The sequence below is a fragment of the Lissotriton vulgaris genome, chromosome 1_1, assembly GCF_964263255.1.
Source record: "Lissotriton vulgaris chromosome 1_1, aLisVul1.2, whole genome shotgun sequence".
Taxonomy (NCBI): domain Eukaryota; kingdom Metazoa; phylum Chordata; class Amphibia; order Caudata; family Salamandridae; genus Lissotriton; species Lissotriton vulgaris.
In genome coordinates this window covers 527,378,347-527,450,435 of record NC_141685.1, presented here as the reverse complement: position 1 = coordinate 527,450,435, position 72,089 = coordinate 527,378,347, and positions in this window count along the sequence as shown.

Genomic DNA, 72,089 nt, shown 5'->3' with positions numbered 1-72,089 from the left:
AGTAAAAAAAGAGAGGGAGGTCTCCTTAAGAGTGCAATTCGGGACAAGGAGCATGAAACTCAAGGACTAGGGATGTCCCAAGGAGCTCAATTGTTAAGAAACCCTAAAGTGTATTTCCCCTATAACTCAAAAAACCAAAATGAATCCAAGGATGTACAGTATTAAACAATAAAAACATATATTAAACAAATCAGAAATCCCAAACAGTGTGTTTGTTGTATTTTAAAAAAAGGTACATTTTATTACAAATTAATAAAAACAATGTATAATTACACAATTATAATGCCAAGTTTCAAGTACAATTTTATGAATATCATCAATAAAAAAATCCACAATTGTTTAAAAAAAGTATGCACAAATCACAGTTGTTGAGGTTGTCGACGCAGCGTTTCGGTGTGTAACGATACCACCTTCATCAGGACAAACAATTCTATATTAAAAAAACATTACAATTAGATATGAACAATGATTCATGAAAGTTGAGCATCATTTAAAAACATTTGGTTCTGTTGGGGCATCTGTTTATTATATTTATCACATTGCTTGTAAATATAAATCAAAAGGAACATTCTAGTGGGTACATCATCCTAGCTTGCGAGTTATAATGGGCTATACACATGGTTCTTAACTGAGGTGACATTAAGTCACCATCTAAGGTAGCTTCTGAGAAACAATCACGATGCATACCTGTGAGTTAGTTCTTACAGTTCCTTCCGTAATCAATCAGAAGGAAGTGTGGGATCAATACCAATCAATTGGTAGACGATCTGGTCTGTTTCTATCGCGTGAGTTGTTCCTTTATGGGAAGAATATAAGATCACTTAGCTATACAATTTTAAGCTTGAAATTTAATTTTGTCAAAAAAGGCCCTTGGTTTGTGATGGACCTGTATTTTTTACCTTTATCAATCAGGAACTCAGTGTTGGAGAGGGTATGGCTGGAGGAGGGCCACCGTATTATTGCAACAAATCACTGAAAAAAATTTGAGGTGTCATTTTATTAAAACACCAGTCTCATGCGCAAAGGATTTTTTGTCCAAGCAGGGGATAGTGCTGCGCAGAGTATACTTTCTTTGTCAAGGTGAAGGTTTAAGGTAGCAGGTATATATTTGTGTACACCAGACAAAGGGGTTTGCTATCGGTGATATATAGCTACAGTAGACCTGCAGGTTGTGTTAATTTGCACACATTTTGGTACTAATCATAAGACTATTCGTAACTGTCCATTTGCCATGGGGTCTACTGGAGTTTTTACGTTTATTAAAAAAATAATATATATACTCACCCAAAAATCGGGGATATGGCCCTCAGTGCAGCGTCACTGGATTCCTTTAATACTGCTATCAGCCTTGAGGATTCTTATCCACAGTATTTTTTATTAATTTGACCTGTGTGAGATAATATTACAAGTGTTGTTTTCTTTGATGCCTGCATTTCTATATTTCTATAGCCTACATTGAAAATATACTGTATGAGCCTTTAATTATTTAGCCCAGTCACGATGTTAGTATATTGCTCTAGCCTTTTTACATAATGGTCTAATAAGCATATAGGTCTGAATTGATTGCAGATCCAAAAACATGGTATATCTAATCAAATGTCCATGTGATTTCATATACATCGGTGAAACATCCCGTGAAATCAGGTTAAGATTAAACGAACATAAATCTGCTATTCGCTGTAACAAAATAGGTGCCCCCCTGGTGGACCACTGGAAAACAGCCAGCCACACAATAGAAGATATAAGATGGTGAGGTTTAGAAATAATAACTCAAAACATGAGAGGTGGTGACATCAATATTAAACGTAAAAAACGCGAACAATTTTTTATGTCAAGATTCAACTCTCTAAAAGATGGACTTAACTCAAGAGAAGACTGGGAAAGAATCCTATAACCAGGTTAACATGAGACTGTGGGTCCCCAACAAATAAGTTACTGTAACATATATAAACCACACAGTGGATGCAATTACAGATATGCAATGAAAGAGATCCCATAGCACCTATCTCTAAATAGACATAGGGTTTTCAGTACCCCATAAAAGAACAGCTCCTTTTATAACCTGGGAGCGTGCAAATCAAAATATGTATACGTTTTTTACCCTGTTAATTGATAATAACCCAACTTAAGTATAAACGAACTAAGATTTTTTCCATACTTAAAGATGCTCTTAATTTGGTAACATTGTAAGATTCCATTACGAATAATATGGCATGTAACTAAAAAACATCAGCTTGTTACATACCACCCCTAACTTAGCAGCCCCTTTCCAAAAACCTAGAAGCGAGCAAATCAAAAATATACACAAATGTTATGCCACCATTACTCTACAATAAGCAAACTTTAGTGCAAACCATTCAGGATTTCTATCCTTACTTAAGGAGGCATATAATTAGTAAAATTGGAAGATTCAAAAATAACTAAATTCTTCAACAAATTATATATAGCCGAAACAATGAATAAATAGCCTGGGCTCTGTATTCAACTTTAATGATCGTACGACCAATCCTGATTGTAACTTTGTCGAGTTCAAGAAAATAGAATTTAAACAGACAGAGGCCACAAATTTATATTACAACCACTTGTGCAGTTGCAAATAAAACGTCCGAATGTGCCATCGAAATGTCGTGAGAAACAAGTAACAAAGTAGGCTAGAACTACAATTGTAGTTTTAAAGCACGAGCGGCGCAGATAAGCAACGAGCGAGATGCGTCATCCTTCGGCGCCAACCTAATTAGCAATTCTCCCGCGATATTTGGCTTAAATAACAATTCAGCCAAACGCTATTCCGATATTTCCTACGGATCTGAGACGAGTAGAGCCGGTAGAGGAGCTGCGAGGGGAGCAGGGAGGCCGATTACTTCTAAAAAGGTAAGATCGTGTTGGTATAGACTGTAGACCGCCCCCGTCAAAACTGTCAGTCGTATTACAAAAATGATGGATACGCTAGTAATCTAAGTATAACAAATAAGGGCTTTGTCGGCTTTTTAATAAATACAGCTTTTTAACAAATCCGAGACAGACGGGCCAGCTGAATATGGAAACGGGTAAATATAAATAAAGATAAAAACCCGACCACCGGCTTTAAATAAAGAATTTAACACAAAAACAGGCACATTTGACATATCACCGGAGCAAATAAAACAGAAGAACCCCACTTTTCCAACATAAAACGTAATCCGCATTCACATCGCCCTAACTAACACCGCAATAACACCGCCACCAAAACGCGAGTAAATTAAGTATAACAAATGAGGGCTTTGACGGATGTTTTACAAATCCTAAACAGACTGGCCCGCTGAATATGCAAACGGGCAAACAGAGATAGAAACCTGACCGCCGGCTCTTAAAAAAGAGTTCAACATAAAGACGGGTACGTTAGACATAACACACGTGCAAATAAAAGAGAAGAAGCCCACTTTTAATAATTAACACAAAACGTAATCCGTACTAACATCGCCACCGCTGGTAGAGACTGTAACAGATATAAAGTCAGACCATTTGAGAATAGTGAAATTCAAATCAGACCTATATGCTTATTAGACCATTATGTAAAAAGGCTAGAGCAATATACTAACATCGTGACTGGGCTAAATAATGAAAGGCTCGTACAGTATATTTTCAATGTAGGCTCTAGAAATATAGAAATGCAGGCATCAAATAAAACAACGCTTGTAATATTATCTCACACAGGTCAAATTAATAAAAGACACTGTGGATAAGAATCCTCAAGGCTAATAGCAGTATTAAAGGAATCCAGTGACGCTGCACTGAGGGCCATATAACCCCGATTTTTGGGTGAGTATATATCTTCTTTTTTTAATAAACACAAAAACTCCAGCAGACCCCATGGCAAATGAACAGTTACGAATAGTCTTATGATTAGTACCAAAATGTGTGCAAATGAACACTACCTGCAGATCTACTGTAGCTATATATCACCGATAGCAAACCCCTTTGTCTGGTGTACACAAATGTATACCTGCTACCTTAAACCTTCACCTTGACAAAGAAAGTATACTCTGCGCAGCACTATCCCCTGCTTGGACAAAAAATCCTCTGCGCATGAGACTGGTGTTTTAATAAAATGACACCTCAAATTTTTTTCAGTGATTTGTTGCAATAATACGGTGGCCCTCCTCCAGCCCTACCCTCTCCAACACTGAGTTCCTGATTGATAAAGGTAAAAAATACAGGTCCATCACAAACCAAGGGCCTTTTTTGACAAAATTAAATTTCAAGCTTAAAATTGTATAGCTAAGTGATCTTATATTCCTCCCATAAAGGAACAACTCACGCGATAGAAACGGACCAGATCGTCTACCAATTGATTGGTATTGATCCCACACTTCCTTCTAATTGATTACGGAAGGAACTGTAAGAATTAACTCACAGGTATGCATCGTGATTGTTTCTCAGAAGCTACCTTAGATGGTGACTTAATGTCACCTCAGTTAAGAACCATGTGTATAGCCCATTATAACTCACAGGCTAGGATGATGTACCCACTAGAATGTTCCTTTTGATTAATATTTACAAGCAATGTGATAAATATAATAAACAGATGCCCCAACAGAACCAAATGTTTTTAAATGATGCTCAACTTTCATGAATCATTGTTCATATCTAATTGTAATGTTTTTTTAATATAGAATTATTTGTCCTGATGAAGGTGGTATCGTTACACACCGAAACGCTGCGTCGACAACCTCAACAACTGTGATTTGTGCATACTTTTTTTAAACAATTGGGGATTTTTTATTGATGATTTTTATAAAATTGTACTTGAAACTTGGCATTATAAATGTGTAATTATACATTGTTTTTATTAATTTGTAATAAAATGTACCTTTTTTAAAATACAACAAACACACTGTTTGGGATTTCTGATTTGTTTAATATATGTTTTTATTGTTTAATACTGTACATCCTTGGATTCATTTTGGTTTTTTGAGTTAGGGGGGAAATACACTTTAGGGTTTCTAAACAATTGACCTTTTTGTTTGAGTGACTGACGGGTTTGGAAATCTCTTTTTTAATGCACTCACATAACCCTGAAAAGGCCTGGATAGTTTCTGGGCCTGGGCATTCTCTAGACAAGCACGTTTCCACAAGTAAGGGATACATATTTGTGATACGTGCTAAGAGGGCCTTATTATCAATGCCATTCCAGATTACTCTGAGTTTATCTGTTGATGCCACCATGTTTCTTGCCCCTATTTCCTTCCGCTTTTCCAGTTTTTTAGCAGATTTAATAACAGTCAGGATTGGGTTGTGGTCACTGTGGACAGTGCTCAGGACATCGGCCTTTACTAAACAGTTCACAAGGGAGGAAGATATAAAAACATAATCAATTGTGGAGGAAAAACCACACCCTCTGTAAGGAGGGAGTGGACCTATGGCCATCAAACAGCCAGCTCTCTCCATAACATTAACTAAATTCTGAGCGGCTAAATGGTTGAGTAATTCTTCCCCTCTTTTACAGGGTAATACCCGACCAGATATAGCCGCTGGGTTTACATTTCCCTTATGCAAGTGCGCATTGAAATCGCCTCCCAGGCAGATTCCATCCAGTTTGTCATATGTGGCCTAATGACAGAGAGAGATATGTATTTGACACATTTCGATCACACTCTGATGGGGGACCTGCTCAATGAATTATTATTTATGTTTGATTTAGGGTTTGCTAACGAATCTGCCCTAAAACCCACACCCTTTGTACCAACCTTTGTTGGTAGAGGCTTAGCGTCAACCATTGATTTTATTATCTCCTCCACTAATCTTAATCACAGAGTGTTGGGGGTTACGAATATCCAATTACCCATAAGTGACCATCTTCCACAATGCCTTAAGGTAGTAGATTTGTTCCCAGACCCATCGACGGCCGCGCCTCTAGTTGAGACAGCGGTTGATGTTGTCCTTGGGAGACAAAATGGGTACACACTCAATTGGAGCAAAGTAATCCCCGCAACCTTCTTTAAGGGACTCTGGGAGGTGTGCTCAAATAGTTTTAGGATTTGTCTGAGTGACAACTCCAATAATGACCAAATTATCGAGCACTTTGGAATAATAGCTACAAACATAAAAAGTAGCCTAAGGGTGGAGGCAAAACATAGAGGTAAGGGACCCAAGAGTTGGTTTAATAACGCATGCACCAGGGCATTGAAAAATCTAAAACAGGCAGTACACAGACGCCCCAGGGATATAGGTGAAATAAGAGAGTGCAGGTCCACATATAATCAGGCCCTGAAAGTAAGGAAAACTGCGCTAAATAAGGAGGCAATAGATTCCCTCTGCGAGGCCTCGCAATCTAAAGATTCCGCTGCATTCTGGAAAGTAATTAACACCCCTTTCCCATATGAAACCCATACGGCGCGAATCGAGATTGCAATAGACGAGGATAAATGGGTAGATCATTTTTCTAATCTGTATAAGGTACAGGAAGATATCCATAGTGGAGGTCCTAACATTAGTTTGGATTTACAACAGAGTTATAACCTGGTTGTAACACTTGATGAGGTACTTCTTGCCTTAAGATCCACCAAAGGCGGTAAGGCTGCTGGACCTGATGGGATTCCTGCAGACCTATTTAAAGCTAATACTGAAATCTGGGGACCAATGCTGGTACAACTCTTTAATGCAGCTCTCTCAAGGGGCCTGAAAGAATCCTGGTTCACCTCTGTCATCGTCCCGATTTACAAGAAGGGGGACAGGAACAGTTGTGCCTGTTACAGACCAATCTCCCTTCTTGACTCATCAGTAAAAATTCTGGGACGTATTGTGTTGGCAAGACTCCAAAGCTGGGCAGAGGAAAATGATATCATCAGTGATTTGCAATTTGGTTTTCAAAAAGGGATTGGCACAATTGAGCAAGGCTTAAACCTAATGTTTTTGCAGCACAAATATATAAGGATAAAATCGGAACGTTTGTATTTTACTTTTGTGGACCTTTCATCAGCGTTCGATTGTGTATCACACTCTAAATTGTGGGGAATAATGAAAGGTTTGGGAGTGGACAATAACATCATTTGTTTCCTGAGGGAACTTTACAGTGGAGCCACAGCTTCTGTTCGCTACGGTAGGGGGGGGCGAATGCTCCAGACAATTCAGTGTGGGCCCCGGAGTGCGGCAAGGTTGCGTATTGGCACCTTTTTTATTTCTCCTTTACATTAATGGGCTCGAGCGTCACCTGCTGCAGGAGTGCAGGGATATGCCCAGGGTGGGGAGGAAGGCAATCCCTGCGCTCATGTACGCGGATGATGCAGTGCTCATGGCACGCACTCCTGGGGCTCTGCAAAAGCTAGTAGTTAGTTTTGAGAAATTCATGCTGAACCTAGATTTACTAGTAAACTGTAGTAAGACTTTCACAATGAACTGCGGCCCAAAATCAGGTAAACCAATGAAGCGGATGTTTTTAAACAATGTGCCACTGGATAACACCCCAACCTTTTCTTATTTGGGTATTTTATTCCATGAGTCAGGTTCTTGGATAAGTGCAATTAAGGCTAGAACTCTTTTATTTATGAAAACGATCATGGCCTTACAGAATTTTGTCAGAAAACTGGGCAGGAAGCCGATAAAAGAAATGTTAACCATATATAAAGCTACATGCTTGTCTGTGGCTATGTATGGCTCAGGTTTGTGGGGATACGAAAATGTAGATCAAATCCAGCTGGTAGAGAACAAATTTTTGAGGGGAGTCCTTGCAGTTCCACAGTGTGCTGCCACATTCAACTGTCACGCTGAACTTGGCCAACCTTACATAACGGACATTATCAAAATTCAACCTATCCTACTGTGGCATAGGGTATGGACTACAAATGAATGCGTTATGAATCGGGCCCTGTTACAGGACACCCTCAGCTTGGACTATGTGGACAGAGCAGAATGGCTGGGATATGTAAAGTAATTCTTACCTGCAACACGCCACAGCTTGCCAGGCTTCACAGCCCACGCCGCCACCGCCGAGAGTCACCTTCCCTGCAGTTTGGACGCGCCGTCGCTCCGGGACTACGAATCCCGGCAGCATACGCGGCGGCGCGCGTTGTGACACCGCGAGGGCGCCAGGGGAGGCGCACAAAAGCGCCGCAGGACCGGCGGAGCACTGGGGAAACGGTAATTCTTACTTGCAACACGCCACAGCTTGCCAGGCTTCACAGCCCACGCCGCCACCGCCGAGAGTCACCTTCCCTGCAGTTTGGACGCGCCGCCGCTCCGGGACTACGAATCCCGGCAGCCTACGCGGCGGCGCGCGTTGTGACACCGCGAGGGCGCCAGGTGAGGTGCACAAAAGCGCCGCAGGACTGGCGGAGCACTGGGGAAACGGTAATTCTTACCTGCAACACGCCACAGCTTGCCAGGCTTCACAGCCCACGCTGCCACCGCCGAGAGTCACCTTCCCTGCAGTTTGGACGCGCCGCCGCTCCGGGACTACGAATCCCGGCAGCCTACGCGGCGGCGCGCGTTGTGACACCGTGAGGGCGCCAGGGGAGGCGCACAAAAGCGCCGCAGGACCAGCTTCGCGGGACGCCCGGGCGAAGCCCGGGCAAAGGGTGGGCCCGTTTTAGCCCGTTCTAGACTGTGAAAGACTGGACTGGGCCACCCCCCTTGATCCCCGTGCTCCTATGAGATTGTGGTAAGGCGACATATATATCTCTTGGACCCATATAAGTTTGTACATTACTCCTGCTTCATCCCAAATTAATTGCTGTATTGTACTGAGCTTGATTGGTTAATATGTCGAGACAGAAAACCCCCGTCACACCGGCCAATACCATGGACAACTATTTAGTCCAGGTGGTGGCTAAAATTAATAACGAGCGGAGGTCTTCATTGGGACTTATGGACTCTCCTCCTTGTGCCCAACCGGAACCACTAGGTGAAACCCAATCTGTTTGTGATGATACAAACACTATTGACCTTATTGAGGAAAGTAATGATTGTTCAATGACAAATGTTTCAATGATATCTATTGCTCTACAACCCGATACTATTGCCGACTCATTAACAGTGGAAGAGTTAAATACTTCTGGTAATGGTGTAGAGTTGGACACTGAGAGTAATGCCCCTCCCACTCCTGTCCCCGCACCTAGAGTTAAAAGAGGGACCACTAAGGTTCCTCCTAAAAGAGATGGATTGCGGTCCAGCAAGAACAAACCATCAACCCCTCCTAGAAGAACACATAGAAGGGCTGTAGAGGGAACAAGGGAGGAAGGGAATGGAAGTACAGATTGGGAGGATATGATATCAAATAAGCTTATGGGTATGTTGGAGTCTAAGATATCTGGGCTAATAAAACCTCTTATATCCAAAATCGACCACCTTACTAATAAAGTCAATAAATTAGAGACCCTCCTGAAAAAAACAAATGATGGTGTGGGGGAAATTCCAAATCTAATAATACATAAACTTGAGGAAAAGCAAGACATAGGAGACATACTATGGGGGAACACGAATGAAGGTGCAGATGACATACTAGCCCCAATTCAGCAAATTAGCTCTAGACTTGGTGAAAAACCCAATAATCACCCCACCACAGAACCTGTTCAAACTTTAGGCAACACCCCATCCCTCGACATTAACACAGAAACTAGTCCTGTTGAACTAATTGTAGAGGCCTCTCCACTGATTTTAGTGCTTGCTAATGTTCCACCTTTGAAGTTAGGGCAGACTGAGTCTCCAGACTCGCTACTAAACAAGGCACTGCAGTGGCTGAGTAATAATATGCATATATCTCCTTGGGGCAAAGAAAAATTATCAGATGATCTGCTAACAGCGAGACGGGTAAAGTGGATAGGGACTAAAATAAAGAAATTTCAAGGGGATTGTGTGGTTTTAAACTTCAAGGGCCCTGAAGTACTGCCAGATGTCTTGCGAAATATTTTCCCTCCTCAGCACAGAACAGCGGAAATCATACCACTAACGTTGGACTTCTTTTATAGTAGAAGAGGTCTTGTAGCAAAACCAAGCATTTTGAGAACAAAGTGGACAGTCGTGGGAAACAGAAGGGCTAGGAATGGTGCCACATGTGAGTGGGGGTTAAACTTGGAAAACCATTATTCTGCCCTATCTGACCTAAATGAATGCGACTGACTTGTAAGCTGTGATCCTGCCCCTCTTGAAAGGCAGTTGCCCCTCATGCGTGGAAGGACAGGAAACTTAAATGAGCACTTAGCAGGAAAGCAGACAATAGGTCTTGGGGAATCCCAATCCCCCGCTTCTGAAAACACAAATACAGTAATAGAGGGTCAAAACAGAGTAACAGAGGTGATTGGGAGGTTCTCAACATTGAGGTATGGTGAAATAGTAAATGTAGAAACTGAAGATGTTGCAAATGCACCTGAAAAGGGTCAGACACAATGTCAACAAGAGACATTATTAATGTCCCTTGTCTCTTGGAATATAGCCGGCATAGTAAACAAGTTAAATATTCCGCAATGGGTTGATTTTATCGATCATTATGATATTATTATGCTCCAAGAAACTTGGTCATTATCCCCAACCTTCCGGCAGGGGTATCTGAATTTCCATATGCCTGCAATCAGAAATCGAGTGGGTCGTCCCTCCGGGGGCCTGTTAATTTGGATACGTCAGACATTGAATTGCAAAATTAAACAAAGGTCCATACCTTCCAACGATATCATAGCCCTCGATATCAGTTGGGAAAATGGCCAACAACTTGCCCTGTTTAATGTCTATGCCAGGGGAGTTGGGGGGGGTAAATCCTCAGATGTCTTAACAACTCTAGAGCATCACATCGAAATGTTACCACTAACACCTCATGTAATAATAGGCGGGGATTTTAATACCACCTTTGAACCCATGGGTGAAGAGGATAGGACCCTGGCCGAAGAGGAGGATGCTAAATGGGGAATACCTCATCTGGAGGTGCCTGCTATTAGGAAATGGAGTACAGTGGCAATTCAGCTAAAGAGTCTCTGTCTTTCAAGAGGGTTGAGAGCAGTAAATGGACGGTCACCCTCTGATTTAATAGGGAAAAGTACATTTGATAATGGCCGTGCAGCTAGCAGAATTGACTACTTATTGTTGGATGTAAGGGCCTGGAGCAAACTGGTAGATATGGTAGTGAAAGATAAATTAGAAAGTGACCATAATCCCCTATGCCTGACCCTTCATTCCTACCAAGAAGTCTTGGAGCTCCATAGCAAAAATGAAATGGTGACGCAAGATGTTGTGTGCTCAAACAACCATCGCCACTTGAAGTGGAGTATGTTGTTAGAAGATGTTTCCAAATTGGAGGTCCTCAAACAATTAATAGTGGATGAAGTTAGTACGATTGAGTCCCATTGTGGGAAGTCTGATTTCAAACACTATATGATGGAGGCCCATGAGAAGTTGTTCTGTAAAATCCAAAGTTTCTTTATCAAAACTGTAGTACCCAACAAAAAGAAAAAAGATCAAAATATACATGGATGGTACGACAAGAGTTGTAGGATAGCACGCCATAACCTAAGTACGGAATTGAGAACTGGAAATGCAATAGCAGTGAGGTTGGCAAGAAATCACTATAGACAGACCCAAAAACAGGCCAAGAAATGCTGGGATGAGGATTGCTGGCAAGAATTAAAGGAGGCCTGTGCTGCCAAGGACTCTAAACGTTTTTGGGCCTCAGTAAAATGGGAGAAGGGCGGGATAGCTGCCCAGCCCCTGAACCATGTTGCAAAAAATAATTGGATAGAGTTTTTCCAACCACAGTATGCCCGAAATCCAGCCTTCATACATGACCAACCCCCTCCACATGTCTATTTTAAAAATCCAATATTTGTTGAAAAGGATGTAAGTAATGTATTGGATTGTGTAGCGGGGGGGAAAGCGCCGGGCATGGATGGAATTCCGGCTGACATATTTCTATCGGACCGGAATTCATGGTGTTGTTACTTTACAATGTTGGCCAATGCTGTGGCAATGGGAGGAGAGGTACCTGCTTCATGGAAGGGAGCTGAAATTATCCCCATATACAAAAAAGGTGATAAAACTCTGGCTAAAAACTATAGACCCATTAGTCTGATTGACACAGCCCATAAACTGATGGGCCGCCTAGTCCAAAACAAACTGCAACAATGGATTGATGAAAAGAACATACTTTCATCATACCAGGCAGGGTTCCGCCCCTTAACCAGTAGCGTAGACCAAGTCTTACACTTCTTAACCATTTATTGGAGAAACGTTACACTAAAGAAGGGGACATTGTATGCAGTTTTTGTGGACCTAAAAGCAGCCTTCGACCTGGTTCCCAGAGAAAAACTGTGGCAAACCCTGGCGGATGCAGGCCTAAGTCAGGAACTCCTTACTCTCCTTGTTCGTCTCCATGAAAATAATTTCGCTAAAATTAGATGGGGCAAACAAGGAGAAGTAACAGATCCCTTTCCAGTAGAGCGCGGGGTGAGACAAGGGTGCGTCCTAGCGCCGACACTATTTTCAATTTATATAAACGGCATCGTTGAATACCTCCAGAAAACCCCTAGCGACGCTCCAATTATAGCAGGTTCCCACGTCCCCGTTCTGATGTTCGCGGACGACACGCTCTTACTTTCACGCACCCCTAGCGGTCTCCAAAAAGTGGTTGATGCCTTTGGAGAATTTTGTGATGGCCGGGGCCTTGAATTGAATACTACTAAAACCAAATTCATGTGCCTTAACCAACAGTCCACCTTCAAAGGTGTAATAAAATATAAAGGTATTCCCCTAGAAAGGGTGGACTCTTTTTCCTACCTAGGCATCATCCTACAGGAAAATATGAATTGGAAATCGCACATTAATACAACAGTACTGAAGTTTAGACAGCTAGCAGGCGCAATCACCTTAAAACATCGAGCCTCGCAAACTAAGCCGGTAAATTGTGTGCTTGAAATTTATAACATGAAAGTATTGGGGGCCTGTTTAAATGGATCTGAACTATGGGGGTTTTCAAATCTGGGAGAACTGGGACGCGCAGAAAATAGATTTTTGAGAGGGCTTGTAATGGTCCCACAAAGCACACGCATGTCTCCTCTAAAATTGGATCTGGGCAGGAAAAGTATAGAGGACATAGCTAGGCTACGGCCTCTTTTATACTGGAGACGTCTTATGGTGACCCCTGAACTAAGCCACTATGCTGCAGCCCTGAAGGATGTTGTTAAATTTGACTGTTTTCATAGCATCCCATGGCTAAAGGAACTTCGGGGACTTCTTGCAAACCTGAAATTGGAACATCTGTGGGATACTAATGATGTGGCTACTTTCCCCTCGAAGGCAAAGTTAAAAGATCTGTATTGGGAAATGGTGTATTTTACAATGGTTTGTAATGGATCCAGGTCAAAATTAACAAATCGCTTTCTGGATATAAAAATGTACCCTTCATGCGAATCATTTTGGGACGTAATGGAACGACCGTACGATAGAAAACTATATTTCCAATTTCGCATAGGTACATTACCAGTGAATGCCTTTAAGAAACACTGGTCCCCAGCTTGGGACGAACATTGTCACCATTGTAAAGAGCAAACCGAGCACATATCCCATCTGTTGTTCTGTTGCCCACTGTATTCGAGTCCAAGACGCAAATGGATAAAGCCAGTGTGCCTAAACATGGGCACTCGTAGCCAATCGGTAGCCCTCAGGATACTTGAATCCGATTGTTCCACTTTGTTTGTGGTTGGTGTAGCAAAATTTTTAGCTTGGGCATGGTCAATCCGCACTCGCTCGCTAATGTCAATCACTTCATAAATGAATTATGTCTATTACTATTCCCCCATTTCGTCATATGAACTATTATATTCTTTTAGAACAAATATTTTATATGAATTGCGGAAATGTCTTTGCATTTTATTATGTATTTATTCGACTGATTGTGTTTAATATGTATTTTAGAAGTATTTTATCTGTAGTATTTATTGTATTAGGGTTAGGTGAATGCTTTTATGACAAATGTCGAATAAAGCTTTGAAACTTGAACTTGTAAAGTGTTTCCTGACCGAGATTGGATGCTATTCTTATTATTCGGATCCATCCTCAATGGATAGCATTTCTAGGAGTACACTAAAAACCATTTGCCTGGACCATCTTGTGGATAAGAGGAAGAGAGTGGAAATCTTGAAATCCTCAGTACACTCTCACCTTCCTACTCTCTGTGAGACTAATTCTGTACAGCCATATTTAACCCTGCCCATGACAAACTATGATCGTTTTCTTTTAACTCGTTTTAGATTTTGTATATTTTTTAGATTAGTGTCTTTTCCACGCATGAACTCATGGAACCACATTTTGCCCACTTGTTTGTGTGATGGTACGTCACAACAATCAGATATTCATATCCTTTTTTTCTGCAGATTTTATAGTGCCTCCCGTAGAAAAATTATTGTCCCTTTCTTAAAAGACATGAATTTAACCAGATGCCGCCCAGCTTTTTTAGAAGTCCAGAAAATGGATACGGTTTTAACTGTTACTGTGGTTTTAAATTATTTAAAAAGTGTTTTTAAATTTAGGAAACAAATGTTAACTGAAATGGCCTAGATTTCCTATTAATCTACCTCACTGCACTGATAATCATGAGATGTAATTATTGTAATTATTGTAACCATTGTAATTTGTTTTATGTCTGCTACTTTTATGGTTATTTGCTTTTAACCGAATAAAGTTTATTGAACTGAACTACTAATATGAAATAATGCGTTATTATTCCCTTTTAAAATAATTTAAAGAACAGCAAAAAAATAAAAAGGGCAATCTGCCGCTTCCACTGCTAAAAGTAATTCTACATAGGCAAAGTTCCTTACCTGTTTCCTGATCACTTCACTGTGGCATTGTTGATACATGTTATGCCAATCATAATACAATAGATGAATTCACAGATATTTCCGTACAAACACCAATCATTCACATAAGCTGTTCATTGCATGCAAACTTTACAAGCATACACTTTTATTACCTAAATACATTGAGGACTACCTTACGATCTGCCGGGATCCTTTATGGATCATTTTTTGGTGTGACCTATTCATTGTCATTGGCATAAACTTACTCCCGGCAAAAGTTCAATGCTGATCGGGCCTTTGAGGTCTCCAGGCTCTTCATTCCGCTGTTCCCTTTTTAACAGCGCAAACCCATGTGTTGGTAAAGTGGATTTCTTAGTTATTTAGATTATGAAGCCTTCTGCCGTTGGCCAAAAAATTCGAAATTCACACTTAATTGGTGTAGTGCAAATCTCCTTTTCACAAAAGCAACTGGTCAACATTGTAGCAAAAATTATTAAGAAGTCTTTTTATGTTCTCACTAAGTGAAAGGTTGCATGGTTCTTATCCCTGTCAGTCTACAATGTTATTTATACAAATGTTCCCCTAGCGCTATTTTTCCTCCGAGTTATTGGCATCTCGGTTTTGTGCCAAATGGCTTATTTGTGCAGACTTTAGAGTTTCTTTGGCTCTCGCTCTGATGCTGACTTTCCTTTAGTGGCTCATTATTGCTGGCATCTGTTCCATGTTCGGGTTGCAAACGCACACGGAAAATCTGTGTTTAGCATTCAAGCCGCCTAAGAAGAAGAGCAAACAGAACATGAATCATATGTGCCTCCTAAATTGTAGATATGCCTGTTAATTCCCTTCCAGGCCAGATGTGCAGGACCGTGCTTCTCGTGTATGGTGTCCACTTGTGGACTTATGAAATGGCCAAGGAATCGTTACAAAATATGTTATAACTAATGTCCAATTGGCAATAACCTAGAAAAGACAGCATCTAGTTTGCAAACATCTCGCTAAGACAATTTCTACTTTAAATTACACGGCCCACATTCACTATCCTTCACACAGTGGAACTCTGCCTAGAAAATTGCAGCACTGCCTTGCGTGAAAGAAATGAAATAGCACAACATCAGATTTAGCAAGAGTCACCATCAGTGGTAGTCGCTTGCAAAATGGCGGTTGTGCATGATGCTCAGCCATGTGCTATGGCGCAAATATGAGCCAGCAATGTCTAGCCTAGGATTTGTACTCACAGTACACCTTTCAATGCAGACAAGAGCACAAGGGTCAGGCTTATAAGATACGTGCTTAAATGTAAAGTACATAATTCACACGTAGTCATATAATAACATAAACATCTTGACGAACTCCCACTTGCACATGGTTTCACTATGTGTTTGGATTTGGCAAAAAAAGCAAATCATGCTACTTTAGACGATCTGGCTTTTTGCCAAAAACCTACTGGTCCCCCTTGCCACTGCACCGCTGCATTAATGATAGCTACATCCCTCAACATGTTTGAGGGGTGGGGGGGGGGGGGGGTTCAACAAAAGAATCATGAAGGTAAACAAGGACCCCTCAATTTTCTAATGTGTTCACACATTGCTCACATACTAGAGAATCAGTGAATAATCCACATTATTATTATTTTTTATTCTTTATGGCTGATCTATCTTGGCAACCTATCAGCAGCGCTTCAGGGGATTTGGCTCAAGAAGGAGTTTGATGAACACTGATCGAGCCAAGCTAGTGAGGCTGCATCACCAAGCGTTAGGCAGCGACATCTGGTAGGCAATGTGAGGCCGCTGCCATTGATTGAAGCTTCCCCAATGTGAGAGCGGGTCCTATGCTCAACCAGGTTTCGTTAGGTTGTTAAGGCAACACATCAGGAAATAAGTAAGTTTTGGTGATAAGTGTCTGTGCAAAATATGTCATAAAGTTCACGTTCTAGTGAATTGATTACAATAGGTCAACATTACACGTTTGGTGTAAAATCAGGGAGAAAATGATAAACTGATGCCACATATTGCACCTAATGTTACCGAGAACATAGTTTCAGGAGGGAATTAGCCTACTGTTCCTTTCTGGTAAGCTCTTACCCTTGGATGGCCCACTTAGCAAAGATGGAGTTTTGTGTGAGCTCTGCGTTGCCAAGAGCAACCGATCACTGTGTTTTTAAAAATTTTTGTTAAGTTAGGTTTTTCAGCAGCACAGAAAGAAAGGGACGGCCAGCACGTGCTATTGGAAGTCAACAACAGTGCAGATAAAAAGTTGTTGGCATTATAAAGTAAAGGAAACTCAAACAAAGTCACTTTCAGCAAACTGGCTGTAATTGTCTTGTGTAAATCACTCACATTGGAGTGATCTGATCAGGGTATTTCAGCGCTAGTAAAGCGACAACATTTGCCTTTGGTTTTTGTACAGGGCGAATGTTACCGTACGTTTGGGATGGATTCAACAACCCTTTTGTATATGTTGATATGGTTGTAAACTGTTTATGCTCCAGTTCTGGATATTCTTTAACTAGGGAGTTGCAATTAGTTCGTGTAAGAAATTATTATTTGGCAGTTGTGAGAGTCTCCCTCAATAAATAAACGCAATCCTTGTCAGGGTGAACCACAAAAGTCATCATTAATGAATATTAGGCTTTAGCCAGTTGTCAACTAAACATTACTAAATCGAAATATTTGCGGGCACTCTGTTTAAGTGGAATTTGAATTTATTACAGATCTAGGGGTCAAATACTCCACCTCTATCACTGCCACCATTAAGATTAATTTGGCTGGTGTCCAGATTAGAATCTTAATATGTCAGAGAAGTGTTCATCTTTGTACTTATCTTGGTGTGGCAGAGTAGGCACTATCAAAATGATGATGTCACCTGTCATAATTTTCTTTCTATCTATCTATGCTGCCTATGAAGCTCCCTCTGAAGTTCTTTAAATCCCTTCATAGCTTGCTCAGCACATTCCTGTGGAAGGGAAGCCCCTATTTCATTGCTCTCATTATGTAAACCTTAAATAGTTGGGAGTGGTTCATATTCCTAATTTCTGCAATATCATTCCTCTTTTAACTTGAAACATATGTTTACTCATTTGGTTGGGGATAGAGATATTGCCTTACATTGCATGTCGTAAATTGGAAGATTCAATGAGTTAGTCTTTTTCACTCAATGGTTTATCTATCATACCCATTAGCTTTTTTTCATCACTAACTATAAAGAATTCAATTTCTCTGGCATTTGTATTTTTACTCAGTCATTGCCACAAATGCAGATATATCTAAACTCTTCTATCTGGCACAACAAATACATTAAATTATCAAATCACAAACATTTCTTTGGAAAGAGTGGGCGATGAAAGACATTTTTCAAGTTAAATAGGTAATACAGGAAAATGTCCTTCTCTCCTCATCTGAAATTCAAAGTAAGTGCAGTCTCTTTATCTCACAGGAAATATCTACCATTGCACATTCTTCCTCCCCCAAGATGTCACCCAAGACACTTAAACTTTCCCTAGCGTTCAAAGCATCTTACATATACAAACATCTCCAATACACAGCTCACAGTCATCCCAAATCTAAAGTTGAGGTACTGTGGGAATCAGACTTACAATGTCCCTTTTTACTACAATCCAGGAATTTAATTTGGTCCAAAATCCAGCAAACTCCTCCCACCACATGCACTGCATAAACATTATTCTATTTTTATAATAGGTTATTTTTAACCCCAAGTTTGCTCCACACATACAATTCAACTATCGAGAATACATGCTGGACTTGTAAAACATCACCAGGCACTTACATGCATTTGCTTTCTTTTTTCCAATTGATTCACATTTTGGTGTTGGAGGTATGGAATACAATTTAAAAAATCTGTTCTGTAACTTTTTCTTTTGAACCTCAACATATTTCTCTGGGTAGACCGTCTCAATTTTTGATTGATAACTATAAGCTGGGTAAACTTATTGAATTACTCCTAACTATCCCTTTATAAATTATTACATCCATTGGAAGAATGCAAATAAGGTTACCTTTACTAGATGGTAAAATGTACTTTGTCATCATCACAGGCTTGATAGAACGTGCATGCTTCCACATAACAACTTATTATGAAGCATATAATTTGGTCACTTCTTAACACATATTTGTACTGTACACCTGCTCAAATACCAGACAGAACTACTGCATTCCAACATTCATTCATTGTTCTTTTATTATATTCATTATTGTAACAATGTATATTTCCATTATTGATTCTACAACCACATTAATAACAAACTACAAGCAAGGCTACTCAATTACTGTTTCTCTTTCCTCTCTTTCTCCATTCTTCGTTCACTTTTTTCTTTTCTTCTTCCCATACTATAGAACACAAACTATAAAATGCTAAATCATTAGAGGGGTTTGACTAGCAGCCGACTGGAATGGCGGCACACTAGCATGGCCCTGTAGGCCTCACCCGATATTTAGCTAATATTCAGTTTAATTTTAAGATAAAGGACCCTTGTCTGGCGGTACTGCAGCCCCCGGAAATGCTGGCACCCGCATACCAGCTGAAAACTGATTGTCTGGCTAATGTCGTGGCAAACAGGGAGATCCATCCAGCAGTGAAGTGGTACAAAATGATGGGCTCAGTAATGGCGTAATCCGGGAAGAGAAGCACTCGACCATGCCGCTGAGTGCCTCCCGTCGCCTCCTGTGTTCTGGCTGCCGCAGATAAAAAGTAAGTGTTTTGCACCTGTATCCCACTGTGGCGTGGAGAAAAGAGGTCTCCTGCACTCGGGGCCTGCCGGCAGTGCTTGCAGAGAACGCAGCTTCCCGGTGGAGGAGAGGCACACTGGACTGAGGGAGCGGATCCTCCCAGAAACAAGATTGATCGAGGGCGCTTGTTGGCGAACACTCAGGAGGCGCTGGGAGTCTTGGGTTGCTCAGAGACCCCGGGAGAGGAGATCAGCCATCCGCATCGGATTCCCAGAATAAAAAGCTGTGACAAGGTATGAGCAATGCGCATGGGAGTTGAAGCTGAAGTCAGATCAAAGCACCAAGGGACAATTGCTGACACATTTAGGCTGGCAGACAGCCTAGTCTGGATAAAGTGTGGGATCCGTGGGGCCCCGGGGGTCCACATTGCAGGCGCTCCGGCATGGACAGGGCACAAGTAGTTAAATGCACTACACTAGCCGGATAGGGCCCTGCCTTGTATCTATTATGACGAAGAAGCGGAAAACAAGGCATGCAATTCACCACAACATAGTCCAACCACACAAGGACTTGAGGCCCAAGGACAGCGCATGTTTACTGGTCGTGGAGGGCTGAGTAGTTGTGGGAGTGAGGGTACCAACACAGGGCTCCTCCACTAGGGGGATGTTTTAAAGAGATGAAGGGAGTATATTCCACACTGAATGGACAACACTCCATAAGCATTGAAAAGTGCTAAGAAATACTACGATAGCCACCTGACAACACCAGGGTCTGACAAAACAGCGGTCTTTGCCTTGGAAACCTAACAGGCCATGGGTGACAAGCTGCACCCAGGCAGGCAGAGGGGAGAACCAGGCCAAATCCGAGGGAGAGAATCCTGTCTGAGTTATGATGGCTGGCAGGAAAGGTACCAAAACATCATTGCAGACCAAAATTGACAAAATCGCATGGAATAAAAATGGAGATGCCCCAGTGAGTATCAAAAGTGTTGATCAGAACAAGACACAGTCTCCCCACTATCAGCCTGATCTAACCCTACAGGACATAATGGCAGCCATTAATGGGGTAGAATCGTCTCTGGAGTCCAGGTTGGATTCCGTAAACATCGAGGTCTCCCTCGAACGGGTTGATTTGTGAAATATGGATGGGAGAGTCAAAGAGGTGGAGGAGGCCACCAAAAGGATCTCTATAAACGCCTCCCAACTCAAGGGACAGGTACAACAATTAATGGAAAACCAGGTTAAGATGGAAGCGCAGCTGGACGACTACGAAGGTAGAGCACACCGCAACAATGTGCGTATCCTAGGGGTTCCCGAACGTGCAGAGGGGCCAGCCACGGACCTCTTAGTTGAGGAGTTAATTACAAAACACCTTCAACCAACATGCCTCTCACACTACTTTTCGATTGAATGAGCCCACAGAAGCCCTGGGGGCATCCTAAGCCTGGGGTTCCACCGACGGATAATTGCTAGGGTGTTCAACTTCGGGGACCGAGAAGTAATACTCCAGACAGCACGCAATTCACCAACGGTCTCATTGGAGAATAGTGAGATTTCCTTCTTCCCGGACTTCACAACAAAAGTCCAGAACCAATGGCGAAGCTTCATGGAGGTCAAAATGGCGTTCAGAAACAAAAACGTGAATATTACATGCCAAACTGCGCATTGAAGCAGACGGCAAGACCTGGTCCTTACTCTCACCAGTGGAAGCTAGGGACTGGATGGAAGGTTGGAGACAAGTGGGTAATCACAGGAGAGACAGACCCGCTGGACCACGTGAACCCAAATCCGTCCCTTCTTGAGGGGGCTCAGCGTTCCACCGGAAGGTGGAGCAGATGAGAATCCTGCCAGCTGGACAGCCTTTGTGCAGTTTCTAATGGTGGAAGACCTATAGTACAGATAATTGGGGGGAGGAGGGGGCTTTGCCCAAAAGTACACTGGGGTGAGTATTGCTGTACTTGGTTGGGGTCTCCAGTCAGGATTCCAAACGGGACAGAGATTTGATTCCCGTGGAGGATGACAGGTAACAATGAAATCTTAACGAGGGCCAACTAGGCCTAACTGGGCTGGGGTCCACATTCATGTTTTGATTTTAATATCCTATGGAGGTCTTCCGAGTGGGGCAAGAGGGAAGGAAGGCTGCTCTCCAGGCACCTTATCACAATGGGGGGGGGGGGGGGGGGGTTAGAGGCACTCTGCCTTGTTGGGGAGTGGGTAGTTTGAAATCTACTGGCAGGGGGGCAGGGTGGGGTAATTGGGTGGAGGAAGGGTAAGGTTTAGTTTAGCTTGTTATGCACAGTTCTACTCATGTTATCCACATATGCCATATATGTTTTGCCTCACCACACACAGTCACTATAATTATTTACTTATCAAGACAGAGGGGGCTTCTGCTCCCCACTTGTGGGTATGCTTGATGTGTCCAGAGTTAGTGTTGATATCATTGATCATTCAGATACGGCCCCTAGTCCTGATGTCTCCCATGGTCTGACTTGATGGCTGCTCATCAAATTAAAATGTCATTGACAATCCTAACGTGGAACATCAATGGTTTGGCCGACGAAATTAATCGTGGGATCGTAATGCAATACCTTGAAAGACTGGCCCCTGATATAATCCTCCTACAAGAAACGCAACTGGTGGGCAATAGGTGTAAGGCCATGTCCAGATGGGGTTATAAGCTTTGGGTCCATGCGGGATACACCTCGGAGCCCAGGGGCACAGGCATTTTAATTAGGAAAACTCTTGCATTGACTCAGCAACGTACATGGGCAGACCCACAGGGTAGGTTTGCAGTGGTGGAGGCAGCTTGGGAGGGGAGGCCTATCAATATTGTCTCAGTGTATGCTCCACCAGCTCTAGGTAAAGAAACGCTAACTGATCTGAGGAGGGTCTTGCTTGATCTCCCACTGGGCATGCTGATCCTAGGAGGAGATTTTACAATGACAGTAAATGATCAGCTAGACCGTCAACCTCCACGCCCCCTATCACGGCCCGTCACACATATGACGGAGTTCCTCACTGCCTTGGGTATCACTGATATATGGCGTCATTTTCATCCTGACATGGCAGGCTTTACGTATTACTCTTGCGTCCATAATACCTTTTCCTTTATAGAGTACCTAAACACAAGCGGTCAATATAGCTGGGTTCCCGGAGCCACGTTGTCTCCCATGTGGCATTTCAGATCAATCATCCAGTCTCGGCCGACTTCACATACCATAATCAAAGTCAATGGAACGCCTTCTCAATTAACCCTTGGCTACTCAAGATTCCATACATTAAAGAAAGTATACAGAAGCAATCGGAACATTACTTGTGGGAAAATGTTGGCTCTGTTGAATCGGCCTAGACACTATGGGAGGCATATAAGACAGTGATGAAGGGGGTGGCCCTGTCACTTAACCACATCCGCGCTAGTGGTATTCTGCACCTATGCTGGGATTTAAAAAAACCCATGTTACATGACGAGCTGGGCTCGTCATCAGCGTGCTAGGAGGCTACACCATGACGAGCCCAGCTCGTCATGAGCCTGGAAGGGGTTAAGGTGGGAGACAACAAAAAACAATGGGTGCAGATACAGCAGAGACCGAGCTCCACACACTTGAAGCGGAACATACGCAATCCCTTGTATGCAGCCTCAAGACATAAACTGCAGGCTAAACAGCTTGAATTTAATGCAATGGTCTGGGAGAAGGCTGGAGCCTCACAGCTAGCCATGCGTCATAAGCTCTATGAGTTGGGAGACAGAGCTGGAAATATGCTTGCATTGTTGGAAAGAAGGAAAGTAGAGGAGCGTTGGGTCCCTCAGCTGAATATCAATGGTATTCAGACCCTTTCAGATCCTCAGGAAATTGTGTAGGCCATTGCTGACGATTTCAAACAGATCTATTCTCCGCCGGGTAACACCGATGCAGAAGACTCCCAGCGGCTCTTGGAGGATATGAACTTGTCTACTCTGCCCCCCAGCAAGAGAGATTCACTGGAGGAAGATATCACTGATGAGGAGGTCCAGAGAGCAATCAGTAATATCAATCCGGGAAGGCAATGGGCCCTAATGGGTTCTCTGTAGAGCTCCTCAAATCTACGATCTCAATAATAACTCCTTATCTGAGAGACATGCACATTGAGAACTATGAAAAGGGTTTTTGATGGACGACTGGAGGCTTGCATCTATAGTAGTAATTCGCAAACCTGGAAAACCAAAGAATCTCTGCGGGTCGTATCACCAGATATCTCTGCTCAACTTGGAGGCTAAAATCCTTGCGAAACTGCTGGCATCCCGGCTGGCCCTTTTCTCACCTCACTGGTGCATGCAGACAAATCAGGCTTATGCTGGGCCGAAGCACGGCCCTTAACCTCCATAGGTTAAATAATGTGCGTTGCCGTCAACACGTTATAGAAGAGGACGTAATCATACTCTCTCTGTATGTGAGAATGGCATTCGATTCGATCCAGGGGCCATACATTTCTGAGGTGCTGCAGGGCTTAGGGTTTGGCCCCAAATTCATGGGATGGATCAGGCTACTTTGTACAGATCTCAAGGGTCAAATTAGAGTTAACAATTGCACATCTCGAATATTCCCACTGAAAAGGGGCACCAGGCAGGGATGCCCACTGTCCCCATTGATTTTTTCATTGATATTGGAGCCCTGGCAAATTGGGTCTGAAGGGATGTCCTAATAAGAGGATTCCAATGGGCTGAGAGGGACAGGAAGATAGAATTGCCCTCTATGCAGATGATATTGTGCTCTATCTTGCCTCCCCAGCACGGTCACTCCAGAAGATAGAATATCCCTCTATGCAGATGATATTGTGCTCTATTTTGCCTCCCCAGCAAATTCACTCCACAAAATTCTAAATATCTTCATGAACTTTGAGAAATACTCTGGGTATTCGATGAATTGGTCTAAATCCGTGCTCTATCGCCTGCATGGGTGACCCCACAACTCCCACCAGGTTGTGAAATAGAGGTGGCGGAGGGAGGGTTTTGATACCTGGGAATCTATGTTATCCCAGACCCTAGCGTCTTTTACATTAACAATCTATTACCGCCATTGTGTAGGCTGCAGAGCGTTGTGAAGCACTGGAGGACACTGCCCCTTTCGCTGCTGGGACGAGCAGGCTTCTTCAAAATGTTTTGTGCTCCCCCGGCTTTTATATATACTCCAGAACTGCCCATACAAAATCCTGGGGTCATACTTTAACAATGTGGAAAGCGAGATAAGATCCCTGTGATGGGATGGAAGGGCCTCCGTTTAGCCTTGCACAAACTCCACAGAAGTTGGCATGATGGGGGTAACGCTCTCCCGAAATACCCTTCTACTACTGGGCATCTCAGCTAGTGGTGGTGAACCCCTGGATCTATCACCCACGACTGATCCGGCTTATTTATTAGACAAATAAGAAATGGGTAGAGAGGAATATCTAAGGCCCTATCTAGGGTGAGGAGGGGCCGGTATGTCGGCCCAACTGCTCAAACCGTTGATGGTTGGTGGAAAGCTAATAGAAAACGGGGCTGACTGCGGTTCCTAACTCAGGCCACCCCTCTGTAGTCGACCCAAAAATTGGGGCATTATGTTACCAACCGGGGTTTGATAGGTGGGACAGTATTGGTATCTCCTCCATTGGAGACCTGTGGAAGAAGGGGAAAATGGTTCCTTTTGCTCAATTAGTTAAGGAATATCATATAACCCCCGGAGAGGTCTTTCGCTACTTACAAATCTGTCATGCTCTAAACACAGCGCTTGCTGAGGCTAAGGATATACCAGAATCGTCTCCTCTTGAGGACCGTCTACTTTCTGAACCCCTGCAGAGTAAAGTGATCTCATTGACATATCGTAAGCTAAGCAATAATTTACTGGATCCACTTAAGTACCTTCATGAACAATGGCAAGCAGATGTTGATCCAATTGATGATGACGATTGGCAATCTCCACTTATGTCTCTGCGGGAATCGGCCATTCCTCTTAAATTCCGACTTATCCAATTGGAGATATTCCATTGGCCATATTTCACTGGGGCTGTACTCAGCAAGATCGCATGTCGAGAAGACACACTCTGTTTGCGACGCTGCTCTGAAGACTCTTTACCACACTCTATGGGAATGATCGCTCATTAAGACTCTATGGGTGGGGTCCACAGGGCATATGCATATTGCCTTGGGGAAAAATATACCTCTGACACCAAAGATGGGGCTCCTGAATACATGGGAAGCAATGGATCTCACAGCTGTGCAACAACAATGGGTCACCCTGGGCTACACACTGGTAAAATGCTATATTGCATTGCAGCGGGGTGGCAATAGAAGTACCAATTACGAGGAGGTGGGTAAAAGAAATGGATAAATGTATGAAAGCCGAAAAGGAAGTATTTAAATCTAGAGGCTGCCCCAAGAAGTGGGATAAAAAATGGGCCAAATGGAACATTTATGGGGGAGATATATATCGCTCCCACTGTGGACATGGAGATGCGGCAACAACAAAGAAATAGACATTTGTGATCAGGAATGTGGGTTTACATGAATGTGTAAAATGTACATGAGTCATAAAGGAAAATATAGCTGATAATTGTATGTTAATAAATGTAACTGTGCAACTGTTAAAGTTAATAACAAAATCATTTTTTTTAAATATGCTAAATCAGAAAGGTACTATAGTGCAGATTTTATTATCCACCTATAGCTGTATAATCACATTTATATTACTGTTCTTTATATATTTTAAAAAATCTACTAGCTAGAGGCCCTGGATGCCGGCGAACCGATGCAATACAAGCGTTTGCCTTAACTGCGGTCTCCAGGGACATTTTCTCAACTTACTAGCTAGAGCTGCCATCACCCATGCATTATGACTGTACATATCCAGCGTATGGGAAAGAATATTGTTGCTGTGATGATATTTGATTGAACTATTTTTAGGCTTTATTGGGCAATTTTCTCAACCACCTGATATTTAGGATCATATAATATGGTACTGACTGTTTGATTGATGACTGTTTTCGGTGAACCACACTAGCGATTATCTTAGGAGCATATTGATGACAGCAGGCAGTGAAACAGTTGTCTAGTTTTCAATTGGGGGAACAAAACCTTCTTATCGATTGATGCTTTTGGGAATTGTGTACGTACTAACTTCTAGTCATTTCACCCTGAGGAAGCCCCCAATGTGGGAGCGAAACGTGTTGGCTGACAATCTTGTTGGAATGATTTGAATCATGAAATAATCTTTAAATAAAGAAGTGACTTTTTGTAAATATCTTTTGCTTCCTGGACTTTGTGAGCTGTGCATCCCCGACTTATTCTTACTATAGTGCAGATTTTTATAATCCACCTATAGCTGTATAATCACATTTATATTACTGTTCTTTATATATTTCTAAACATTGCCTTGTTTCTGTTCAATTTATTATGGCTATAGATATGTTTATTATGCACCCCCTGTTCATACTATTCCAATAAAGCTTTACAAAGTTAAAACATAATACTTATAAGTCACCACTAAGGTTGGTGCTAAATGCTCATAGGGCAAGTGCATGACATTTAAAAAATAGGACATATGGATTTATGTTTTACTTGTCCTAATAGTGAACACTCCAAAAGTCATTTTTCACTTTTGTAAGGCCTAACTTTCCCATAGACTAACATTTTGTTACCTTGTAACACATAATAAGTGATAACTTAAGTTTGAAATTGTAAGTAAAATTATGTTTACATTCAAATTAATTGTAATTTAAATTCCTCTTTAATGGTAAAGTTGAATTTTAAGTCATTATTCTGAAAATGTCACTAGTAAAACATTGGTATTTTCTATGCCAAAAGCAGTGTGCCTTACTGCCAGTGTCCTGGGCCACATGACTATTAATGGCTGGCCTGCTGTAGGATGTTTATTCCTCTCAGCCATGGGGATAAAAGCGGCTTGGATGTGACAGAATGGGCCATCCTGGCAGTATGGCTGCGGGAGGAGTAATGTCCAACACCAACAATTACACCTCAAAAGACCTTGCCTGCAACACCCACAAAGGACCTGACACTAGCCTTTGGTCACCCCAAACATTTTAGAGCCAACCCCAGGAAGGGCTGCAGAGTACAAGAGATGTTGTTTCACACACAAAAGTTGGCACTGAGGATAAAAGGTGGCAATCCCAGACCCCAAATCAGATCCATTACCAAGGCCTTACAGCTGAAACACGCTGAGTTGTTTCTCTTTCTGCTACAATAGGCAACATTACGTTTGTCAGTGCTGGTGTGCTGTTTCTTTAATTCAATGGCTAGGTATGGGAGGTGGAATAATATATGTATATATGTATGTTTATATAAATATGTATGCATGCACACATACATATGAACACACATGTATATGAAATGCTTACATGTTGCCTGACACATAACATCTTTTTATTTCAAGGTGACACCTTTCTGCAAAAACTGGGGACTGCATGGGTACATCTTTTGCACCAACGTACGCGAATTTACTCATGGCAGTCTGGGAGATGGACGTATTGGAGACTCTGAAATTTCATCAAACTTTGGTCAAGATTCATTGACGACCTCTTTATAGTTTGGGAGGGTGATCACACCGATCTCCAAAACGTCATTGATTCACTCAACATGAATAATATAATCTATCATTCACATCAACAATAAGTTCTACAAACATAATTTTTCTAGATGTGGAAGTGTTAATTGAAATTCATAGGATATGCACCAGGATGCATAGGAAACCGACTTTGTGCAACAGTATCCTCCATGCCAAAAGTGGGCATCCAAAAAATCTAAAATTGTCCATACCCTATGGAGGGATGCTGCAAGCAAAAAGGAATTGCTCCGAAACAACAGACATCAACTCTCAAATCAATAAAATGAGTGACCGTTTCTCAGAACAAGGCTACCCTCATGAGGTGATTGAAACAGCTAAAGCCAGAGTCACTTTGAAATCTCGGACAGAACTATTACAACCTAAACAAGGAAAAGCAGAAATATGTAAAGATTAAGATAACACCATCAGAATGATAATACATTTCAACAACCAGAGTGGGGATCTAAAGAAAATCATTCAGAAGAATTGAAGTATCCTGAAGCTGGATGAAACACTGCAAAAGATATTGCCCCCACAACCCAGCTTCACGTATAGAAAAACAGCTTCTCTAAGGGACATACTTACACAAAGTCATCTTGAAGCCCCAAAACCAATAACATCATCTTTGCTGAATTCTCCAGGCTTCTGGAGAGGCTTTAAGTGTAAAGCGTGCAAATGTGGTCAAAATGCCTCATCATATCAATTGCATGATGGCCAAACTGAATACATCAGAGACCATATAACATGCAAATCGAAATTTGTAGAATATTTATTGGAATGCTTTTGCAAAAAACAAGATGTAGAAAGCACTATCAATAAATTAAAATTGAGAGTCCTACAACACTTAACAGTATCAGAAACAAAGATTTCACATATCCCATGGCTAAACATTTTCACAATTTCTATTTGAGTGATTGTCAACATCTGAAATACTGTGTGATCAAGATTGTGAAATCTAAGGAAAGAGGTGGGGACAGAACTTTGGATTTAAGAAAAATAGAATCAAGATTAATTCTAGCAATTGGCACTGAAAAACCGTTTGGCCACCACTTGGACGCAGAACTTCACATCCATCTGCAATAACTACATGAATTGTGACAAAATATGAGAAATGATTAAAGAAAATCGAATGAGCTTGAGATTCATAAAATCCATGCGCGTAACTCCAACTAAATTTCCACCAAGGAAATCATAGAGCATTCTGCATACCAGGTCTAGATTGTTTGGACTCTCTAATACTGATCATGGATTAATTTAGAAGAATGAAGATAAAATCACAAAGCTCAAATTCAATAGCAATAATACCATTGGGGTATTTATAAAAAAGGAGACATGAAGAGAATACATGGGATATTGCCATTTCCGAATGGAACATTGTGTCATTACTGCTTTTAAAAAATCAACTGTAATAACTGTGCTGTCTTTTTTGATAATGAAATTTAGAGCCCGGAACTGAAATGGTAGAGTGGTCATTGTTCAGGAGGTAGTACACAAATCATTGTTCTCAAAAGTGGACTTTACAGCATATGCACTAGCAACATGAATAATGGGAAAATTACAATTTCTTCATGATTTTTATTCCTTTTAGATTTAGCTTGTTGGCAGGGAAATTTACTTTTAGAAAAAGATAAGTCTATCTAAAAAGCAATCTGATTTGTACTTTACAAAATAATTGTTTACAAAAGTGAACATTATGACACGTGCACTAGTCACTTTAATAATGAAAAGCAACATTTTCTCATAAATAATGTTTTCTTGATTACGTTTCCCTTCTCGACCTGTTGGTAGAAAAACTGATGACTTTTTAGAAGGAAAAATCTATTGAAGAGCAATCTGACCTCTCGATTCTTGCATCTAGTACAAAATAACAATGGGGCATATCAGCAAACGCCGGAGTTAAAATTATCGCCACTTTAGCGCCATTTTCAGACAAAAAGCGGTGATAATTGTAATGCCCTATTAGCAGGGACACGCTAACGCTAATGCTTCTTCACCCTTTCCCTTATCGCCCAGCTTTGCATCTCTGATGAGATGCATAGTGGGCGTTCCTCCCCAGAATAACGGGAGAAATGTCGCTAAACGACATTTTTCCTATTATCAAGCCTCACTCAAAGAAGCTTAGCGACAAGAAAAGTAGAGATAACCTGTTATTGCTACTTTCCTTACGCCTGCTTTGAAACTGACTTAGCCATGATATCCTATGGAAGGTGGATATCATGGCTAAGTATGTGTAGCCCTATCAGCAAGCTATCGCCAAAAGTTGTACGATTATCGCTGGATTTCCAGCGATACTCGCACAGTTGCCAACTTACGCTCTGAATTTTATCACTTTGGAGATATGCGTTGGTGATAGCACGCTATCTCCGCGAGTTGGCCAGCGATAATTATCCTTGCGCTGAGCGATAATTATCGGCAGCCCTTGCTGATATGCCCCAATGTTCTTTACATTTTATGTCATGTGTTTGCACAATGAAAGGGAAAACAACTCTCACAATGTTCAAAAATTCTAAAAAAGTTCTTACTCTTCTTTTTTAACCCCTGCACCTCTTGCACATAACTATTTGAATTTTATCTGTTACAGTTTCAGCCAGAATTGAAATTGTTTGTGAATAATTTGCACAACTTTTAGTCAGGATTGACATAAGCCTGGTCTTTCTTCTGATAGAAAGAAACGTGTGAAAATGCACTGAGCAGTTTAAATAAGACATTCTAGGCTTTGGGACTCTATGGTCCAGTAGGAGGCTGGGAGCTAAAACGCGTAGCCCGTCCTCTACCATTTTGTAATTGCACCTTGGTTTAAATAAAACACACAGTTTTGAGCGTGGTGCTGTGATCCTTCATCGAATCCGATTGGAACTGAGGAACGGAGAAATTCAGAGTATATATATATATATATCTATATATATATATATATATATATATATATATATATATATATATATATATATTACCTACTGGCGGTCGCCAGTAGGTAGTTATAGTTAGGATTGTTTTCTATAGGAAATCCGCAACATTCTATTGGGAATAACTTTGGCGCCGGTTGAGGAATCTGCCTGTAATTTTCCTTAAATTTGCCTCCCTGCGCTCCGCTCCTTCCCTGAAAGTTTGGAGGGGAATCGTCAAGCGGGGGCCGAGATAAAAGGGGGGTCCCAAAACGTGTTTTCCCCATGTTAATTTCCATAGGGCGGTTGGACTCACTTTTAGCCCGAACGGCTGAATGGATTTCCACAAAACTTGGCAAAATTGTAGGGACTGGTAGCCGGATGTGCCTTTGCTATGTCTCAAGATATGTGCTCCAGTGGATTTTAAGTAATTTAGGTTCAAAAAAATATATATATCTGGGCGGAGCCTAACCACACATCTGATCTGATTGGCTGTCAGCACTTCATCCAAGAAGTGTTGGCAGCCATCTTGGGACCAATATACATGATAGCACCTCATTAAAAAGCATTGTAGTTAATAGAGGTTTTTAGAACTTTAGTTACATTATAAATCATTTTAGGAATTGTGGTGTGTTCTAAGGTGATTTTGCCATGTGAAAAAGCCTTCTGCTGTGATATCATGAATCATGTTTGAAAGAAAACTAATATTTCATGGTTTTCCCACAGTGGTTTGGAAGGGGATCTATAAGCTAAACTGAAAGCATATTTTCTGTAAATTCACATTATCTTTCTCAGTCATGTGATAATGAAGTCTGACATTCTCAGTAAAACATGTACATCCAACAAGGACAGAGACTGTCAGTTGATTCCTTTGTGTTCTACTGCAGCCTCCCAGAGTTTTCTAAAGAACAACTAGAGCGCTAACAGTCTTACTTATGACAAAAGTATGGCACACCAGAACCATCTTGATTGGAATGAAGTGGTAAGTCTGAAAACATTTAATTTAAAAAGGAATAAAATGAGGGGGTTCATTTTGCCATAGAAAGTATGATTAGTGCTTCAGAAAGAAAAATTAGGGATCATTTTGAGTGACTTCTCAAATCCTCTTCTATTTCATTAAAAAAATTCTGAATTTATGGCAAATGTGTGACACATCTGAATGCCTTCTTGATGGAACCAAAGTAAACAAGCATTGAAAATGCAATAGATCTCGCCCTCGTTTAAGTTAAAGCCATTCTGTTTGTAATGAGGTGGCTTTTTAGCTTTGCTTTTATTAGTGTTTTTTAAACTTTCATGTAAATAACATGCATCTGTATGCATATATGTATATGTATGCATGCATTTATATTTGTATTTATATAGATATACAGATTTAATATGTTTATATATGTATGTATATATAGTTTTCCTGCCTTATTAAATCTATCGTGCACAGCAACTTTCTGAGTGTCGGCGACGTTTTATTCTAACGGATAAAGGTACATTATGGATGTATTGGGTGACCGGTAGCCATACGCCGGCCCACCCATGAACGTGACTGAGTTTCAACCGGAACTTTGGTGTTGCTATATATATATATATATATATACATACACATACATATATATAAATGCATATGCATATATATGCATATATATATATGTGTATATGTGTGCGTGTAGAGAGAGGTAGAGAGGTAGAGGTGTAGAGGTAGAGAGGTAGAGGTAGAGAGGTAGCGGTAGAGAGATAGAGACTAGTAGAGAGAGAAGTAGAGAGAGGTAGGGAGTAGAGAGTGAGTAATAGAGAGTAGAGAGTGAGTAGTAGAGAGTAGTAGAGAGCAGTAGAGAGAGTAGAAGAGAGTGAGTAGTAGAGAGTAGTAGAGTGAATAGTAGAGTGAGTAGTAGAGAGTAGTAGAGAGTGAGTAGTAGAGAGTAGTAGAGAGTGAGTAGTAGAGAGTAGTAAAGAGTGAGTAGTAGGGAGGAGTAGAGAGTGAGTAGTAGAGAGTGAGTAGTAGAGAGTAGTAGAGAGTGAGTAGCAGAGAGAGAGAATAGTAGAGAGTGAGTAGTAGAGTGAGTAGTAGAGACTAGTAGAGAGAGTAGTAGAGAGTGAGTAGTAGAGAGTGAGTAGTAGAGTGAGTAGTAGAGAGTGAGTAGTAGAGAGAGAGTAGCAGAGAGTGAGTAGTAGAGAGTAGTAGAGAGTGAGAAATAGAGAGTGAGTAGTACAGAGTAGTACAGAGTGAGTAGTAAAGAGTGAGTAGTAGAGAGAGTAGTAGAGAGAGAGTAGTAGAGAGTGAGTAGTAGAGAGTAGTAGATAGTGAGTAGTAGGGAGTGAGTAGTAGAGAGAGAGTAGTAGAGTAGTAGAGAATGAGTAGTAGAGAGTGAGTATTCGAGAGTAGTGGAGTAGGAGAGAGTAAGTAGTAGAGAGTAGTGGAGAATATTCCAAAGTTTGGCACAGCACCACTTGCACAGTAAGTCCAATCAAATCATATCACTTAGAGTCCTTATTGAAGCGCTGAATCTTGGTGTATATTCAAATGCTTTTATTTTCCTTAAGTTTATGTACCACAGCCAGCCGAAACTTTTCGTTCTGTACAACAGAACTTCTTCAGGGTGTTCTTATTTCCTTCAAGTTATGTCGGTATCCTATTGTCATATAACTAGGTATTTCTTCCAAATGTTAGACGAGATGTAAGTACATTCTTATTCAAAGTGGCTAGGTATCAATTTTACCCACACAATTCGGGCGGACTTGAGTAATTTATAGCATCCTCAAAGTCAGTCTTTCAAAAATTCCAAAGTATAGGACATGATAATCCAAATCCAAATGTTTCCCAAGAAAAGTCATTTTCAATCGTTCGGAATATCGGTGTTTGGGCAGATATGACCCAGGGACCCCCAGTATGCAAGGGGAATTAGTCCCCCCTCTGCAAACGTGCCAGTGGCCTGCGTTGCAGAGAGGTGTAAAAAGGGGCATAGCCTCATTACACCTCTCTGCAATGCAGCCCCCTGGCGCATACTGGAGGCTCCTGGTGGGCTAGTTGGCCCCCAGGGACCCCCAGTATGCAAGGGGAATTAGTTCCCCCTCGGCAAACGCGGCAGGGGGCTGCGTTGCAGAGTGGTGTAACAAGGGGCATAGCCTCATTACCCCTCTGCAATGCAGCCCCCTGGCGCATACTGGAGGTTTCAGGTAGGCTAGTTGGCCCCCAGGGGCCCCCAGTATGCAAGGGGAATTAGTTCCCCCTCTTCAAACATGCACGGGCGCTGCGTTGCAGAGGTGTAAAAAGGGGCGTGGCTTCATTACACCTCTCTGCAATGCAGTCCCCTGGTGCATACTGGAGATTCCTGGTGGGCTTTCAGGTCTTATATATTTAGGAATTAGCATTAAAAAAACCTTTGAATTTCACTGAAAAAAACATAGGTTACAGGCCTTATATAGTTAGGAATTAGCATTTTAAAAAACTATGGAATTCACTGAAAAAACCATAGGTTTCACACCAATTATAGTTAGGAATTAGCATTTAAAAAACCTATTAAATTCACCAAAAAAAAACATAGGTTTGACACCAGTTATAGTTAGCTGGAAATTTTACTGATATAAAACCATTGAAATTCCCACGTTATAGTTAGTTGGACTCACTATAACTTGCGCGCCTGCAATGCACTGCTGATGACGTCACATATTACATCACTCATGACATGGTCAGTGACATCACTCATGACATCACTGATGACACCATCCTTGTGACAGAGTGACAGACCTCCTTTCAGTGTAATGTAACCCTTGAAACACATATTAAAAAATAGACACTAAAATTTTCAAAAAAATAGAGATACCCATACCAGTTACAACAACCAATTCAGTAATACCCCCATCTATATACACATCCACTCATTCACCAACAGTTCTATATAGTCACTCATACATATATTCACTCATCATAAGTAGTGAAACACCTATACATCCTGTTACACACCGACAGTCATCCAAAAGTTACTCACACACATAATCACACATGCAAGTAAACTATTGAACATCCATTTATTTGCATATACAGCTATACACACACTACCACCTTACTTCTAAGGAAACTTACACATACTTCCTCTCTTAAACAATCACTTATAGAAACACATACTTATTTAAACAAGAACTCTTTCAATCTCTCACTCTCACATATACTCAATTATATACATCAATACTCACATATACTAGATTAAAACATATGTAGTTACTGACAAAGACACTAGTGAGACAGTCATTCACTCACTAACACACACATATACACACTCATCCACCCATAGAGTACTGCACATATGCTGTCTTCAAAACACATACAAACAGTGAGTCAGTCACCAACCCATGCAGCCACTTATACACAAAGTGAAACACTGATTCATATATTTAAATATTTAAAAATTACTCGCTAAAATATGTATTCACTAAGATACACTTTATAAGCCAGTTCTTTTGTTGGGGGGGCGATCTTACAGACTTGCAGTGTTTGCATGCCCAAAATCCTTCCCTCTGTAGCCAAGTTCTATTTGGTACTTCTTTGAACAGACAAAATATCGAGTACAAAATATCGAATGGACATAATATTGAGTACAAAATATAGGTTGGACAGAATATCGAATGGACAGAATATAGACATCAAAAATATTGTTTTGAAGGTAAGTAATGTAATATCAAATTTTAAAATATAGATAGTCAAAATATCGAAGTATATAATATAGGTTAATTAAAATATCGAACATTTAATAACATCAAATTTTTTATAGTGTATTTTATGTGTTAAAAGTGTTTATTTATGTTATATTGTAATTTAATTAATGAATTTAATGTATTTAAATTTTGCTTAATTTTATTAGTGGGTTGTGAGTTTATAGGGGAATAGGGTGGGAAGTAATTTAATTATAATTAATTAAATATGTTAATTTATTTATTGGTATTTGTTTATAATTAATTGTTAATTAGCTAATATTTTGTAATCAATTACATTTTAATTGCCAGTTAATTTTATTTAATTGTTTATTGATAATTATGTTAATTAAACTAATTACATTTCTGTAGCGGGTTGTGGATTTATAGGGGAATAGGGTGGGAAGTAATTTACTTATAACTAATTACATATGTTAAATTTGTTTGGGTATTTATTAGATTTTAATTGTTAAGTACATTTTAGATTACTAATTAATTAATTGTTAATTTGTAATTAGTATTAATAGATACTAATTGTAATGGTTAAATGAAATTAGTATTTGTAATTAATTACTTATTATATTATATTAAATTGGTAATTACTTTTTATTAAAAATGTTTATAGATAATAATATATATATATTTTTAAATAATATATGAAGTATCTACTATCCCTACTGTTGCACTCACTGGAGTGGGAATAGTAATTTGTACCCCTACGCTATCCAACGCTTTCCCTACTGTTGCACTCTCTGGAGTGGGAATAGTAATTTTTACCCCTGCGCTATCCAACACTTTCTCTACTGTTGCACTCTCTGGAGTGGGAATAGTAATTTTCACCCCTACTCTATTCAACACTTTCCCTACAGTTGCACTCTCTGGAGTGAGAATAGTAATGTTTACCTCTTCGCTCTTCCAACGCCTTATTTACTGTTGCACTTTCTGGAGTGGGAATATTAATTTTAACCTCTACGCTATCCAACGCTTTCCCTACTGTTGCACTCTTTTAAGTGGGAATAGTAATTTTTACCCCTGCGCTATCCAACGCTTTCCCTACTGTTGCACTCTCTGGAGTGGGAATAGTAATTTTTACCCCTACGCTATCCAACCCTTTCCCCACTGTTGCACTCTCTGGAGTGGGAACAGTAAAATTTTACCTCTACGCTATCCAACGCCTTACCTACTGTTGCACTTTCTGGAGTAGGAATAGTAATTTTAACCTCTACGCTATCCAACGCTTTCCCTACTGTTGCACTCTCTGGAGTGGGAATAGTAATTTTTACCCCTACGCTATCCAACGCTTTCCCTACTGTTGCACTCCCTGGAGTGGTAATAGTAAGTTTTACCTCTACGCTATCCAACGCCTTATCTACTGTTGCACTCTCTGGAGTGGGAATAGTAATTTTACACTTCCGCTATCCTACGGTAAAAATATTTGTTATTTTTTAAATATATTATGTTACTCTATATATATGTTTAGCAAATATGATTGTTCATTTTTTTTATAACTTTCATTAATTCTTTTATTATTATATGGTAATTTAAGTATTTTTAAGTATATTTTAGTAAATAATTTTTAATATTAATTTAATTTAACATTGTTTTCAATAAAGTCGATATTTTTAGAAACTATATTTTTGTAAACGATATTTGTTACTCGATATTTTTGTTGTTGTTGTTGTAGTACTTTATTCGATAAGAAGTTTATCATAAAAGTAAGTACAATTTCATTTATAAGATATTAAAAGCATTTATAAAATATTAGAAATTCAGAGTGGATATATACAATTAAAAAAACCATAAGACATAAAATGCAGTGAAAGGCTTCCCTTGATCAACCAGATTAATTGGTCGTTGTTTACTAACTTATTTTCAGCTGGATAAGTTTTGAACGAATCTGCCAGGCTCTTCCCAAGTACTTTGCTAATCCACAGATGACCATCATAGAGGTTGTGTCCGTTCTCAAAATCCGAAGGGCCATCATGCAATGTCTCACTCCTAGTTCCCTGCATACAGGTTTCAGCCATTTCTTTCTGGCTCCCCTATATGCACTGCAAGCAAACAGAAAGTGTGCTAGGGACTCAGTGGGATTGGTACATCCTGGGCAAGAAGCTTGGTGGTACACGGAAGATTTCCAGCATCTGGTGAATTCGTTCAGCGGGAGTGTCCCATACCTCAGTTTTAGGTAGAGGGTTCTATCACTAGGTGTTTTAATGAAGTCTAAAAAAGGTTCCAGCTTCTTCTCCGGTTTATGTTCTAGAAACTGGTCAGTTAGAGTGCCCCACCTAGTGTCTTTTAGATCCTTGCCTTGCACCCAACCCCAATACATTTTCTTGACTGTTTCTTTCGGTGGGGGGGACTGGGATAGCCACGCTTGGCTCAGCCCTAGATTGTTAACCAACTCCTTCAGTTTGTTCAGCCATACAATTTCCTTTGATCCATTCAAATTGATTAGTTCATCGAGTACTGCAGCATAGCTTGCCAACTCTGGTGTCCTTCTTAGACGCACCCAGTACAACAGTGGGCGAATATAAACTATGTCTTTAATGGATCGCCGCCCCATGTCGTGTAGGAGTGGTTTTAAAGGGGTAGACAGTGGAAGGCCAACTAGATCTCTTAGAAACTTGTTCTCTGCTTTTACTAGGTCTGCAGTTTTATCAAAACCCCATAATTCAGACCCATATACTGCAGCAGCCAGAGCCTTCCCATCGTAAACAGCTAAAGCGGGAGCAATGGGTCTGCTGTAGGATGCTCGATGATCTCTTGAAATGGCCCCTGACACTCTTTTGAGGTTTAAAAGCATTTTGGCTACATGGGTGTCCCATTTCATTCTTTGATTGACCCTTACTCCTAGATAGTCAAAAGCATCCACCTCCTCAAGCATGGTTCCGTTAAGGGTGACGTTGATCTTTCTAGTTTTTTTTGTGCGGGATAGTACCATCAGTTTGGTGTTGGTTGTGTTGATGGTTAAGCCTCGTTCTTCGCAGAACAGATGGAACCTGTCTAGGAGTTTCTGGAGGCCAGAGGGGGTTTTAGACATCAGGAGGGTGTCGTCCGCGAAAAGGAGGGTCGGTGTTTTTTCTCCCGCCAGGACTGGGGCATCGGCTGGCATCTCTCTCAAATGGTCTGCCACCCCATTTATAAAGAGAGAGAAAAGAGTTGGGGCCATCGCACAGCCCTGACGGACCCCCCTGTTCACTGGTATCCTCCCGGTCAGTTCGCCCTGACCTCCCCATCTTATTCTTGCATAAGTGCCCTCATGTAGTCTTTTTATCAGCTCCAGGAGATATTGTGGGAGACCCATAGCCCGGAGCACTTCCCACAATTTGGCACGGGGCACAAGATCGAAGGCGGTTTTGAGGTCTATGAAGGCCAGATATAATGAGCCTTTCCCGATGGAAACAGTTTTCCAGTATGTTGCAGCAAATCTGAAAACCTGGTCCATTGTTCCCACCTTACGTCTGAACCCTGCTTGTAAGTGTGTTAAAATATTTCCCTCCTCTAGCCAGGACACCATTCTGGAAATGAGGACCCTGCCAACCACCTTCTGAATTACATCAATCAGACTTATAGGTCTGTAGTTGGCAGGGTCCTCTTTGGCCCCCTTCTTGTATATTGTAACCACTTCTGCCCCTTTCCATGACTCGGGGACTGGGTGGCCCTGGACAAGAAGGTTCATCAAAAGTAGGATGAAATTAGCCCATAAGGTGGGTTCATGTAGGAGTAAGTCACCTGGCAGGCCGTCCGGGCCAGCAGCCTTCCCAGGCGCTATATTATTAATGGCCATTTGGACCTCTGTTAGTGTAAAAGGGTCTACTGCGTTGTGGGGTATATACTCAGATTCTAATACTGGTTCTTCATCTAGTGTCTGCTCTGTAACAGCCTCACAGCAATAGAGATGTAAAAAATGGGAATGCCATTGCTGTTCGGTTATATGATTTGGGACGGGCTCTTTTCCCCTTCTATTAAGTTTATTTATTAAGTCCCAAAATAGCGTAGAATCCTTTTCATAGGCTGCTTTTTTTAGTTCCTGCCAGTGGTCTTCCTCCCAAACACGTTTAGCTAAATCGATGGTTCTATTATAATCTTTTCTGGCCATCCTTACTGCTGTGGAATCTTTTTTCAGGAGAGCCAATGAGATAGCCTTTCGCTTTTCTCTGCAGTTGGCTGTAAACCATAAATTACCACTTTTAGCTGGTTTATTTTTGTGACCTCTGGAAGATTTAACCTTAAAATATGAACTTATATTTAGTATTAATTCCCCATAAACTCCACTTAAATCTGTTTCAACTCCTTTATCCTGCACAGTAAGGAGCGTTGTTAGTTCCGCACTCTTTAATTTAATCAGGTTACCTATATTGGTCAGGATGTTCTCTTGGCAAGCCACCTTTTCCCATTTTAACCTACGGTTGGAGTTTGTTGGGACTACTTCTTTGGTGAGGAAGAGGTCGTTTGACTTCCTCTTATAGTCCCATTTAATTTCCAAACAGAGAGGGTTATGGTCACTGTCCGGCATCTGCTTAACCTCCATATCTACCACATTCCCCCATAATTTTATGTCCAGAAGGATGTAGTCAATGCGCGAGGGGCCATTTAGTCTGTTAAAGGTCATGGCCCCATCAGGATCCGAGGGTGTTCTACCATTTAATGCACGGAGGTTATATTCCAATGTTAGAGCATTAATTTGTAATGCCCTAGCTGACCATCTCTTAATTGGTCTTAAGGTCAATGCTGGAATAGAGTGTTTCAGATCTTGTTCGTTAGACCCTACTAGATCTTCCTCACTTAATGGTTCGTACGTGCAGTTCAAGTCACCTCCCACAATTATATTTGATCGAGGGGCTATGTTTGATAAGGCCAGTTCTAAGGATGCTATCGTGGCCGAATGTTTAGCCCCCGGGGACCCTCTTGCATATACATTGAACAGCTCTACTCTATTGCCATTCAAGGGTCCTTTGAAGGATAGATGTAAGATATCTTCAGAGTTGGTAGAATGAACAGTGATATCCCAATTCAGTGATATCTTTACCCATATATGGAGACCCCCCGAGGGGCGTCCCTTCCCTTGACTTACTGCAGGGATGAAAAAAGTAGAGTACCCCGTTTTATGCAGTCCTGTTGTGCACCATGTCTCCTGGAACATACAGACCTCATAGTTATCAATGATCTGGAATGGCCAATTTCTTTTTGAGGCCTGCAATGTTCCAGGAGAGCAACCGGATCACCTCTGGGTCTCCTTCCCCTCTCTTGTTTAGCTCCCTGTTCTCCTGGTTCAGAAGGTCACCAGGAGACAAGCTAGGGAGATTATTGGTTGTATTACGGGTATTTTCCAGAGCATCTATATTAGGAAAAGATTCCATAGGGGTACTTTCATTTACTTTAAATAGTCAGTCTACTTTATTTAGATCCGAAAGATCATTATCCCCCGCTGTAGACCATGAGGGCAGGAGTCTAATCTGTATGTTGGATTGTTTAGGGGGACAAGTCCGAAACTCAAGGGCCACCAAGTTCTCTGCCAGTGCTTCATCACACAGTTGTATTTCTGTGTGCGAACTATGAAATGACAGTCTTCTGACAAAAATCAGATCCTCCCTTATAATAGATCTACATCCCCTGACATGACGGAGCCAATGGATCACTTTATTTTGGATAGATTCTCTGGATTCATACACAGAGTTCGGGTTGAGTTTTGGGACCCCAGTCATGTATACTATTGCTTTGGAGTTTCTTTTAGCATTATCTAACAGGGGGGTGTTTGGGGCAACCCTAGGTACCCCATTGCCAACTGTACTAGTAACCTTGCGAGGTTGTGTACCTGGATGTGCAGATCTGTTGCCATGTGCTATGCCCCGTGTTTTTATAGTTTCAGCATATGACCTGGAGCTAAGAGTATGCTGTCCAGCTGGTGAGTCCCTAACATGAGATTTTTGGTGCAAAAGCCCTTTCTCTATGAGCCCTACATCTAGTTGTTTACCGGGAATTAAAGGGTCAGTTGGGGTACACGGTGTTGAGACCATTACAGGTGTACTGATTTGTGAGGATTTTACCCTATCAGTGTTACCCTTCTGGGATAATTTTTCCAGCATTTTTGTTATGGAGAGCATATCCCTCTCTAATTTATCTAGTTTTTTTAAGAGAGCTCTATTAAGGATTAAACATTTCGGGCAGCCCTCACAGACATCCGCATTTGGTTCCTTTGCCTTAACACCCCTCTCAATTGTTTGAGCAATCACTTCTAGAGCATCTCCTGATTCCCCTTCTAAAACAGCAAATCTATTAACACAGTTGATAGTTATCCCCCCTATGTTCTCCTGTAATTCGTGGGCGGGGGATTCTAGAGTAGCACTGAGTAGATTGGACTCCTTAGATGGCTCTAACTGGGCCAGCTTGGTAGAACTATCTGGTGGTGGTTTGTGTACTTCACAGACTGGGGGAATATATGGGGACTTTTTGTTAAAAATAGCTGGGATCACTTTCCCTCGCTGTTGTTTTAAAACGTCTGCAAGTGGGTCAGGGTCGAGATTTTGCGCCTGGTGAGTACTTGGATTTCCTGTCAGGATTTCCTCACATTCGCTGACGATTGATTCAATTCTTGTCAGGGTGCAGTTAGAACCAGGAGGCGTGACCTTTTTTGCTTTTTTCCCCTTCTTAGGGTGGGACGGCTGGGCTCCACCTTCCATAGTTTTTCTCTTACCCATTGCTTATGCAGAATGGTTGCTAAGGTCTATCCAAGTAATTACTTCTCCGACACTCAGGTTCTACAGGAAAGGGTAGCGCCAGAAAGCGTCTTTAGTATTCTTTCAGTTTAGATATTCCCCTTTTCCCCACAGTACCTTTTAATCCTTGGTGCAGAGTCCTCAGGATCCAGATGTTAGGGGGATGTCCCTGCCCTGCCTCTTCCTGTCTCGGACGGGCGCGGGACGGGCCCGCCCTTGGCCCGGGCTTCGCCCGGGCACGCCCGCGTGCGTCCGGCGCTGCGGGAGGTGCCTCGGTCTTTTTGAGCGCCTCCGGGCGCTTGGTTGTGCCGAGCGTCGCACGCGCCCCACTGCCTGCCGGGAATTGAAGTCCTCCGGCGGCGGCGGCCCGAGCGCGATCTTCTTGGGGGCTTTGCCTGCCCCAGTCACCCCAGCACAGGATTATTGGCAGCTGTTGGTGGTGTCCCGCGCTGCGGGAGGTGCCTCGGTCTTTTTGAGCGCCTCCGGGCGCTTGGTTGTGCCGAGCGTCGCACGCGCCCCACTGCCTGCCGGGAATTGAAGTCCTCCGGCGGCGGCGGCCCGAGCGCGATCTTCTTGGGGGCTTTGCCTGCCCCAGTCACCCCAGCACAGGATTATTGGCAGCTGTTGGTGGTGTCCCGCGCTGCGGGAGGTGCCTCGGTCTTTTTGAGCGCCTCCGGGCGCTTGGTTGTGCCGAGCGTCGCACGCGCCCCACTGCCTGCCAGGAATTGAAGTCCTCCGGCGGCGGCGGCCCGAGCGCGATCTTCTTGGGGGCTTTGCCTGCCCCAGGCACCCCAGCACAGGATTATTGGCAGCTGTTGGTGGTGTCCCGCGCTGCGGGAGGTGCCTCGGTCTTTTTGAGCGCCTCCGGGCGCTTGGTTGTGCCGAGCGTCGCACGCGCCCCACTGCCTGCCGGGAATTGAAGTCCTCCGGCGGCGGCGGCCCGAGCGCGATCTTCTTGGGGGCTTTGCCTGCCCCAGTCACCCCAGCACAGGATTATTGGCAGCTGTTGGTGGTGTCCCGCGCTGCGGGAGGTGCCTCGGTCTTTTTGAGCGCCTCCGGGCGCTTGGTTGTGCCGAGCGTCGCACGCGCCCCACTGCCTGCCGGGAATTGAAGTCCTCCGGCGGCGGCGGCCCGAGCGCGATCTTCTTGGGGGCTTTGCCTGCCCCAGTCACCCCAGCACAGGATTATTGGCAGCTGTTGGTGGTGTCGATATTTTTGTACTTACCTGTTTGTAGATACAAAGTCGATATTCTGTCTGTCGATATTTTTTCGCCGATATTTTTGATAGTCGATATTATGTCCCTCGATATTATGTCAGTGAACCGCTATGAACGACTCGATTGCCTATATTTCTGGTACATTATGTTTGGATGGTCTTCTATTATTTTTCCCATAGTTGGATCCAGTTTTAAGATTCCCCAGTGTTTCCTGATGATGTTTGTCAGTTTTTTTTATTTTCTGCACTGTATGTCATTATGAATCTGATTGTATTTGTTTCTGTTTCTCCCTTTCTCTTTATTTGCAAGATTTCTTTGCGGTCTTGTGTCATAACTTTATTCAGGCATTTTTCAACTACTTTTTTTAGGATATTTTAGGATATTTTCGAGTAAGGAATCGATTACTGGCCTTTTTACTGTGTTTGAGAAATTCTCATTTATTTGAACAGTTCCTTTTTAGTCTCAAAAACTCGCCATATGGGGTGCTCCACTTTAGATTTTCATTATGGAAGCTTTCTCCATGTAGCGTTGCGATCGTAGCTGTCCCTTTTCTATGTAATGTTGTTTGTAGGGAGTTGTTTTCTATGTATATTTCGGTGTCCAAGAATATTCCTCTTTCGGAGCTGATTTCAAATGTGAACTTCAGTTTTGCCGGACTGTTGTTTAGTTTGTCAAAGTATGTTTCAAAGTCTTCTTTGATGCCATTCCAGATGATTAGTAAATCATCTATAAACCTGAGCCATAGTATGATCTTTTCTCTCCATTCATAGTTTTCCGAATTCCATGCCAAATTTTGCTCAAACCACCCCATTGTGAGGTTCGCATAATTGGGAGAAAAAGAAAATCCCATTGCACATCCTCCTATCTGTTTATAGATTTGTTTGTTGAATAAGAAGATGTTGTTGTTTAAGCATAATGAGATAATTTCATTCAACATGGTATTGTGTTCTTTATATTTGATGTTACGTTTTCCCAGATAGTATTTGCAAGCATTAGTACCTATGGAATATTCGATATTGGTATAATACCACGTCCATGGTTATTAATTTATATGTTGGTTGCCAGACAACATTCTCTAGTTTCTTTAAAAGGTCTGTTGTATTCTTTAGATAAGAGGTAAGGTCTTTTTCTAGTGTTGCAAGAAATTGGTCTATGTAATTTGATGTTAGTTCTAGCAACAAATTGTTTGCAGACACTATAGGCCTGCCTGGTGGATTGTTCCAAAGTTTATGAAACTTTGGAAGGCAGTAAAAAGTTCTTATGTAGGATACTTTCTATCAAGATATCGATATTCATTGTCCTGTATTAAGGCCTTTTGATGCCAATCTTTGAGATGTTTTGTCATTTTAACCTGTAATTCTTTTGTTGGATCTTTATTTAATGGTCGATAACATTCCTCATCCATTAATTGGTGTTTGGCTTCTGCCTCATAATCTTTTTTATTGATGACGATATTTCTGCCTTTATACGCCGGTTTTATTTCTATTGTGTTGTCTTCCTGTAAAGTTCTCAGTGTCTCTGTCTGTTTTTTGGTCAGATTGTTTTGGCTTCTGTTCGGCGTCATTTTGTACAATTTGTTCACTATTGCATCATGAAAAAGGTCTATCTTGTTCCCAGGTGGTAGGTTTGGGTAGAATTTGGAATTCAATTTCAGGACACTTTCACTTGCTCCAACCATTGGTACTGTATCTTCTAATTCCATTAGAGCCTGTTCTTCTTGGGAAACAGATGTTGTGTCCATTGTCATCAAAGTTGTTAGGCCCTATGCATCTTCTGCCAATAGCGGGTTTGTTGTAATTTTTGTGGTGGTAAGAATGTTTGTCTTCGGTTTTACTGCATAGATTTTAGCTTATTTTGGCTTTCTGGTATATTTGTACAGGCCACTTCTTGTTTCTGCAACATTCAAATGGGAGGTGGAACAGAAGTTTAGCCCTTTCTTCAGTATTTCATTTTCAATCGGTGTCAGGGTTTTTGTTGAGAGCTTGATTATGTTTAGTTCCTGTGGGTCTAGGGCTTGTATGTCTATTTCCGAGGTTGTCTCAATCTGTCTTTTGACCATGTGTCCCCTTTTGCCTCTTCCCTGACCTCTCTGGCCTCTTCTGGTCTTTCTCTTCCTCCTCTGCCACGTCCCCTGCCCATGCCTATTTTTGGCTGGTTGCTTTTGTTTTGTTGCCCCAAAGCCAACTGCATTTCCGTTAAAATGTTTTTTTTCTCATTTCTGTGATTTGTTGCGGATTGTCTTCTGTTTCACTTATATCTCTGCTTGATAAAGAATCAAAACTTGAAGTGTCTTGACCAGTTGTTTCTTGTTGCGTTTTGGTTTTTCTTACTTCATATTGTCTCCCTTCTTCAAAATCTGCTTTATCTCTTTGAAATTTGAATTGTTTTTGTGCTTTACTCTTTCTTCATGTTTGTCAAAATTTCTTAGGATGTCTGACTTAAGTTTCTGTTGTTCCTCATTCAGGGTCAGTTTGTTTATTTCTTCTTCTACATTCTTCAGTTTTTATTTCTTTCTTTTAATGCTTTATCAATATGTTTAATAAGGATAATCATTAATCCTGTCGAGGATTCTAACAGATGTCCCCCCCATTCCTGTAGGAGGACTGCGCTTGTATCTTCGTGGCTTGACATTAATGTGAGTCGAAGGCCCCTTGGGATCCTCTTGACTTTTGCATATTTTTGTAGGGTTAGTAGTTCCCACCACTTATTTATCTATTTCTTTGACAATCTTTCTCAGCATCTCAGTTTATCTCTGTTATTACTGGATGTTGTTATTTGGCCCCTTTCTATTCGGGATGTAGTTGTGGCTGTGAACAGATCCGACATTTCTGCTCTCCGTTTTGCTTCTCTTTCTTCCATGGCAAGAATTCTGTCTGTTTATTTTTTCTGATTATGCGCTGTGTTTTCCACGAGTCCCAAATTCCCCAAAACTCTCCAGGATCAACTATTTCACTTCCGCCATTACGTTTGTTTGTAACCGTTCTGTGTGTCACATTTCCTTTACACAATTACCTCATGTGTGACGCTTATTTTAATTTTAGTTCTTTCCGGAATGTTTTAACAAAAAATACTGTTAATACGATATTATTACTGGGGCGCTATTAGTCGCATGAAGCACTCTATGTTTGCCGTTCTTTGAAAGCGCTAAGAAATATTCAGTCGCAGCCAGCGCTCTAACCTGGTTTCGTACATCAGCAAGGTTCCCTGCCCTCCAGTAGGATCCCTCCGCATTCTGCCCTCCTTGCTTGTTCTGAATTTCATAGTGTGTGCTTTTTTTTTAGTGTCCTTCCTTTTCCGCGGTTTGTTCGACGGTTACAGAGTGTTCAATTAGTAGCGATGGCTGCCTTGCGTCTCGTGTTTAGATATCAAACATAGTTTGACCCATGTCGACGCTGGCGCTCCCAGTTCAGTGCGGTGTGTTTTTTCCGGCAGGGTCAGGTCGGTAAATATTAGCAAAATTCAATCTTCTGATTTATGAAGTAAAAACGCAAAAGAAAAGACTGTTAGTATATCTGTGACAAGTAGCCAGGAGGGAACATTCACAAATGACTGGCAATATAATGAAACAGCTCACTAGAGAACTATGAAATGAGAGAGAAAACAAGAATAGGGACATAAACAGATAATTCTGTAACTCCGGGCATTATATAAAAAAGAAAAAGTGGAAATCAGTGAATGACACAAAATCAATGCTCAATAGAGAGAGACAATTGATAGACACACCATAATGGACAAAATAACATGCTTCCGTAAAAAATTGTTTATATATATTTTTTTTTACCTTATTAACACTGAGCACTGACAACACACAAAATTGACTGAGAGTGTCTCTTTGCCCTCTCTCTCTAATTGGTTTTGAATATTTAGCAGCGCACAGCTGTGAGAGTTTTACTAGGTATATGATAAGAGAACCTCTCTTTTTTGTACATCTACCTTTCTAACAATGGCCAATGTAGGGCTCACTTTTTCTGATGCGGAAGTGGAGTTATTGGCTGATCCCAATATTTTTGCGGATCCAGCGATATCCCAAGCCATCTCCCACACTTCAGAATGGGAGAAACTAACGGAACAAAATAGAGAATGGATAAGGACAATATTGCATGGGACAATACTGAAACAATATTTAACTACGAATACTGCACCTAGGGGTCTACTGGTCACCAATGCCCCACGGATATATCTCAACGACGCCACATTCCGCAAAGAATGGGCCATAATTGCATGGCACTGCACTCGAGATTGGCTTGTCTTAATTATTAAGACAGCCTTAAGACTATCGGAAGCATTAATGATTGAGATTCAACAGACAGAGTCACATTTTAAAGCCACTATAACAGGCTACAAAAAAAAGCTGGATGAGATCAATAAAGAGTTAGCGGAATACAAAGACTCCTTAATGCAGTCCAAAGTCACCAAATTTCAGAAAGATCTCAAGAAATTTGAGTATAAGAAAGTATACCCCTACTCGGATCCAGACTACACCCCACCGCGAAAAGATCTGAACAAATCTGTAGACTCAGACAGCAACTCCTCTAACAGCAGTACATCCAGTAATCAGAGCCAAAAACAAAAAGGACGCCGAGGAGGAAGAGGCAGATCTACGTACTACAACCAACAACCAAGGTGGCCAACATTTGGAACTCCAGGCAATGAACAGCCCCCGCTATTCTTCCAGCAACCACCACCCATCCACATGATGGGTTGGAATCCCTACATGCAACCGCAATTCCCCAAAATCAACACCAGATGCCTTTTTTAGACAGAGGCAGGAGGGGAAGGGGCAGGAGACGAGGCAACCATCAAGGCAACCACCAAGTCACATGGGAAACGGAGGACCCAGTAGGGAACCACACCAGAAGCAAAACCCCAATACCGGGGACAAGTGCCCAGGGAGTTTAATAACAAATCTCTCGAATAAAACACTTAACCCAATGGAAGTCAAGGTTCTAGAACGTGGCCTTGGTTTTGTTCCCACTGCCAGACCTGACAAGTTCAAACTCCACTGTGAATTAGCGGAATTGTTTAGAAAACTGAAATTAAAGGCATTCTTCGAGTCAAAACAAGACCCTACGACAGATGCCCCTATTTCTGATACCAACTTGAGGTTAAAATCAACCTTTACCCCACCCCCGCATACAGTTTCGCCGGAAATTACGACATTTGAACAGGCAGTATTCCACGACATGGAATCCCTACCTACACCAACACCTTTTAAGACCTTTTCGGCCGCTGAATATCAAGCCCTCACATGTCTTAAAAATGACAAAGAAATTACTATAAAACCAGCGGATAAGGGTGGCGGTATAGTTATCCAAAATACCTCAGACTATGAGAAAGTGTGTATGGATCTCCTTAACAACAGGACTAATTATACTCCCCTGACAGAAGACCCGACACCTGAATTGAGAACGCAGATCCATAACCTAGTAAAAGAAGCAGAAGAAAATGACCATATCTCTAAGAATGATGCAGCCTTTCTAACGGCTGTGACCTATTGTGTCAGGGATTGGATCCCTCCTGGAACCCTTGTCAACTTTCTGTGACTACTATTTAAAACCTCTGATACAAAAAAGCATAACGTACCTGAAAGATACAAAGAACTTGTTACAACTACTCGAACAAGTTACGTTCGAGGCAGACTCCATTACTCTAGTGACGCTTGATATCGAGAGTCTGTACACAACAGCACTGGACTCAATTACCTGGGAATACCAAACACCTGAGTCCTTCATACTACAAAGCGCGATGATAGCCTTAAAAGAGAATTATTTTGAACACAAAGGCAAACTATACCTGCAGAGCACTGGAACTTCGATGGGCAGCACATTCGCTCCCAGCGTAGCGGGTTTGTATGTCTACGACTTTGAGTCCAGACACATCATACCATCGAACAACCCTTTTTCCTCCTCCATAGGGCTATGGAGGAGGTACATTGACGATATCTTCTTAATCTGGAAGGGCGATCAAACATCCTTGGAGCTCTTTTTGAACTGGGTCCACACCTTAGACACCTATCTGAAATTTACATACAGTTACAGTAAGAAGGAAGTAATATTCTTGGATGTGGTGATCACAGTGTGTGGCACATCTTTTGACCACAAAAACTCATTATAAGCCAACAGCAAAGAACAACCTCTTGGAATTTTCAAGCTTCCATCCAAGACCGCTAAGGGAAAATCTACCCTATGGTCAGTACCTCAGGATACGCAGAAACTGCAGCAGCATCAACGATTACAAGACCCAGGCAGCCGACCTCACACAGAAACTAAAATCAAGAGGTTATCCTGCGAAAATACTGGAACAGGGTAACAAACGTGCCAGAAACCAACCATGTGAGGCCCTTTTGGAGGACACCATCAAGGAACCCACAGAGATACCACTAACATGTGTTACTACCTATAGTGGCCTTTCAAATGACATGAAGAAATCTGTGAACAAACACTGGAGAATAATCACGAGTAACAAAAGAGACTGGCAAAAACCCCTCTTCTCATTTAAAAAGGCTACTAGCCTCAAGGACTCTCTTGTAAATACACAACAAAAAATTGACAAACCCAACCCCCACAATGACAGATCAATCACTACTACATGGGGTCTACCCCCAATAGTTGGGCACTACCCTTGCTCCAATTGTAGTGTGTGCCACCTAACGACACACACAAAAGAACTCTCCCTTGAACCAGGAAAAACATGGATCCAAAAGAAACATACGAACTGCAACTCAATGAATGTCGTATATCTCATCACCTGCACATGCGGCAAAAGATACGTTGGAATGACCACTCGAAAAGTCAAACAACGCATCTGCGAGCACCGAAGTAATATCAGATGTTGGAAAGTAACTACCAAATTGAGTGAGCATTTCCTTCAACAGAACCACACACCCAACGACCTTAATTGGACTATTATAGAACAAATCGACTCAGAAAGAAACACTGCCAGAAAGAACAACGCTGGGTGTATCGACTGAAATACAACCACTGGGTCTGGGCTCCCAACGGCATAGCTTGCCACAAGCTTCTAATAAAGAAAATAGGTGCAAATGCCGCTATCTATAGAAAAGACAACTATTTAGTCAAAACATAAGGGTAAGACGATATGTTTGATAGTTTTTTATCTGAATCATTTCTTTCGTCCCAAGATCCTATGCGGACCAGGAAGTGAATGCGATCGAGAACGCGTTTTTGAAATCGGAATACAAGGAGTCCTCAGCCGCTTAAACCAAAATTCAATTCGGGAAATACGGCGACCTTGTACACAACGCGCCTGACTCTCCACCTTCAGTACATTGGGAGTCAGGCAGCATAACCAAGACCACACGAATACACAACTTGACTTCGTGGACATTTTAATTTACTCTGACACATGCGAGATATTGGTCCTGATGAGAACTCGCAAATGACACGAGTTCGAAACGCGTAGACCTCATGACTTCATGTTATAAGCCAAAATTACCATATCAATAACTGAATATAAGTTAAAAACTGTGTATATATTTGTTTCTAAATATTTTTGTTGGCTTATTGTTGAGAATACTGTGATTCCAACGTATATATAACACTATTGATGTTTCTCTGTGTTGTTTGTATTTGGTATGATTGATGAATGAATGAGGATGAATGTACAATAGAATGAAAGTTTTTTTGTAAATAAGAGAATTGTTTTTGATACACTGAAATATTCACATTGTATGTTTTGTACACCAGGTTTTAATATTTGCATGACAATCTGTTAAATCATATACTCAAATAAGAGCAAAATTAGGAAGAAATGAATGATTCAGATAAAAAACTATCAAACATATTGTCTTACCCGTATGTTTTGTGTATAGACTGGGCACACATCTGCATGGTCTGAATGACCAGATCCCTTGGTCCACAGTACTGAAACGCTAACCACTCCTGCATTTAACATACATGGGATGGACCATATGATTATGTCGCATTTTTGCGCCTAGTAAGAGATCCCCACCCAATTACCTACTTTGGGGGGCACATACATCTATTAACCCCCAGTCCTGTAGTACATCGTAGTTCTACTTACAGGAGTTCAGTGACTACTGCTTTGCATCAATCTGCAATTGATTTCACTCTCCGGAGTAATTGCTAAGTAACCCAGTGCCCCTTAGACTCACGCCCTTATTCTCTCCTTTTGAATTCACCATAGATATTGGTAATAATTTACGAACAACGAACAACATTAAAATTGTATTGTTGCTGTATCTTCAAATCTCTCTTTCTTTGCAGCTTAAACCTTATTTGTCTGCCAGGAAATGCCCATGAATTTTGATTGGGCTCACGAGTGTCCATTCTGGATACGACATTGGGAAACTCCCTCAATACACTACAAGGCTTGTGTTCCAAGCCTCCTTTCAAAAGAGGCTCACTGATTGGCCAGCGCACCTGCTTGCTTCTCAAGCCTCTCTCCCATGGCGGCCCGCTGATTGGCTGCCCTACGACACGCGTCACCCGGCCCCCACCGGCACTTCATATAAGCTGCCTCCGTGCCCCGGCCCACATCCACGAGGTCCGGAGCAGGAGCAGCTAGGTGCCGAGCGGGTGCTAGGCGTTGCGGGCGTAAGGATTCTTCGCATCACTTACCTAGAGCTAAGTAACCGATTCATTTGCTACCACTTTGGCACGTAAACTTACCAGGCTTTCCTTTACCTACAGGGTGTGCCATTGTCGCCTCCACCCCCTCCCGAGACCTATGGGGCGTGGTTCTTTTAAAAGACAAGTGAGATCTACAAACCTTATCTTTATGTTCCACGTATTACTTCAGAAGCTAGCACTTTTGGCCGTACATTCATGGCCCATTGATCGCTATTCACAAGTGTTTGTATCATCAGCCACTGTGTCATGTGGCCCGTATTTCTTTTGCCTTAGTGCATGTCCCCACGCCTGTAATGCCCCCTGGGCAACCATACAGCCTTTCTTGCACTAACATAAAACTTATGGCACAAGGGCCATCTCCAGACCAGTATATAGCACTTTTGATTGCAGAGACTGTCCTAGCAGGAAACATTCTTATACAATGAGCATAATGTTTATGTTTGTCTTATATGTTCGTATGTCTCTTTGTTTTTTCAGACTGCACAGGTTCCTCACATCTGAGGTAATTCCCACAACTGGTGGTTTGTTTTCTTGCACCTATTTTTACACATATAGCATTATTTTAACTTTCACGTCCTCTGGTTAGGGTGGGCCTTAGCGCGCCCATACCGCCGAGGTACACGCAACACGGTCCTGAAGACTGCCTAGTAAATCATACACTTAAATGGGCAGAAACATGTTGACCCCACTATAAGTGGAAACTTCCATCATAATTTATGGTAGTTTTCCCACACATATCTTTTAACCATGTCTAAACTGACCAGTGAATAAATGGTACAGTTTCAGACATTTTTAAATCACTTTTTCACATCACTGTCACAAAAACCAGCTCCGCAGTAATCTGGCGTTGTAGCACACCAGGGAGGCATTCGGCTTCTCCTGGTGGGCCTGATGATGAAGCATGTCACCAACCAGGTTGGTGAGTGAGGGCTTCCAAAAAATCCCTAAAAGATTTCCAGTGTGTCCTTAGAAGGGAATTTCTAAACAGTCTTTGCTTCAGTGTCCATACACAGATCTTTTTGCGCATGACACTCTCCTTTTTATTTGATAGAAACACACAAAATTGAGCACATGTAAAGCTTTACAAAAGTCACAAACCACAAAGACCACAATGCACTGGAGTGAAACACAGAAAGTAACTGAGTGCCAAAAATAAAATAAGGCCATTTGTCAGGGCTCATTATCCTGTGATCAAGCCTTTTGAGATGGTGAAACGCGTTGGGCTTAGCAAGCGTCTGCTAATAAAGTCACTGTAACTTTCTAAAGCAACATGAGTGAGTGGGTTTTTACTTCATCAATCAGAAGATTGAATTTTGCTAACATATATATATATATATATATATATATATATGTATATTCTCCACAGATTCAGGATCCCACTGATTAGAAGGACACAGAGATGACACACCAGGAGATCATTGCACAAATCCCTCTGGGACCACGATGGGCAACTGTTTTGCCCCCAGCCTAGCGAATCTTTTCCTGGACTGGTGGGAGGAACAGGTCGTCTGGTCAGAGGAGTCAGAGATGTACACTGACCACATTTTGATGTGGGTCAGGTACATCGACAACCTGTTTATAATTTGGTATGGCCCAGAAATACTAGCAAGACAGTACATCAATCACCTAGGAATCAATGACCTTAATCTCCATTTCACATATACCATCAGCAACACATACTGTGAATTTCTGGATGTAGCGGTTGAAGTGAGAGAGGGTGGCATAACCACACATCTGTTTCATAAGGCAACTGCTGGCAATGCGGTGCTGCATGCGGCGAGCCATCACCCGATTCCCCTGAAGAGAAGTATTCCCTATGGGGAGCTGTTGAGGGCTCGCCGCAATTGCAGCACCGACACTGACTTTGAGACTGAACAAAAGGCAATGATAGAACGTTTCACCCAAAGAGGATATGATGACGAAACTTTAAGGATTGCCCACAACAAAGTTCAAGGTCTTATACATGAGGAAGTCTTGTTCAGAACATCTACCAGTGATAAAAAAAGAAAGGGAATTCTGAATAAGAGTCAACCTGAAGCACCCCGCATGATCACGAACTTTAGCAGGGGAGCATGGGCCCTGGAAAAAGTGATGAGGGCTAATTGGAGCCTACTGACCCCATTATTGTAGGACGAGTGGGTACAAGACCGCAAATAACATACCGTAGGGCACGATCCCTCAGAGACAGATTAGTGCATAGCTACCCTAATAAACCACCTAGAATGAAATGGCCTCCTATCCCCAATGGATTTTCCGTTCGCGGTAATTGTAAATGTGATCGCAATGGGAAATCACGGAAAGATTATAAGATAGGGACAGGCCAGATGAAAATAATCAAACATCAGAAAAACTGCATTACAGAATTTGCTTTCTACGTGCTTGAGTGCCCTTGTGGCCTCCAGTACGTATTCAGAAAAGGGGGTGGTGATGGACCAAGTTTCTGACTTAAGCAGAATACTCCTACCCAGTCAACTGATCAGGGCTTGATCCATCACCATTTTTTAGCTCACTGCACCATCCCAGCTCAGAACCTGGCTACATGCAAATTAGTCTGTCCCTGGCCCAGTGCATCATGGGAACAGGGCAGACCAAACTACCAAGCCAATTCTTATACTGGAAAGGAAACAAGCTTCCGGGGACCGGTTTCTGGCATTACAGCCGTCTTCGGCCCGGCTTACTTGAATCCTGATGGTGCAGTGAGCAAGGGACTCACATCTGAGCATACCCTTCCACGCTTGTGGTGGACAAAACGATTCAGAAAAGGGGGTGGTGATGGGCAGAGTTTCTGAATTAAGCAGAATACTCCTACCCAGTCAACTGATCAGGGCTTGATCCATCACCGTTTTTTAGCTCACTGCACCATCCCAGCTCAGAACCTGGCTACATGCAAATTAGTCTGTCCCTGGCCCAGTGCATCATGGGAACAGGGCAGACCAAACTACCAAGCCAATTCACATACTGGAAAGGAAACAAGCTTCCGGGGACCGGTTTCTGGCATTACAGCCGTCTTCGGCCCGGCTTGCTTGAATCCTGATGGTGCTCAGACATGAGTCCCTTGCTCACTGCACCATCAGGATTCAAGCAAGCCGGGCCGACGACTGCTGAAATGCCAGAAACCGGTCCCCGGAAGCTTGTCTCCTTTCTGGTGAAGAATTGGCTTGGTAGTTTAGTCTGCCCTGTTCCCATGATGCACTGGGCCAGGGACAGACTGATTTGCATATAGCCAGGTTCTGAGCTGGGATGGTGCAGTGAGCTAAATAACGGTGATGGATCAAGCCCTGATCTTTGGACTGGGTAAGAGTGGTCTGCTTAATTGAGACACTCTGTTCATCACCACCCCCTTTTCTGAATCGTTTTTGGCCACTATAGGTGTGGCAGGGTATACTCAGACATGAGTCCCTTGCTCACTGCACCATCAGGATTCAAGCAAGCCGGGCCGACGACGGCTGAAATGCCAGAAACCGGTCCCCGGAAGCTTGTCTCCTTTCTGGTGAAGAATTGGCTTAATTCAGACACTCTGTTCATAACCACCTCCTTTTCTGAATCGTTTTTGGCCACTATAGGTGTGGCAGGGTATACTCAGACATAAGTCTCTTGCTCACTGCACCATCAGGATTCAAGCAAGCCGGGCCGACGACGGCCGAAATGCCAGAAACCGGTCCCCGGAAGCTTGTCTCCTTTCTGGTGAAGAATTGGCTTGGTAGTTTAGTCTGCCCTGCTCCCATGATGCACTGGGCCAGGGACAGACTGATTTGCATATAGCCAGGTTCTGAGCTGGGATGGTGCAGTGAGCTAAATAACAGTGATGGATCAAGCCCTGATCTTTGGACTGAGTAAGAGTGGTCTGCTTAATTCAGACACTCTGTTCATCACCACCCCCTTTTCTGAATCGCCTCCAGTACGTAGGCAGCACTGAGCATCCACTCAAAGTTAGGATTTTGCAGCACCTACGTGCCATCACTAATAAAGACCACAATTACCCGATGGCTCGCCACTATGAAGAGAGCCACAAAAGCAATAATGGGAGCCTGAGGTTTTATGGCATAGATAAGATACCCAAGAACATCAGGGGTGGAGACCGTGAGGCGCAACTTAGGGTCAGAGAGTCCAAAAGTATCATAGATATGGAAAGTAAGACCCCAAAGGGACTGAACTATGGAGAAGAATTATCATCCCATATAGGCTTCTGAAGCTATGACGGTCCAGGCCAGAGGCTAACCCACGGTATGATGAGTATTGTTTGTAAATAGTAATCACTGTCACAAATTTTATCAGTGAGGCTCTTCGTAGATGTACTATCGCTAAGGGAGAAGAGTGGGTAGAACAACCACAATGGTGGAGCATCGGGCTGATGCTACTCGCCCCATAACCCAGATAGTTACAAGGGAGAGCCCCACGATATTCACTAAGGAGAAAAGTAGGTTGGCTGCTGATTATGTGGGATAATAATTTTGTTATTTTAGATTGGTTTATAATTTTCATAAAACTCACTGTTAAATATCTCACCTTTCACACATCCCCAATCAATAGCACTCGAACATTAGACCCGCCACCCACCTTATTAACATTCCAGCCGAATAGATGGGTATACCCACTCATAGATGGACTAACCTAGGGAAACATAGGAAAACAAAGGGAGCTCCCGTGTTATCATATCATAATTTACCCTCGATCTGAGGTGAAGGATAATAAATGTTGAATTTTAAAAGGGGAGACAATCAGTCTGACAATGGTCTCGAACCCTGTTCCCAGCACAACAGCTGAACCTCCTTTCCCGATAGGCAATGCGATTTTGTAGTCCGGAGTCGCGCGGCATTACAGATAGCCATGCGATATATCTATTTCCCGATAGTCAATGCGATTTTGTAGTCCATGATCGCGTAGCTGGGGGATGTTGCTATTAAATAACCACAATGTTACCTGCTATGTCCCGCTCGAAAGCCACAGACTAACATTTACACTTTCACGAATACAATGTTATCAAACTGTTGAAATGTGTATATGCATACAGAGCAATATTGTATTAATATGTGTTGACTTAACATCGAAGTGTTTTCTTTGTGTTTATGGGTTGGGACATGAAAGAAGGACTTACATATGTGGGAATTTCAAAATGGTGGCTACTTGAAAAAGGCTTACGCCGAAACGCGTCGTCCTTGTTCTACGAGTGCACAATAAAGGATTTGTGCAAAGATCTCCTGATGTGTCATCTCTGTGTCCGTCTAATCAGTGGGATCCGGAATCTGTGGAAAATAAAGAGTAGCGGCTGCTACTACCGATGACATCAGCGTTGTTTGGCCGAGGCTCGCTTGAGCAGCATTTTTGAAGTATATATATATATATATTCACAGAAAAAACCATAGGTTTTAGGCCATATATAGTTAGGAATTTGCATTTACAAAACCTTGAAAATTCACTGAAAAAACCATTGGTTATAGACCATATATAGTTAGGGATTAGCCTTTTCAAAACCTTATTTTACTCACACAAAACCATTGAAATTTCATATATAGTTAGTTGCACTAACTATATATCGCGCACCCGCAATCCACTGCTGATGATGTCACATATTACATCATTCATGACATGGTTAGTGACATCACTGATGACATCACTGATGACATCTCAAATGACAGGCTAATCCCTAACTATATATGGTCTATAACGAATGGTTTTTTCAGTGAATTTTCAAGGTTTTGTAAATGCAAATTCCTAACTATATATTGCCTAAAACCTATGGTTTTTTCTGTGAATTTCAATGGTTTTTTAATAGCAAATATCAAAAGCTGTCAAATGTCAAGTACGTGATAGGTAAAAAGTTTTTCGTGTTTATGCACGCTGATGTGCTTTGAACGCTGCCCCCCCCCCTCCTCTCTTTTCTCTTAGTAGTACTCTCTCTTTGCAGATAGTGAAGGGTAGTTAACGCAGGCCTTTACCCCCGTTGTAATCCGTTGTGCCTGCTTGTCTCTCCATTTGATTGATTGTTATCCAAGCATTTACTGTTTTACAATTGATTCTCTTTGGTTCATTCTCTATTTACAAACAAGCACAAAGTCGCAATACTCTGTTTAGTCTTTGCAGATAGTGAAAAATCGTGAAAAATCGTGTAAAAAAATAAAAGTAATCGAGCAAAATCAGTAGGCCACTAATTGGATCTCTTTTTGACCTCGCTAAAATAGAAATATTAGGAACAACCCTTCATGAGAAATACGAAAATAGTGAGATGAACTGAGCTCCACACCATGAGGGCTGCAAGACATCTCGGCTCCGTCACCCACCCCGCCCAAAATAACGACAAACCCTATGCAAATATTAAAAATATATACAACACACCAGCAAAGTAACAGGGTAAAACATTTTATTAAATAACTATTTACATAACTATTTTATACTTTTTGTTGCCCGATCCGGCTAGCTCAATTGATCGAGCATGAAACTCATGCACTCTAATAGCAAGCGTTGCTACTGATGCTATGCAGACCAAAACTGGTTTTCAGTCTGTACATTTTCGAGATTTTTCCATCCGAGGTTGGTTGAGTTTGTAGAACGATGGCTTCAGATTTTCCACATACGGTGTGGTGGCGCGGACTGGGAGGGGGCGCTTCGCTCCTGCCCCCTCCCCAAGTAAGATTTTCATATGTGAAAGTACGTTAATGGTTTTGGTCCCTGAGTTGCTTCGATGTCACTGCCATTCTCAAATGGCATAAGTTCTGGATGTTGGGTGCCATAGTTCAGAGTTCTGAGCAGCGCTTGTAACACTGTCTGAAGCTTATTTCCACCTACTGCAGCTTCACTATTCTCAAAGTAAGTGAGGGTCGTTTGTGGACCTGACTGCATTTGAAAACAATGTGATATGGTACCTCCCTAAACCGCTTGACGGAGGCCCCCGAGGGGCGGTGTGATGGCACGGACTCGGAGAAGACGCTTGGCTCTGACCCCCTCCCCAAGTCTTATAGCACTGGTGTAGCCTGAGATCGCCCCCGACATAGGCGGCCGGCTCCCGGGGTCCGGCGGAACTTTTTGCCTTTTGATGACTCTTCTATTCTGGACCTTGTCCCACAATCCGTTTGACCTGAAGACACGCTGTAGTGGGGCGTTCCTTTACCATTTTAGTTGCCATTCCGCCCGCTTTTGCTACACTGTGCCTCTTCCGCCATTCAGCTGTTTACCGCCCGCTCTTGCGACTACAGCGTCTCGCTCACCATGCAGTTGAGTTGCTCCCGCTCTTGCGATGCAACGATAAGCGACTGCCACAGGACTCTCAAAATGGCCGCTGGCTCTTCAGATTTGGGCGTGGTCCACTAAAATGGCCCTGGGACACCTTGGAACTCGGACGCTTCCCTGATAGGGCTTGGGTCCCATTCTCGAAAGCGTCCCCTCAGCCGTGAAGATTCTACAAAAGTCTTGGGGGCCCCGGACTCCCGCAGGCTTCTGGTGGGGAGCGGCTGCCATGTTTGCTCATGGAATGGCCACGACGGAGCTACGAGATGGTGGTGCTCTCATGCTGACGCCAGCTTTAGTCTGAAACATCCAGAAACACTGTAGACTACCAATTCGATCAGTTCCGGTAGCGCCCCAACATGACCCGGTAGAGAAGAACTTGCCCTCCCCTCTTTGACTGATGGTTCTTGTTGCCTGTCCCCTCTGTTGTCATTTAACAGAACTTTTTGGACTGCTGAAAGGGGTTGTGTTCCGAACGCTGGTTGGTGGAGACATTTTGACTATATTCTTGACCTACGTTGTCGCGTAATGCGTTATATGACACGCCGCGTTAGCGCACCCGGAAGTGATCCGGGGCGCGGCGCGCAGCGCGTAACGTAAGCATAACAGGTCATGTGACTTGTTAATAAAACTTTTTATTGTTTCATTTTACTTTTGTTATTTTAATAATGAAAAGCTTGGTCATATGACCTAAAAAATACGCTTTTTATTGATTTCGAACATTTTTTTTTTTTTAAACATATATGTTATAATGTTCCAGGCTAATGTACTTTCCCGGAAAATTTACAACTGTCCTGCAAGTAAAATATATTCCTTTTTCGAGAAAAAGGGCGTTTCTTCGTCCCATGACGGAGCCGTTGAGTAAAAGAGACTCGGCCTGCTGTCTTAGTCGCCGATACGCCTGATTATCAGATTCTTATCGATCACTTTATGTTGCAGGAGTGGAAAACACAACTGCCCTTGACCATTTATCTTTACTGCGTTCCTACGTATTATACCTTTTATCCGTCATGTAATTGGACTGCTTTATTTCACTTGCCTTTTCCTGATTCGAAAACAGTGACTAAAAGTAAAAACTTTACCAATGTAAATACTACTACCATGTTTTGTTTTAAAAACCTTTATTGTGAAAATGTCAGTATACAAATACGGGCCTATAACCACGTGGGCCGGCCACGGAGCAAACTGGAAACGTATATGATGAGGAGACATTTACACTGTAGAGGAACGTAACGAGCGGGCCATTAGGTTGCAAGAACTAAGGTGTCTAACAGTTGCGGAATCGGTGGACGTACATTTTGTAATTAAAATACGACAAAGCCACTTACAAAAAAATCATCTAGATATACATTTGCGGGCAAGTACCATGGGTGACGTTAATTCGAACTTTCAATAGTACAGTAATCAATAACACATCAGAACTTAATATCAATACGGATGTCGAAATATTCAATCAATTCTCGTCCCCGCCCGCCATGAGCATCAAAACTGCATTCATATCTCGTGATATCAAGGTTGTTCAACCAGTACACAACAAGGAGTTAAGAGTCCCATTTATACCGGCTCCATTTTGGGCGAGGCCGGGCAGGTCCAAGATATAGTCAAAATGTCTCCACCAACCATCGGCCAGACCAGAACCCCTTTCGGACCTTTATGCTACAAGATGGTGTCTTCCATTCAGAAAATATTGTTGGCTGCATTTTGAAAGGAAAGATAAACAGCCGTTCTCCTAGTGAATCTCACATTGTTACATTTAGGAAGAATGTTGAAGAGTAGTATGTTGAAAATCTGAAGCCATTTTTCTACAAACTCTCAATCAGCCTTGGATGGAAAAAAAAATCCTGAAGAATGTACAAACTGAAAACCAATTTTTGTCTGTATAGCATCAACAGCAACGCTTGAGTCAGCTTTGTGTGAAGCCGCCTTTTTGATTCAATCAATAACGTCCCCCTGCACACATTCAGGGACCTGGTCGTGTCTTCAGGTCAAACGGATTGTGGGACAAGATGCAGAAAGGAAAAGGAAAAAAGTTCCGCCGGACCTCGGGAGCCGGCCGCCTATGTCATGGGCGATCTTTGGCCACACCAGGGCAATAGTGAAGCTGCAGCAAGTGCAAATAAGCTTCAGATAGTCTTACAAGCACTGCTCAGAACTCTCAACGATGGCACTCAACATCCAGGACTTGCCATCCGGATCTTGGCGCCTTGTGCTGGTTCCGACCTATTCACACATCGGTCCACTACTGACATCACATCATAAGCCAACGGGGCACCCCACGCCGTCTTTCGGCGCAGCATTGTAGGATGGCCACACCAGTGCGGTAATTTGCTGGACACCACCTCGGGCAATAGTGAAGCTGCAGCAGGTGCAAATAAGCTTCAGATAGTCTTACAAGCACTGCTCAGAACTCTCAACTATGGCACTCAACATCCAGGACTTGCCATCCGGATCTTGGCGCCTTGTGCTGGTTCCGACCTATTCACACATCGGTCCACTACTGACATCACCTCATAAGCCAACGGGGCACCCCACGCCGACTTTTGGCGCAGCATTGTAGGATGGCCACACCAGTGCGGCAACTTGCTGGACACCTTCTCGGTGCCATCCGGATCTCGGCGCGTTCGAGTCACTGTACCGCAAGAATGACCGGAACTCAGCTGGACACGCCGTCTTTCGGCGCAGCATTGTAGGATGGCCACACCAGTGCGGCAACTTGCTGGACACCACCTCGGTGCCATCCGGATCTCGGCGCGCTGTGGTGCCTTCGGCCTACTGTAGCCGCAAGTGCGGACGCAACTCAGTTGGACGGCGAGTGAAAAGTTAAGGGGCGCCGCACTGCAGCCGAGGAGCCTCCATCTTGGGGGAGACGCACAGCCCCCACTGACTGACGTGACCTTACAGGCCAACGGGGCGCCCCACGCCGACTTTCGGCGCAGCATTGTAGGATAGCCACACCAGTGCAGCAACTTGCTGGACAACAACTCGGTGCCATCCGGATCTCGGCGCGTTGTGCGGCCTATTCGCACATCGGTCCGCTACTGACGCCGCCTCACGTGCCAACGGATTTTCTACGCTTTTTGTAGCCCTATGCCGCATAACAGGTCATGTGACTTGTTTATAAAACTTTTCATTGGTTCATTTTACTTTTGGTTTCCTAATGATGGAAGGCTTGGTCATATGACCTAAAAATAACACTTTTCATTGGTTTAGAACATTTTTTTTTCCCAAACGATGAAAGCCCCACCTTGTTTCTGGATGTTTCAGACTGAAGCTGGCGTCAGCATGAGAGCACCACCATCTCGTGGCTCCGTCGTGGTCATTCTGCGAGCAATCATGGCAGCCGCTCCCCACCGGAACCCTGCAGGAGTCGAGGGCCCCCAAGACTTATGTAGAATCTTCACGGCTGAGGGGACGCTTTCGAGAATGGAGCCCAAGCCCTAGCAGGCAAGCGTCCGAGTTCCAAGGTGTCCCAGGGCCATTTTAGTGGACCAGGCCCAAATCCGAAGAGCCGTCCGCCATTTTAAGAATCCAATGGCAGCCGCCTATCGCTGCACCGCAAGAGTGGGCGCAACTCAACTACATGGTGAGCGAGACGCTGTAGCCGCAAGAGCGGGCGATAAACAGCTGAATGGAGGATGAGGCACAGTGTAGCAAAAGCGGGCGGAATGGCAACTGAAACGGTAAAGGGGCGCCCCAGTACAGCAGACGAGCCTCCACCTGGGGATGCCCGTTCACGCCGCCTCCCCCACGCCCCCCCCGGGGCGGCCCACGCCGTTTTTCGGAGCAGCATTGTAGGATACCAAAACCAGTGCGGCAAGTTACTGGACATCACCTGGGTGCCATCCCCATCTCAGCGCGTTCTGCTGCCTTGGGACTATTCGCACAACAGACCGCTACTGACGAGGCCTCCCCCCGCACCACCCGGGACGCCCCACGCTGTTTTTCTGAGCTGCATTGTAGGAAACCAAAAACCAGTGCGGCACCCAGGTAACATCACCTGGGTGCCGTCCAGAACTCAGCACGTTTTTGCCAAAAAATGTTTAAATGTATTTACAGTTTTTGTTGCGTTCGATATATTTATAAAGTTAATAAAGTTTTATAATCCTACTTTGTTGGAGTACTATATATTTTTAAAAAATCGGGTGAATGGGGCCTTGAATCGGGTTATTGCCATGTGTGGGCTTTGGAAGTGTGCTGCTACAGGATCGGACATTTCAAACTCAAATGCACGTTCTTTTTCTTACCTTTCCGAAGCATGGAGCGCAATAGCAGGCAGAGAAAGGGTGATGCAAGTGTTGAACACTGCCTGGCCTGGCAAGTTGCTGGCAGTGCTCCCCCCCCCGCCCGCTCCTGAAAGAGGGCACACACACACCGCCGCCCCCGAGTACTTCACATATCTTTAAAAGACCATGCGCTTGTTAATGAGGCTTAAATGGTTTATCACCCCTTCTAGAGCCCCTGCATCGGCCCTCTGACGTTTCCTGGAAGAATTAGCACGTAACACAATACCAAGCCCTGTCAGCTGAAACCCCCGAGGAATCGGGTTTTTGCTTGCAGGAATCGGGAGGCGGGAGACTAGCACTGAAATCGGTAGTCTCACGCCTGAATCGGGAGGGTTGGCATGTCTGGATTCTCTACAGCTGGGGCCATAAACTACATCCGCAGGGCTAGGTGATAGCCTGGGACCGGCCTGGACAATCGGACACAGAGGAAGAGGAGTGTCAGAGGGTGCGGTAGTGAATAGGGTGAAAGGGAGGTGTCGGGCGGGCACAGTGTGTGATTCTCAGGGAAGAGCAGCGCAGATGGGGGGAAGTTTATGGCCCATGCATGAGGGAGAGAGCGGGGGTGACCAGTGCGTGGGGGAGATGCTTGCGAGGGTGGGGAGCCGTGCTGAGGATCGGCGGCGTGCAGAGAGTGGGTCTGGTCAAGGCATCTAAAATGGCTGCCGTGCACGACAAAATTGTGGCATTGGAAAAAAGGCAAGATGGCGCAGACAATGTTTATCAATAAGGATTCATTTATAACAAAATATTTTATCGCAGTGACAAATTGGCGGTCAACACTTTCTGATTTCCATCGAATCGAACGTTAACAGACGTCAAGCAGCAAAAAAAAAAAACGCTCACGCACAGCCGCTGGAAGACATGTATCAACATATATGAGCCTCCTCAGCCACCCTCAGAAAACATAAGGGATCAGGATACGTCTCCCGCACCCCCTTATACCTAGTAATTTAATTAAAACGAAACACAAAATGACGAATTCCCGTTTCGCTACCAGTTTGCGGCCCAGTTCGCGGCCCGAGAAGCACTTCTACCGTGAAAAATCAATTTTTTTTTATCTTCCCCACGGGACCCTTTAATAACCCCAACATCATTCCTACGGAGTCAAGAGGGGTCTACCTTGCCCCCTTTCATTAAATTCCCCCTTCGTTTTTCACCTCTTCTTCTCTCTCGATCCTACCGAGAGACAAGATGGCGGCCGCACAGCCGCTGGAAGACATATATCAACATATATGAGCCTCCTCAGCCACCCTCAGAAAACATAAGGGTTTAGGATACGTCTCCCGCACCCCCTTATACCTAGTAATTTAATTAAAACGAAACACAAAATGGCGAATTCCCGTTTCGCTACCAGTTTGCGGCCCAGTTCGCGGCCCGAGAAGCGCTTCTACCGTGAAAAATCAATTTTTTTTTATTTTCCCCACGGGACCCTTTAATAACCCCAACATCATTCCTAGGGGGTCAAGAAGGGTCTACCTTGCCCCCTTTCATTAAATTCCCCCTTCGTTTTTCACCTCTTCTTCTCTCTCGATCCTACCGAGAGATAAGATGGCGGCCGCTCCGGACTGTTTAGAATGTTGACAGACACCGGAAAGCCAATCAGCTTCGCATCGCAAAGTTCCGTTTCGCGAAAAGTAAGCGGACCGGAGCGCAGCCCGGAGCGCTGTTACAGATATATATCTTGTTTTGAACGTTAATTTCTCAAAATCCACCGGAGCACATATATTGAGACCTAGCAAAGGCACATCGGGCTAACAGTCCCTACAATTTTGCCAAGTTTCGTGCAAATCCATTCAGCCGTTCGAGCTAAAAGTGAGGCCAACCGCCCTATGGAAAACTCAATGTTAAAAACGCGTTTTGGGACCCCCCTTTTTTCTCAGCCCCCCCTTGACGAAACCCCCCCAAATTTTTAAGGGACGCTCAGAAACAAAATGTGCCATTTTCCTGAAAATTTCAGCCGATTCCGTCCACAAACGCCAAAGTTATTAGACATAGAATTTTCAAAAATCCCATAGGGAAAAAATCCTAACTATATATACCTACTGGCGACAGCCAGTAGGTAATATACACATATATATATATATATATATATATATATATATATATATATATATATATATTACCTACTGGCGATAGCCAGTAGGTATATATAGTTAGAATTTTTTCTCTATGGGACTTCTGAAAATTCTATGTCTAATAACTTTGGCGTTTGTGGACGGAATCGGCTGAAATTTTCAGGAAAATGGCACATTTTGATTCTGAGCAGCCCCTTAAAATTTGGTGGAGTTTCGTCAAGGGGGGGCTGAGAAAAAAGGGGGGTCCCAAAACGCGTTTTTCCCATTCATTTTTCCATAGGGCGGTTGGACTCACTTTTAGCTCGAACGACTGAATGGATTTGCACGAAACTTGGCAAAATTGTAGGGACTGTTAGCCCGATGTGCCTTTGCTAGGTCTCAATATATGTGCTCCAGTAGTTTTTGAGAAATTAACGTTCAAACCAAGATATATATCTGTAACAGCGCTCTGGGCAGCGATCCGGTCCGCTTACTTTTCGCTTATCGGAACTTTGCGCGCAGAAAGCTGATTGGCTCTCCGGTGTCTGTCAACATTCTAAACAGTCCGGAGCGGACGCCATCTTGTCTCTCGGTAGGATCGAGAGAGAAGAAGAGGTGGAAAACGAAAGGGGAATTTAATGAAAGGGGGCAAGGTATCCCCCTCTTGACCCCCTAGGAATGTTGTTGGGGTTATTAAAGGGTCCCGTGGGGAAAATAAAAAAAAAAATGATTTTTCACGGTAGAAGCACGGCCGCGAACTGGTAGCGAAACGGGAATTCGCCATTTTGTGCTTCGTTAATTAAATTACTAGTTATAAGTGGGTGCGGGAGACGTATCCTAATCCCCTATGTTTCCTGAGGGTGGCTGAGGAGGCTGATATATGTTGATACATCTCTTCCAGCGGCTGTGCGTGAGCTTTTTTTTTTTTTTTGCTGCGTGACAGTCTGGAGCGGCCGCCATCTTGTCTCTCGGTAGGATCGAGAGAGAAGAAAAGGTGAAAAACTAAGGGGGAATTTAATGAAAGGGGGCAAGGTATCCCCCTCTTGACCCCCTAGGAATGTTGTTGGGGTTATTAAAGGGTCCCGTGGGGAAAATAAAAAAAAATGATTTTTCACGGTAGAAGCGCTTCACGGGCCGCGAACTGGGCCGCAAACTGGTAGCGAAACGGGAATTCGCCATTTTGTGCTTCGTTAATTAAAGTACTAGGTATAAGGGGGTGCGGGAGACGTATCCTAATCCCCTATGTTTCCTGAGGGTGGCTGAGGAGGCTGATATATGTTGATACATCTCTTCCAGCGGCTGCGCCATCTTGCCTTTTTTCGAATGCCACAATTTTGTCGTGCACGGCAGCCATTTTAGATGCCAGGCTGGTCCCAGGCTATCACCTAACCCTGCGGATGTAGTTTATGGCCCCAGCTGTAGAGAATTCAGACATGCCAATCCTCCTGATTCAGGCGTGTGACTACTGATTTCAGTGCTAGTCTCCCGCCTCCCGATTTCTGCAAGCAAAAACCCGGGGGCATATTACGAACAACTAGCGATAATTTTTGTCTCTAACTTGTTTAGAGACAAAAATTATCGCCGCACATCGGCGATTTTTATCGCAGATAAACCTTGCTATTATCGCAGAAAAGTCAGCGATATTCATGTATTATCGACCTAATGCTCTTAGCCATGTTATCCACCTCCCATTGGATAACATGGCTAAGAACTGCTCAGGGCAGGTGTTAGATTTTGGAGATATTTGCGCTTAGCGCGAATATCTCCAAAAGTTGGTAATAGAAGGTAGCGATGTTAGGGACTGTTTCCAGTCGCTAACATCTTGGCACGCCACTTTGCATGTCATTAGTGATAAGTATCACTGACATGCAAAGCGGGGCCCAAGATGGTCGCTATCTCCTTTTAGCTGTCACTAACTGGTGTTAGCGACAGCTTGGTAATAGGGAGATAATTTTATCTCCGCTTTCATGGCTTTTAAAGCCAAAAAAGCGGAGATAAACCCCCTTGATAATATGCCCCACGATTCCTTGGGGGTTTCAGCTGACAGGGCTTGGTATTGTGTTACATGGTAATTTTTCCATGAAACATCAGAGGGTCGATGCAGGGGTTCTAGAAGAGGTGATAAACCATTTAAGCCTCATGAACAAGCGCATGGTCTTTTAAAGATTTGTGAAGTACTCGGGGCGGCGGTGTGTGTGTGCCCTCTTTCAGGAGCGGGCGGGGGGGCACTGCCAGCAACTTGCCAGGTCAGGTAGTGTTCAACACGTGCATCACCCTTTCTCTGCCTGCTATTGCGCTCCATGCTTCGGAAAGGTAAGAAAAAGAACGTGCATTTGAGTTTGAAATGTCCGATCCTGCAGCAGCACACTTCCAAAGCCCACACATGACAATAACCCGATTCAAGGCCCCATTCACCCGTTTTAAAAAAAATAGATAACACTCCAACAAAGTAAGGTTATAAAACTTTATTAACTACTAACTTTAACGAACGGAACAAAAACTAAAAACATTTAAACATTTCTCAACACTAAAAGCAACAATGGTTAGAAGCTGTCTTTTGTGCGAATAGTCCCAAGGCAGCACAACGTGCAGAGTTCTGGACGGCACCCAGGTGATGTCGCCTGGGTGCCGCACTGGTTTAGGGATCCTACAATGCTGCTCCGAAAATTGGCGTGGGGTGTCCCGGGTGGGGCGGGGGGAGGCCTCGTCAGTAGCGGTCTGTTGTGCGAATAGTCCCAAGGCAGCACAACGTGCAGAGTTCTGGACGGCACCCAGGTGATGTCGCCTGGGTGCCGCACTGGTTTAGGGATCCTACAATGCAGTACAGAAAAACAGCGTGGGGCGTCCCGGGTGGTGCGGGGGGAGGCCTCGTCAGTAGCGGTCTGTGTCCAGTGTCACATGGCTGACACAACATGTACGTCAGGCACCCAGGTGATGTCCAGTAAACTGCCGCACTGGTTTTGGTATCCTACAATGCTGCTCCGAAAATTGGCGTGCGGCGGCCCGGGGGGGGGGGCGTGGGGGAGCCGGCGTGAACGGGCCTCCCCAGGTGGCGGCCATCTAGCTGAGTTGCGCTCGCTCTTGCGGCCACAGCGTCTCGCTCACCATGTTGTTGAGTTGCTCCCACTCTTGCAGTGCAGCGATAGGCGGCTGCCACATGGCTCTTAAAATGGCGGACAGCTCCTCGGTTTTGGGCCTGGTCCACTGAAATGGTCCTGGGACACTTTGGAACTCGGACGCTTGCCTGCTAGGGCTTGGGTTCCATTCTCGAAAAGCGTCCCCTCAGCCGTGAAGATTGTATAAAAGTCTTGGGGGCCCCCGACTCCCGCAGGCTTCCGGTGGGGAGCGGCTGCCATGATTGCTCGCGGAATGACCACGACGGAGCCACGAGATGGTGGTGCTCTCATGCTGACGCCAGCTTCAGTCTGAATGATCCAGAAACAAGGTGGGGCTTTCATCGTTTGGGAAAAAAAAATGTTCTAAACCAATGAAAAGTGTTATTTTTAGGTCATATGACCAAGCCTTCCATCTTTAGGAAACCAAAAGTAAAAGGAACCAATGAAAAGTTTTATAAACAAGTCACATGACCTGTTATGCGCCATAGGGCTACAAAAAGCGTAGATAATCCGTTGGCACGTGAGGCGGCGTCAGTAGCGGACCGATGTGCGAATAGGCCGAAGGCAGCACAACGGGCCGAGATCCGGATGGTACCGAGGTGGTGTCCAGCAAATTGCCGCACTGGTGTGGCCATCCTACAATGCTGCGCCGAAAGACGGCGTGTCCAGCTGAGTTGCGGTCACTGTTGCGGTACAGTGACTCGAACGCGCCGAGATGCGGATGGCACCGAGGTGGTGTCCAGCAAATTGCCGCACTGGTGTGGCCATCCTACAATGCTGCGCCGAAAGACGGCGTGTCCAGCTGAGTTGCGGTCACTGTTGCGGTACAGTGAGTCGAACGCACCGAGATCTGGATGGCACCGAGGTGGTGTCCAGCAAATTGCCGCACTGGTGTGGCCATCCTACAATGCTGCGCCGAAAGTCGGCGTGGGGTGCCCCGTTGGTTTATGAGGTGATGTCAGTAGTGGACCGATGTGTGAATAGGTCGGAACCAGCACAAGGCGCCCTGCACTGTTGAGCCTTTTTCAATGCCTGTTTTTTGTTGTTTCCCCTCCATCAAAAACAAAACAAAAATACAAGGCGCCAAGATCCGAATGGCAAGTCCTGGATGTTGAGTGCCTCAGTTGAGAGTTCTGAGCAGTGCTTGTAAGACTGTCTGAAGCTTATTTGCACCTGCTGCAGCTTCACTAGGTCCGGCGGAACTTTTTGCCTTTTCCTTTCTGCTTCTTTTCCTACAATGCGTTTCATCTGAAGACACGACCAGGTCCCTGAATGTGTGCAGGGGGACACTATTGATTGAATGAAAATGGCGGCTTGACACAAAGCTGACTCAAGCGTTACTGTTGGTGCTATACAGACAAAAATTGGTTTTCAGTTTGTACATTCTTCAGGTTTTTTTTTTCCATCCAAGTCTGATTGAGAGTTTGTAGAAAAATGGCTTCAGATTTTCCACATACTACTCTTCAACATTCTTCCTAAATGTAACAATGTGAAACTCGAGAACGGCTGTTTCTGTTTCCTTTCAAAATGCTGCCACCAATATTTTCTGAATGGAAGACACCATCTTGTAGCATAAAGGGCCGAAAGGGGTTCTGGTCTGGCCGATGGTTGGTGGAGACATTTTGACTTTATCTTGGACCTGCCCGGCCTCGCCCAAAATGGCGCCGGTATAAATGGGACTCGTAACTCCTTGCCCGCAAATGTATATCTAGAAAATGTTATTGTAAGTGGCCCTGTCGTATTTTAATTACAAAATGTACGTCCACCGATTCCGCAACTGTTAGACACCTTTGTTGTTGTCACGTAATGGCCCGCTCGTTACGTTCTTCTACAGTGTAAATGTCTCCTCATCATATACGATTTCAGTTTGCTCCGTGGCCGGCCCACGTGGTTATAGGCCCGTATTTGTATACTGACATTTTCACAATAAAGGTTTTTAAAACAAAACACGGTAGTAGTATTTACATTTGTAAAGTTTTTACTTTTAGTGACTGTTTTCGAATCAGTAAAAGGCAAGTGAAATAAAGCAGTCCAATTACATGACGGATAAAAGGTATAATATGTAGGAACGCAGTAAAGATAAATGGTCAAGGGCAGTTGTGTTTTTCATGTCTGCAACATAAAGTGATCGATAAGAATCTGATAATCAGGCGTATCGGCGACTAAGACAGCAGGCCGAATCTCTTTTACTCAACGGCTCCGTCATGGAAGGAAGAAACGCCCTTTTTCTCGAAAAAGGAATATATTTTACTTGCAAGACAGTTGTAAATTTTCCGGGAAAGTACATTAGCCTGGAATATTATAACATATGTTTGAAAAAAAAATATTGTTCGAAAATAATAAAAAGCGTAATTTTTAGGTCATATGACCAAGCTTTTCATCATTAAATTAACAAAAGTAAAATGAACCAATGAAAAGTTTTATTAACAAGTCACATGACCTGTTATGCTTACGTTACGCGCTGCGCGCCGCGCCTCGGATCACTTCCGGGTGCGCTAACGCGGCGTGTCATAAAACGCATTACGCGACAACGTAGGTCAAGAATATAGTCTAAATGTCTCCACCAACCAGCGTTCAGAACACAACCCCTTTCAGCAGTCCAAAAAGTTCTGTTAAATGACAACAGAGGGGACAGGCAACAAGAACCATCAGTCAAAGAGGGGAGGGCAAGTTCTTCTCTTCCGGGTCATGTTGGGGCGCTACCGGAACTGATCGAATTGGTAGTCTATAGTGTTTCTGGATGTTTCAGACTAAAGCTGGCGTCAGCATGAGACCACTACCATCTCGTAGCTCCGTCGTGGCCATTCCACGAGCAATCATGGCAGCCGCTCCCCACCAGAAGCCTGCGGGAGTCGGAGGCCCCCAAGACTTTTGTAGAATCTTCACGGCTGAGGGGACGCTTTTCGAGAATGGGACCCAAGCCCTAGCAGACAAGCGTCCGAGTTCCAAGGTGTCCCAGGGCCATTTTAGTGGACCAGGCCCAAAACCGAAGAGCCGGCCGCCATTTTGAGAGTCCTGTGGCAGCCGCCTATCGCTGCACCGCAAGGGCGGGCGCATCTCAACTACATGGTGAGCGAGACGCTGTAGTCGCAAGAGCGGGCGGTAAACAGCTGAATGGCGGAAGAGGCACAGTGTAGCAAAAGCGGGCGGAATGGTAACTAAAACGATAAAGGGGCGCCCCACTACAGCTTGTCTTCAGGTCAAACGGATTGTGGGACAAGGTCCAGAATTGAAGAGTCATCAAAAGGCAAAAAGTTCCGCCGGACCCCGGGAGCCGGCCGCCTATGTCGGTGGCGATCTC